General features: G+C 44.6%; 1 protein-coding gene across 3 annotated transcripts; it reads right to left on the bottom strand.

Annotated features, from left to right (window-relative positions):
* Positions 1 to 9,738: 9,738 nt before the first annotated feature.
* APLP2 (amyloid beta precursor like protein 2) lies at positions 9,739 to 36,503 on the bottom strand. Of its 3 annotated transcripts, XM_019546993.1 has the most exons (16): positions 36,304 to 36,503; positions 34,880 to 35,009; positions 31,058 to 31,170; positions 29,416 to 29,597; positions 28,613 to 28,830; positions 26,697 to 26,864; positions 24,401 to 24,531; positions 23,989 to 24,063; positions 22,714 to 22,872; positions 22,199 to 22,327; positions 18,615 to 18,714; positions 17,794 to 17,967; positions 14,066 to 14,148; positions 12,789 to 12,863; positions 12,156 to 12,320; positions 9,739 to 11,219 (listed from the first exon to the last, which is right to left on the bottom strand). In XM_019546993.1, exons 1-16 carry the CDS (start codon positions 36,421 to 36,423, stop codon positions 11,118 to 11,120), a joined length of 2,124 nt encoding a protein of 707 aa, XP_019402538.1. In that variant the 5' UTR covers positions 36,424 to 36,503; the 3' UTR covers positions 9,739 to 11,117. The 3 variants fall into 3 exon arrangements, with proteins under 3 accessions (XP_019402538.1, XP_019402539.1, XP_019402540.1); XM_019546994.1 differs by lacking the exon at positions 12,789 to 12,863; XM_019546995.1 differs by lacking the exon at positions 26,697 to 26,864 and having other exon boundaries at positions 36,304 to 36,502.
* Between the last annotated feature and the right edge of the window lie 32,222 nt (positions 36,504 to 68,725).

The following is a 68,725-nucleotide window of genomic DNA, read 5'->3' on the forward strand; positions in this document are numbered from 1 at the left end:
GCGTAATTAGGATGCTCGGGAATACTAGATGGGATCGAGGCAAACTAATTAAAGCTACAATCCTGTCTCTTCAACAAGGTAGATGCGGCATAAAATAAGAGTGCATAACATAAAACCTTCAGCTTGAGGCAAGTAATAAAATGCTATGCAAGGCATCAGCTTCATAAACTCAAAATCCATTGGTCAGAAGTCAATAGCAGAAATTCAGTTCGCCGCCACTCACGAAAGAGAACTGCAGCTGAGTACAACTGTCTTGTCCATGACCTGTTGAAACCCTACAGCATAGAGGCAGTGATGCTCCAGATGCTGAAGTTGAAAAGAGAAGTGAGAACATTAAGTCAAAAGGCTAAACCAGATGACAGGTCGAGAGCAAACGTGGAGATTTCTAAGAGAATACAACATAAAAGATATGGGAAGGCAACATGAGCTTCTCCAATTTATTATCTGATCCTGAGCATAAACAGAATGATGAAAAGGTGCCAAAGAGATGATTTGGACAAACAGAGATTGATTAGAGGAGGTGTCTTGAAATGGCTGACTGCACAAGGGAATGGTAAATGCGTGGGCACCAGTGAACCTGAGCTCTACCTAGACACCTGCTTCAATATCTGGAGAGTCTAGATCCTGTCTGTAGAGACTGACTCAAGTCTCAGCTAGTTCGGCATGACCACCGGCCCCACAGAAGAGGGCCGACCAATGAGCATTGTTAATTTTCATGTTATACTAACTATCAAGCTTGGAGGTTTGGATAATTCCTTATTTGATGAGTGGAAAAACTTCCTAATTGAAAACTTAGAGCAGTGGCGGGCAGTCTTGTGTCATAAATTAAGGCCTTCACCCTCCCCAAGTGCCGCTCCAATTCCCTTCCCCTACCTGCTGTGCTTTCTGCTCCCGCCCTATCTCCCCCTCCTCAATTTGCTGCGTGCCACACACAGGCTGACCCTGCCACAGGTTGCCCGCCCTGACTTAGAGACTGGTGAAAATCTGGCTACGCGGTGAAGACGGGCGATGTCTCACTGAGCCTAAGGCCAAGGCGCCATTCCAGATTGTCTAGTCTGACCTCTGGCTTGTGTTACATGGAAGCATTTCTCCCATTTCATTCCACATCAAGCCCACAGTCAATCCTGCTGCTTCCCAATAACGCCCAACAGGGGAAGTTGGAGAACAAATCCTGACTGCTTTTAAAATGGACCTTGATCCCACTATGAGGGGAAACCCATGATGTCATTGCTTGCAAAAGGATTCAGTTTTAACTGGATTCAGGTTTGCAGGAGCTCACTTCTAGCTTGCTTGGCTAGCACGAGCTGTGCAGAAGCAGGCACAGGCACAGGCCCAGGCCCCAGCCAGGAGCGCACAACCTGTCTGGGAAGCTGAAGAGATGCTTATGCAGTTTTCCTGCTCTGGGCCCCATGCTAGTGTGACCACACTGCTGGCAGTCTTCAACCCTCCATAGCCAGCCTAGTTCATTGAATTCAGGTTTGTCTTGAAGTCACAGCAGTGTAACACGCTTCGCCCTGTCAGGTTTAAGTGTTCAAAAAGTTTTGATCCAGAAAAACAGCTTTAACGCAGCTCTTTGCAATTCTGTTGTGATCATTTATCCATAGAAACAGCTAGAAAACATGCAAACAATTCACACCATCCTCTTGCATATTTTTCCAGTTACTGGGGAAACCCAACATTTCTCCTTTTGGTTAAAGAGACTTGTAAATCTGTGGTGTGGTGTAGTGTGGTGTGTTTGGAAGGTTGTTCTGTTTTTCCCCTCTAAAATAGACCAGATCAATAAAATTATTTTACACAGATCCTTCCTTTATAGGTGTTTTGTGAGAAGGCTGGATGAAAATCCCATTTTTCTTCTGCAGCCTCTCTGAAGAAACATCCTTCACTGTATCTACTGTCAGCATCCACATCTGGTAGAGAAAATGGAAAAGTAAATCTTGGTCTCAGCAGTAGAGAAGAAGCAAGCGTAATGGTGCAGCCAGCACAGGTAAATCTTTTATACTGTAAAAGGGAATCAAAGCCTTGGGTTGGCACTGGGAAAGGACTGGGGAGGATCAGGGTATGGTCAGCCATCTTCAGCAAGGGAACACAGTGCAGAGATTTTGGAAACAGTAACTTTGACAAGACTGTTCTTCCTTTGCATGGAGGTGGAGTGGATGCCCTGGGAGAAGGAAAATCTCTGGGGAAAGATCATTTCAGTGCAACCAGTACTGCTTATTCAGCCTGCTGGTTTCACTTACTTACACTCAGGCCTCAGCCAAGCATGTGGGGTCTGAGGTTGAGAGCTTCATAAGGCCAGCTGCCCAACTGGACAGAACAGGAGTCCATCCAGGTAACTAGCTGCTGCCCCGCAGTGATGATCACTTGGTGCATCAGAGGCCAGAGCAAGAAGCCACTGTAGGCAGGGATGAGGTTGCTGCCATGTTCCATAATTGTTAGAGCTTGGCTTAAACCTTGGAAATGAGGTTTTATCTCCCCACCAATATTCTTCTTACTCCTAGGAACTACTGAGACTCTGGATGCTCTTGTTTATCCATATAAATAGCCAAGAGGTTTCTTAGCACCTGGGGTGAAGTGCTGATCCTGAGGAACCCTGTTCTCTTACCTTGTTCCCTCCCCCAGCTGCCTCTACCCTCATCCCGTAACACAGGGGTGGGCAAAATCCGGCCAACCAGGCCATTCTGTCTGGCTTGCGGGGCCCCTGAAAGTTTTAGAAAATTGGTATTTATTTGCTCCTGGCTGCCTGTCAAAGATGACAGGAGCCAGGGGCAGTAGAACCCACAGGAAGCCAGCGGCAGGACCCAGCAGCAAGGCCTGCCCAGCCCCACCCTACCCCCACACCCAACCAGAAGCCCCCTGCCTAGCACCAGAGTGGAAAATGCGGCCCTCAACAGCTTGCCAAAACTCGGTAAGTGGCCCGTCACCTGAAATAATCACCTGCCCCTTCCTTAACATCTAATTAGCGTGGCTGTAGAAGACAGCTTCTTCTACCCCATGTACTAGGCACAGGTTTAACCCTGACCAGCCTGGATGGTTTTGATCTGGGCCTTACTTGAGTTTTAACACCTCACCTGGCCCTAGGGAACAGAGTTGTTTCTCTCTAGTGTTTGTAACCTTGCTGCATCTCATAAGAGCTCTAGGGACCTCCCAGGACATGGACTCTCCTCCTCTCTCCTTCCAGCTCCCAGGGGTCCCAAAGGAGATAGGATGTGTTACCAGAGAAAGTCTGAAAATTATACCTAGCAGACCTCTCTCATCATTGGGGCCTGGAGAGTAGGGGAAGGGAGCCTCCCCTTCCTCTCCTCCACAAGGATATGACCTATTGAAACGTATTGCTTACAGTCTACTATGCAATTAGAGCATCCAGAATCTCGAGACCTATCAATCAGATTATTCCATTGCTTTTAAGACTTCTTTGGCAGGCTTCGCTCATGAAAAAGAGCCATCTTCAAAGCTAGAACTTTGAATGAGAAGCCAGGCTTCCCAGAATTAATGTCTAACATCATGTTTTTAGAAATGGCAGAAGCATAGACAAAGGTGTGAAGTGGAAGAAGAGCAGTGTACCTTGCCCTGATCTGCCTCACAAAACTAGGGGGAAGGTGCGACGAGAATTCCCTGCTGAGATTTCCTGCCCTGGCATCCTCCTTGTACCCAGAGACTCTAAAGATGTTCATTTATCTTCCCAAGGATGAGCCTTAGAAACAGGGTCTAGCACCAGGTGTGGGATTCCTCCTGCCAAGCCACACTGTGGAGAAGACAATTATTATTCATCTACAGATGCTCAGCTCTGGAAATACTGGCTGCAGCCTCTTCTCCCTGCTTTCCTGGCAGACCACTGTGAGTGCTGAAAAGCAAAAGCCACAACAAAAAGCACCATCATCAAAACGGAAGAGGGAGGGTAGAGGGGGAACCGCCTGATATACAGCCTACTTTTGGCTAGATTTCCTCTAGTGGCTTCTTTCAGGATGAATGTTTCGCTTGACTAAGATTTGCTATACATGTCCCGAGGGCTAACTACAGCTCCAAATGAAGACAAGGGAACTGCAGCCTGATATTTGATATCCTTTCACACATTGAGCTCCCTAAAGAGCTGATGAACTGAGAAGCAAAGCAGTCACTGAGGCTGCAGACAAGGGAACCAGCCCATCCCTCTGTCTCATCAACATCCTTCAAACGATCTTCTCTCAGCAGGTATTCTCTTTGAAGCTGCTTCCTTCAGGCCTTTGCAGCATTTCTTGAGAGTTGTAAGACCCAGGTGGGGGTTCTCTGATAACAACATCCAACTGCAAACACTTTCTTTTCCTTTTTGGGGGGAGCTTCTCAAGTCTGTAGATAACTCCTCCATGCACAACACCCTAGCCCTAACTCACTATGAGGGGTCAATCAGGGTGGTTCATCTTCTGAAGGAGCTGGCTCAAAAAAATGGGAGGTAACAAGGGAACTTATTCTGAATGTTACGTAGCAAGTTCTGGATGCCGGGTTTAGGGAAGCTTGCCATCAATACTGAGATGATATGTCTCCCTGCAAAAAGAATACACCCGAATTCCTCCAAATGACTCAAGGAGGGGTGCCCAGAGAGGAGATCGGGGGTATAATCCGACTCATGCTGTGGGCCATCAAGGTCATGTCTCCATTTCCAGTAGATGGTTCTTCAGATACACTGGGTGTCTGTATATAACTGGTTAGAAGGCAGAAAACATTCTGCCCTGCTCAGAGAAGTAACCTTGTTTGTGCCCTGGACAGAAGCTTTTTGTCCTTGCCATTTCCACTCAAAAGGAAAGTTGGGGGGCACCTTGCTCAACAAACTATAGTCCAGATGAGCTTGTCTGTTGGTGCATCAGAGGCCTTGTTCACAGGCTCCTGAAGGGTGTGTTTTACTGGGACTTACGGCCCATAGAACAGGATTGTGGCAGGAACGTACACGCAACTTCAGCACTGGTAAGAGCGGCGGCTCAGGGAAATCTATGATGTAGAGCTCATGAGAGCTTATCAGTGCAATTTGCATTTGTAGATTTGCACTTCCAAAGTGGCCTCCACAGCCAGGACTTCTCGTAACATGCAGTTAATCAGTTCCTCCTTTTTTCTCACCAAAACTGTGTGGCCTACTCCCCACCTCGGGACACTTGGAGCTTGATAGTCTCTTTATAAAACATTGGTCCCATGTGTTATCAAATATACTACTTTGAACAAACCAGGGCTACATCATCCTGCTCACCACAGTCTTCCTGATACGATAGGAAGTGACAGCAGCGTCCTTCTGGTTCAGGACAGATATCCAAGGAAGGCAGACATACCCAAACTAGGTGTAAACTGAGCCTGCAGAGGAACAACACTGTGGATGATGTAGCCATGCAAAGCCTTAGGTATGTCACTTATTGCCACCTGCTGTGGTCCTTATCTTCTTTAAAAATGCCAAGTACATTCATGAAAGATCCTGTTTTCCCTCATTTCTAGGGTTCAGCAGTTTCATCTGGCTGTGTCTGCAGTAAAGCTGTTGCTGGCCACTCTGGAGTCATTATTGAAGGAGAGACTTGATATGAGAAATGGCTCTGGTATCATATAACAAAAGGGGGTGTTGCTTAGGCTCATCTTGGTCTTCTGTGCATTTCCTACTGCCAACGTATAGCTTGGAGCCCCAGACAAGTTTCACTCTCTGCTGTTCACATTGATTGCAGCCAAGCAAACAGTGCGCCAAAGTCAGTGCAATCCAAGCGCAGTGATGGCTCTGCAAGTTAGTCTGTCCCACAAGATGGCCCAGAGCTGGATGGAGAGGCAGTGCAGGATGCGTCATGCTTTTGCTGGTTGATGGGGTCTACCAGGTGGGCCATTGTGTGCTTGAGCAGGCATGGTTACCATATGGCCTTTGCTTTCAGCCAGGCACTGTGCTCTGCTTACTGCTGATTTCCAGCCCGTTATTGCTTTCTGAGGGTTTGAGATATTTTTATGCATCCCAAAAAACTCTGACTTCAGCATTTAACTCCACTTATCCTTCACATTCTATTTGTTACACTTTATTACTAATTTGCCCTGTTGCTGTGTGTCACAAGGAAGGACTCTCTCCCAAGCCATCTGCTTCCAATATTTGAGCCTGACAATGAAATCCTAAATACTGAATTTGTGCCATTGCAGTTACTGCCACGGGCAAGAGGCTGATGCCAAGTACTGGCTTATGCCTGCTTTGCAGACTAAGAGGTTAGATGGGAAGCTCAGGGGTTCTTGTAGGCCAGGGCACCAGCGGCAACCAGCTTGCTGCCAAAGGATTGAAAGCAAACCATGTGGCTTTGCTGCCTGTAGTCAGTACATACAAATGCTACAAGGCTGGTGGGTAGGGGAAAGCATGTCAACAGAGTTGAGGGACTGTTGTGCTCCTGCCTGCAGAAAATACCGCATCATTTGATTTTAACACTGGGTTGTATGGTACCAATATGGGGGTGGGGGGGAAGCGAGGCCTGGATCAGCCCAACCATAGAAGTGTGTTCCTTACAATATGATGCTACACAGCTGCTCTCTTCATCATTGCCTTCAAATTCATCAGTGCTCACTGGAAAGGACTGAATAATGGGAGAATCACTTGCTTGAGGGTACAGTAACACGCTCTGGTCTGCACTAGTGACCCAATGTACCTAGGGGCTGATACAGTAGTCCAACAAGAGGGGTCTATCCCCACTTTAACAGTCACTGTAGCCCATTCCATGCGCGCACACTCATATCCAGAGGAAAATCTAACCCCTGAAGTACGCGTGCTAGTTGCTTAATGCAAACAACTGAAATGGGAAAGGAAACAAATTAACAAATTGCTTCCTGTGGGATGATGCCCTGTAGGATTGTGCGTGCAGAGAACACTTTGTCTAACACAATGGCTTAACTGCACTGGCACCAGCAAAATGGAAATGCAACCCAGCTGCAGTCATCAGTCAAATAAATCAAATGACAGGGTAGAGGATGTCAGCTAGACTCCAACAACAGGGCAGAGCTACAATGACCCAGGTGCATCAAGTAGGAGTCCAGGCCTGGTCTGTTCCCATACAGACACGGAGGGATCCTAAAACCACTGGGAAGTTTTGCAGAGAAAAATGTGTGTTTCTCAGTAGGTCAGTGTCTCAGTAGTCATATAGCTGTGCTGGAATTGAATACAGAGGACAGGCAAGTATGCACATGGGAATGGTGCCTATAGCTATTAATTCCTGGCAGCTGGACTAACCAGAAGAATAGACGCACCAGAGAACTGATATGGTGAAATCAGTGACACACAATCCTCTGCTTCCCTCCCTAATAAAGCTACTGAGGAATCAGGAAGGTGAGTCTCATTTGGTTTCCCAAGCCTCCCTGCCCAGTGTTTAAACAAAGGATTTGGGGGGGTTAGTTGCATTCTTACTCTCAATTTAAATTTTAAGAGGCAGCCCAGCCTAGCCAAGATAGGATCAGCAACTGCAGTGATTACAAACCTAATGCAAAGCCACTGATCATTATCAGGGCCCCATTGCACCAAGCCTCGTGTACATCTGCAATAAGCACTGCCTGCCACAAAGAACAAAAAGAGGGGGGAAAAAGATGCAGGCAGGAGGATGAGAGCCATACCTTGCTGATGGCTTTCCTACCCCCAGCTGTCAAGCAGCATATAGAGGGTAGAGGAGTTGGGTATCTGGGTGGTTTGTCTATGAAGTGCAGGCACTCTGGGTTCAGTCTGTTCTTCCTGCGTATCAACATGAGCAGCAATGATCCTGTAGGTCCAGTTCTGGCTGCGACAGCCTTTGGTGGCAAAGTAGAAGTTAACCACACTGCTGGAGAGGCACAGTGAGACTGCAGTCCAGCTTGCTCTTCCAGTCTTTCACAGTGACAGTAAGCAAAATCCCAGCACAAAGCATTTGCTCCTGAAGGCAGCAAGCAGGCTTCATAAGTAGTGCTCCAGCAACTTCTTCATCGGTATTTAGTAAAGTCAAGTCATATTTGTAGCACGTGGGCATTGTGATGCTGAGTGCGATATACTTGCCTAAGCAGAAATAAAAATATTAGAGGAAGGGGAAGCTCATGCAATCATCATATCCGTTTAACTTCTGAAGGCTACTTATCTGGAAATGGAAAGTCTCTTGGCCATGCAAGCAAGTAGAGGCTTTCAGAATGTGTACATCTAATCGATCAGGCCAGCTGTCATGTCCCCTAGTGCTGGTCAGGAATGGGTGTCAAACCCCTCAGGCTGGAAGTGGATCGGACCAAATTCTTCTGCTCCCTCCCCACCCCCCAAAGTGACTGGTACAAAACTGCTTTCTTGTGTTTTGTGCAGTTTGAAGCGTTGAAAAGCCCATTCTCCTTAAGCCACAGACTAGTTTCCCCAAGAGAAGGGTCTTAATACTCCATTACCACCAAGGTCAGAGTCTGTGGCTGGCTGATGCCTGGATCAATAGTAGATTTTTAATGTAGATCTTTAAAACAAACAAAAATATACACAAGTGTTTTCAATCCTGAAGTTTAAATCCATTTTAGCCAACTGGTTTCTGAGCACTTGGGCATTAAAACATTCATTCAGATTTAGGTCCAATGTATTTGCTTTAGGATTCTAATCAGATTAAGCCTGAACTCCCAAATTAGGACCCAGAATGCCTCTCTGATCTGAAATTAACAGTGGAGGTGCAGGTCCTCTACCCAGAAAACCAAAGGCAGGGTTTTAGGTTTGTTGTAATGTCATTTAAATGAACTTCTGTTAATCAAACTCCTTCCCAAGTAGTTGTGACAAGCCAAGAGAAGGCTTTCTAGGACACCATCTGTTCTTTCCTGCAGGCACTGAATAATTTACCCAGAATGTGGCAGTTCCAGTAGACTGAAGAGTGCACATCCGAGGCTGGGCAAGTTGTACACAATCACATTTCTCGTGTGGTTTTACTTTTTACTTTGCCTCTTGCCCACCTTTGCGCCATAGTACCTGTTGGATGCTGGCATGCTGCAATAACTCTCGGCAATCCTGCATCTTAGCCTTGGAAATAAAATGCAAAAGGCAACAACTCCAGTTATTTCAGCATGATGGAGGAGAGGGAGAATTCATGCTTGAAGTCACCATTCAGAGGGAAGGACAAGGACAGCTGTTAGCTCTGTAGGTCATTAGTTTAACTATTTTGGAAAGACAAATTTAGAATGCCTATCAATTTGTTCCCTTTCCTAAAATATTGCAGATTGAAGGGTACGCATGATTGAAGGCTCCCTTGATTTCACCACACTAGTGCATGCAACAAAGCCAAGTCACTGCATTTTAAAATTCTGCTAGCTAGAAATGGTGGGTGGGTGCCCAGACAGCCAGAATGATTTGCTTTAGCTGTGCAGCTCTGGCATGGTTCCTTTTGAGGGACCAGGCCAGTCTGCCTCCATCCACAGTGATTTTGGCATTTCAAAACTGGTTGCAATGCCTCCCTGGAAGTCACCAGCCTATGAATAGCTGTGGCTCAGGGACTGAGCACCTGGTCATGTCGAACAGCTGGCTATACAAAGCCCCAGTTGCTGGTTTTATCTCATCTCCTCCTCTCCGCAAGTGTTGACAGGGCCTGGAAATACTGCAGAAAGCTTTGGCTAGAGAGGAACAATCCTCTACAACAAGCAGCTAGGAAGAGCACTGAACTCTAGTCCTTGGAAGAGGATGGGGGTGAGGATTCAGAGCTGAAGATGCATTAGGGAAAAGGAGGAAACAGGCCCCATGGCTTGCAAAGGGCATAGGGGAAGCCCAAGTGGGCCCAGCAGTAAAGAGAGGAACCATTCTGGAAGTTAACGTGTTTATTGATGTGTTTAACTTTGTACATTCCCCACAGACCACATTAAGGAGTTTGCAGGTAAATCTGTGCATAGTGGGAAGAGACATGGAAGGGGGAAAGAAAAGAAAAAGTCACAGGAAAAAAAAAAGAAAAAAAAAAAAAATACATCACAGGTTACCAGAACCTCCAGATTGAAGGAAAAAAAAAAGCTGTGAGCATTAACACCAATTATACAAGCGCTACAAAGACATGATGGTGACTGGAAAACACCCCATTGCTCTCTACAGTTTTCGGTCAAATAGGCAGTATCCCTTTCCTATTCTCCCCCCTGTTTAGAGTGAACTCCGTGTACTTTTGTTCCCCAATGCTGAGTATTGCACCAGCCATTCTTCTAGGCCTGGGAATAAAAGTAGAGAGATGGCCCAACATCACTGGAGAGAGAGACCAGAAGGCTCCAAAACCAGCATCTATAGCCTACTTACCATGTTGGTGGTGGGGAGGTGGGAGCTGGGGAAAGTTACAGATAGTGGCAAGAGGGGCTGGTGAGCACTGAAGGAGGCTGGTTAGATCCTCTGGTGGAGGGATTTAAAATTCAGTACCAAGGACTCGATTCAGAAGGGGAATGTGCAGACCCCAGAACGCACAAGCCACATCCTAACACTCCACTCGGGTGCTTATTAATGGAGATGGCAATAGCTTTGTAACTCAGCTGCTAGGGAGTCTAGGATCCTAGGAACTGTGATGCAGGGGTGGGCGCAGAGCACTGGCATCTGGGGATTCTTCATAAAGCTTTTTCCCCCTTAATCACACTTGTACTGCTCTGAACCCTATTTAATCTCTTTGCAACTTCCAGCAAAATTCAGTTAAAAAAAAAAAAAAAAAAAAAAAAAAGAAAAAAGGAATACTGCTTTATATATAAAAGCCAGAATGACTGAAGAGCCACAAGTGCCTCCTTTATACAATGTGGGTTGGTACAAAGGCCTTCAATATACAAGGGATCTATCAGAAATAAAAATCAACATCTCCCATTATATATATAGAGCTCGTATCAGATGACGGTACAACAAAACTGGGATTTTCAGAGTATTTTTTTTAAAAAAAGAAAAACTACATCTCAGTCAAATATCTGCAATAGATCCATTTTTCCCCCATTTAAAGATTTATATATCATCATATTGTTATATTATCATTTCTTCACCCATTTAAAAGAATGGAAATTGCAACTCTACAGTAGTAATTATAGTCTTAATGATCCAGGAGTTTTGAATGTAAGATGAAGTCCTCTTGAAGCAACTGTTGGTCAGTAGTTGATCCAAAACACTGGACCATTTTGGCCCTTTCTGCCCTGCCCCTCTTCCAGTCAGGGCTGCTGCATCTTCACATCCTTTAAATCTGCATCTGCTCCAAGTATTTGTAAGTTGGGTTCTCATAGCCATGGTTCTGCATCTTGCTCAGATGCCGCTCCTCTGGAGTAAGCATGGGGTCAACCTTCAAAAGACACAACACCGACCAGACAATGGAATCAAAGAATCATATAGTCTCACATACAACATGCAATTTTCCCCCTGCAAACAAGCTGCTCGAAGTGGCAGCGTGCATTATACGTGAGAAATACATTTAGAGCAATTTCTGCCACTTACCAGGCAAAAACAAAAGTAAAATCTGCAGATGACACACAGAAGCACAACAAGAAGCAGGCTACTCAGTTACTTCCTACAAGGAACAATCTTTTTTCCTTCATTCTATCTTTTAAAATGAAGGGGCATATTTTATTCTGGGCTGTGTTGTATGTGGGAAGATGCAGCAACTTCCAGGTTCCCCTAATCTGAGTAGTTGTAATAGTCCAGAGACAGACACTGGTTCCATAGGCAGCAAGATACAAACAGAAATACCAGTAGCCACTGGAAACAGCCTGCTTATCATTCCTGAAAAGTGACATGATACTGAAAAACCCCTCATTGTTCTGCAGAAAGGCTGCCTGCTGGCTCCTGCAGGCACAACACTGCCACGGGCTATTCCTGCTTCCACATCCCACACATTGGATCACCATGCCTCAACAGTTGCTAAGTTACCCAAAGGGTGAGTTGCTATAGAGTCACTCTTGCTTATTACCTTGCTCAAGACTCAAGACATGAAAGCTCATTTAATGCTAAATCCCCTCTTCAGACAGAAAAGGAAGCTTAGCCAAAATCCTTGTGATAAGTGCAGTCGACAAGTCTCAGGACAACACACAAATGATAAACAGCTATGTGGAAATATAGCAGCAAGGATCTCAGCATCCACAGGGTTCAGTCTCCTCTAGCTGAAAGGAATGCAATTAATGGCTCTGCAGCAGCCACTGGTGCAGCGTGCATGTGTTTTTAAAGAAGGCAAGCAAATGCAAGTTGATACCATCGTGCTAGGTTATGTTCCAGGAGCTCTCACCTCCACAATCCCATGGCTGATTGTCCCATACTGCCTCTTCCTCAGCATCACCAAGCTGATGACAATGACAGTGGCTATGGCAACTGCAATCACCAACAGACCAATGAGGGCACTGCTGCTGAAACTGAAGTCATCACGAAAGGAACCAAGGGAACCGTCATCATCCTGCAGGGAGAGAGGAGGGGTGAGCAGGAGGGAGAGACTTGGAAATTAAAGCAGGAAATATAACCCCAGGAGGCGGCCACCACTAAGGTCTTCAGCCATCTGTGATGTGGATGCATGACTGATTGATTCCACATGGCAGCTTGAATATTTAACATCTCCCTGTCTTGGAGAAAAAAAAAAACAAAAACAAACACACAGATTGTTTCTTCATTTACAACTGCTAGAAGATGCTCTCCCACAAGAGCCTTCTAAAATAAAAGGTCTGTATCCCTACATAATACTGGTAACAACTTGGAACTGGGGTTCTGTGGAGGAATTCAGTATAGTACCATGCTCTGCAAGACTTCAGCACAGGTTTGCAATTTGCCACACTCTGGAGAAGACTCAGAATTAAATGGATACACAGGAGCACTAATGCTGAAATTAATTTTAGAATTCATCAGCCAGTCTGAGCGGCCCAATACGTACCGGCTCCTCCACCAGTCCTCCAACTCGCTCTGCATTGAAAATCATTTCCTTCACATCAAGGGTTTCATCAATTACCTGAAAATAGGCAAAAGCCTTTTACACAAGGAGCCAGAGAAATCGGGATGTTCTGAGGGAGCAAAGCACTAACCATTGCAAAGTCACATTTGCCACAGCACTTGTTTCGCACTGACATCGGTCAGTTAACAATAAGTTATTCTAGAAGTATGCGGCCCATCAAAACTGTGTACCCTGTAATTTGTGGGATTCTAAAGTGGGCAAAACTTAGGCATACATACAAAAAAATGTATGGTGTAGAGGGTACATGAAGGACATCCTGGTGAACTCCGACTAGAGAAGACCAAAGAATCAAAATGGCACCTATTTATTGCTGTAGACTCCATTCTCCCAAAGCACTACGCTTTGATATAGCACCGTTTTATCTATATCTACCTCATGTGAATCTCTCAGGAGTCCTCAATCCACAATACCTTTTGAAACTATTAACTGGAACTACCACAGGTTAAGTAACTGATACTCCTACTAATAACTCAGATTATCCAAAAGACTACAGGATGGTAGGACCATCAGGAATACTGAAGAAAGTCAAGACTGTTTGCTTCCCCCACCTGAAGCCTCTAATTCAGCTGCAGGCATTTGCTTTGAGTGCAACAATTTTGTGAAGCAAATGTAAATGCTGACTTTAAAATGAGCTTAAAAGGTTAACCTCCGGAGCCGATTTCACCCAGGAAGGAGCACAAGGGACCTGCAACTAGAAGTCAGCTCAACGTCGACACTCCAGTTAAAGCTACAAGCCATTTACTGTGAGCTCTGCTGTACACCAAATCCTACCTGCCATTCAAAATGTGGGGGGGAGGCAGAACCACCAGCTTCATAACAGACAGACTGAAACCAAAGGTGGAACAGCATGGCACTCAGTGTATTTGGTGCTCTAGTGAGAGGCCACCTAAGAAGGGTAGGTCTCCAGTGCAGGTGTTACCATCTTTCAGAGGGATCTGTTTTCTACCTAGGAAAGCTATTGCAGAACAAAACACTTCAACAAGTCAGTCAACTGCTGACTATTGGGCTCTCTCCCTCCCTCAGCCTCCCACCTTTCTGATGCTAGTCGGTATTAGGAGCTTGCAATAATCAGAATGCTGCAACTCCTCTGCACCATACGGATAATGAACACGCTGACATTTAGAAAGTAGGAAAGAAGCTGCTCACGTTAATTAGTCTCAGTTAGGTTTTTCTTCAGAAAACAAAGGCAGAGGACTCACCACATTTTCATCCACTTTGTTCTTGCTATTAATCACTTTTTCCTCAGCCCCAATCAGCCCATCCAGGTCAGCTATGCCAGAACCTGCACCAAAAGGAGTTGAGCATTTTGTTAGATGAAGAAGAGGCCACTAGAGGCTTTAGTGGCATCTAGGAAGAATAACCTACTCTCTCAGCAGTGCTGTCACTCCTACTGCAATTCATAACATTTTGCTGTTTACTAAACCCTCTTTGTGCTAGATTCAGTAGGGGAGTTCATGTGCAAAGCCAGAATGACAAATGATCTGGGGGTTTCCTGGTCAATGAAGGCAAATGAGGTGGCTCTGATGACAGTGGAGAAGGCTCACCAGGATGCGCTGAATGTATATCCAGAGCAACTGGAGTGCTGTTATGAGAAGGGAGTTGGGAACATTTACATCTCCTCTCTGCTTGCCGCCCATGGTTATCACCATAACTCCATATAACATGACCCCACGAGGACCAAACATTCCTTCTCTCCACTGAACCTGCACAGAGGGAGCACTTATAGTAGGCAGGGTCAGCAAGAGCCCTTTCAAACAAACAACCCCCTCTCCAAAACCTGAACGAAAACATACACACACGCACCCACACCCACACCCACACCCACGTGTCAGAAAGTGCCTCAGGAACCAGAGAGCCTCAAGGTTACCCAGCACAGCCCTGTGACAAGCCATGAGTCACGTCTCCATGTCTGGCACAGGCCCAAAAACCAACAGATCCCAGGGCAAAGGAGGAAAGTGTCAAACTAGCCCTTGCACTAGCATGCTTCTTAGCCATCTCAAGGCTGAAAACTAGCACAGGCTGAAGAGGAGACTATCAATTAGCAAAAGGCTCCTCTGCATAAACTGTTTTGATCTGGAGCTTTTATAAATAGATCAGATCAATAACAGAAAAGGCTGATGCAACACACACACCGACCTACACAGCACGAAACAAGCTGAGAAATGATGAAGCTTCCCGATACCAGCATATGCAAAACACTGTCCTTTACAATGCCTGTGCCCTCCCAAAGCAAAAGCAGGGGAACAAGGAGTCAGTTGTCCGCTGAGCCTCTTCTTCAAACGGGCACGTGTAGGGAAACTACGTGTGGCACTTAACGTTTCATAATTGGCTGCACACAACCTCTCTGCAGTTGCTGATCTTGTAGCTCGGTTAAGACAGTATGTTAACTGCTGCTGAAATCGTTGCAGGTTCTTTGATTAAGTGAGAGGAAAGGGTAGTTGGCGGCTCCAGGGCGACTTCTCACTGCGACAGGCTTTTACTGCTCAAAAATGCCAAAGGAACGAATGTCTCACTCCAGCTCCTCCAGAAAGGAGCAGCTTGGTTTTTATTACAGCCCTATCCCCGTCAGCTTCTTTGGAGACTGGCATTCACATTCCAGACACGGCTGAGGTGGGGAGTCAGACTCCCACAAGCTGCCTAGGCAGGTTATGTTATTACCGTGAAAGTCAATGATTTAGAGCTTCTGGAGACTATGCAGAAACAACTTCTAGAGACCAGCCCATCAGCTTCTGGCCTGTGGCTGCTTTACCCCATTCTCAGGAGACAGCCTGCTAGCACAGTCTCCAGAGCAGGGTGTTCAGCTGCTGCAGCGTGTCCTGCCATTTGTTAGAGTGTCATAGCCCGAGTTTCTGGGAGCGCACCAGTCCAGCTGTTCAGATTATACGCCTCCCCAGAATACAGCTGCTTTTATGTCATATGCTGAAACAGGAGCAATGTTGAGCCCAATTCTCTGCCACTGGAGGCAGTGGGAGCTTTGCTATTTATTTAAATGGGCACAGAACCAGGCTTGTATTTAAGCTTCTTAAAACGAGCATGGTTGTTGCCAGAATCAAAACTTCATCCCAATCTGTCCAGAGATCTGCTGGGATCAGCTGCACATTGTTCCACAGCAGGGATAAAGCTCACATCCAGCAGAAGGCAGAGAAAAGTTCATAAAAAATTATCAGGCCATCCAACCTCCCGTGGGATACAAGACTGATATGTGGGCTGAATAAGCCTGATCCCAAGGAGCTGCAGCCTCTGCTTGTCAGCATGAAGCAAATTTGGAACCAGAGGTAGGCTGAAGCAATGGGGACAAGTTCTCGCATGTGGCATTAGTACCAATAAACTGCCACGGTGCCCATGCACTTGGCAGGAATCCTACCAGCCTCTCACTGCTACTGCAAGCGGGTCTAGGCTAGCAATCAACTTGCATTCGATTCCACATCTGAAAGTACCTGCCAAACCCATTTGTTTAATGTCAAGAGTTCTCCGATTCCCCGCCCCACCAATCCCAGACTAGTCAGTTCCTCTTCAGCCAGAGATGCCTCTGCTACACGTATCACAAGTGAGCTACAAATAGCAATGGATGAACTGTGAGAACTATCTAGCGTAAAGAAATCCTGTATGCAAGAAGGGGGAAGTGCAGAGGATACTAGAAAGCAAAGACATGAATTGCTCATGTGGGTGTTACTAGTAGGTCTCATTAAGCACCCTGATGGGTATTAGTTTGGAAATAAAGCAAGTTTGTTCTGGTGCTCTCTCACTTCTTGGTTACGGCTGACATTAGGTAGGAGGCACAACAGATGCTATCGTACACAAGGGAGAGTCTGTAGATTATTTACCACCAATGCTGTCAAACTTGTTTTTAGCATTGGTACAAACAAAGCAATAAACACTGCTACCCAATTCCCAGAAGGAGCACTAAGCCCGAGTTTATTCTGGGGGCAAAGGAACTGATCTTTGCACCCTGGGACACCTTGCCAGCCTATGGAGACTGAGAGGAATGCTAAGAAATCACTGAGGCGGCCAAATGAGCTGGTTTTGTTAGCAGAACAAGGCACGTGGCTACATCAGCCCTGCTGATCTACATGGAGGCGGGAGGTGAAAATAAAGGTGAGAGTATGAAACTAAAAATGAAGCTACCAAACACAGAGAAGGTGGAAGAGTGAGAGAAAGCACTTAGGAGGGAGCAGCTTAGAACCAACCTTTTTTCATTGGATGGTACAAATCCGGCTGAGGATCTAGCAGGAGGGAAAACAAAAACAAAAATAGCAGAAAAAGGAGATTAAGAGAGAAAGGAAAAAAGGCTTGTGCATGATTTGCGCCTCAGACCCTTGACAAAGCTTGTATTCACAGCTTTGAGCGGAGAAGGCTGTTCAACTGCTTGTTTGTTTTTAAATAAATCAAAAACCACACACCACAGCAAGCTGTCAGTGCCCCTTGTTAAAAAAAAATACTTGTTGCAGTTTACAGCAACAAGGTTATAGTTGCATTGGAGCATCTGAGTTAGGAAGACTAGGAATTACAAATTCCAGCTTCCAGACAAAAAAAAAAAAAAGAAAAAAAAAAAAATCAAGAATTTAGTGCTCACTGCAAAGTGAAATTAAATCAGATTCCAGAAAGGGCTAAAGGTATTATGAAGTCAAGAACAGTAGTGATTAGACATGGCAAATTACTAGCTGCATTGCCTGTTCCAGACTGACAGAACATCTCCTAATAATAAGGGCAGCTAAGGATCCAGGAGCTTGCTTATTCCCTTTTTACATGACATAGGCAGCTTTGAAAATAGATCCCATGGCTAATTCTACATCGTTGGCACAACTGCTTCAATCCCGAATGGCCCCCAGGGGTTAGACCCCTTGGGTGTTGTGTGGGCTGGGACACTGGTTCTGACTAGAGGCACACACATTTCCTGAAGTGAAATCATGCTCTCTGCTCTACGTACCTTCGCTTTCAGGCAAGGCTGGGAAGGTTTTCACCTGGAATGGGCGGAAAGGTTTGCCCTCCTGGAGGGGAATCTCTTCGCTTTCCTCAGAGCTCACTCGGACGTCTACCGGGGACTCTGAGATGGAAGATGTGAACTGGTCCATGTCCGCACGTTGCTCCTGCAGCAGCTCATCTAAAGGAAAAACAAGGGGCCAAGCAGGAGAGAGAAAATGAGGAGAAAAACGTTTCAAGGGGGTTCATGGGAGGGGCAGAAAGAGGCAGATCCTTCAAGCCAAGTTGGTCTGGGATAGGGGCACAAGCAAAGCTGACTTGGGGCAGTCAGATTTGTGAAAGCTGGATGGTGTGTTTATGCCAAAGCAGGGTCCCATCCTGGGCTGTCAAAGGTATTGGCTGGATAAGCAGGTGAAATTATGGCTGGCTGACTGCTTCCTTAAGGCAGACAAATACACTTGTATTCACAAATCTCCTTTTTCCGCACATGAAGTAACAAAAAAGGAGACTGGAGTGAGACACGTGCCTTTGTTACTGTGGAATTTTTGTATTCTCCTTGTGTGTGTAGTTTTTCAAGGCCAGCAAGCCAGCAGGCCCAGATTATGACCATAATCTAGCTGGACATCATGTACATATAGCAAAAGCCAGAGAACTTTTACCTTAAAAAAAAAAAAAAAAAAAAAAAAGGCAAGCCCAACCACCTCTGGCTGGACTGGAGTATTTCTTAGACTACAATATTTCTGGGCATGCTGCATTGAAAACAGTGGGCTTTCCATCTTTTAGACTTTCCTAATACATCAGCATCTACACCAGCACAGAGATACTAACCAATCTCATCCTGGATTTCTTCAGCCACATATGGTACCTTGTAGAGCAGAGATAGGCTTTGATTCATCCTCTCTTCAATCACATGGAGATGCGTCATCACCTGCCAACACAGAGGAAGGGCTGAGGTAAGGGCTGTCAACAACCAGCATTTCTGTGCTAATATTTGAATAAAACAGGACCACAGAGTTCACTTTAAGAGATCCAAATCTGGGGCCCCAGAGCCATCAAATCTAAACACTATGACTATGGCACTTTCTTATCCATCTCATGCTTCACAGGAAGGCAACCTTAGCATAAAGCTTTTGTACTTTGATCTGTAGGTGGACTCAGCCTTCTTCTGGCAGCACAGATGATGCTTCATATTTAGTAGCGACTAGAGTTCACGCGTCATTTTGTGCAACTGCTGTCTGCAGTAACATGAAATGAAACCCTGCCGCTCCCCACTACTAAAGAGTGCCTAGAGATTCAACACATGGGCTGAACTTATGTGCAAGTCCAAAGGTTGGAGAGAAGTTTTACAAGCCAAGTCAGAGCAGGGTTCTGATTATGCCAATGCCTTGTATACAATAGTTTACCACACTGGAGCTTTGAGCTGCTCCACCCCAACAGTGGAGCTGACTATTAATAAGCACGTGTGACTAGAAAACAGGTGGTGTTAATTAGCCAGCCCTATTTTCAAACACCACCTAAATTAGGACATACTGACATCACAACTAGCCTGTACACAAGGTGCCTGGCTATTCGCTGTGACCCAATGCACAACCCCAGACAGCGGTTTGCTGCCCTTATTTAAGGGTTAGGATTGTGCATTTAACATAGCTTCAACCCACCCATCGCTGCCAGGCATTACATAGTTGGTAACCCCGAGCTCTAGCTGCAGAGGGTGCTGCACGAGCATAGATTGTGCAGATGAGGGAATCCATTAACATGGATGACCAAACGTTGGAGAAAACTAATGAGTTGAATGGACCTACTTGTATAGTCTGAAGCGATTCTGACCTTTAAAAGCAAGGATGAAAGCAATTTAATTTCACAAGTGGCAGCTTGTCAATCAAGCTAATCGATTGAGGAGCTTAAAGTGCATCTGAAAAGTAAAGTGAATGGAAATTGAACTGTACCACCCACGTTCCTCACATGTCAATTTGTTGACATTGCAGCTTTCAGGATGAATTAAAGGCTGTTCAGGATTTAACTTAAGCACACAGTTTGCACACCCGCTCTGTTCCAGTGCTGCCAAAGCCCCAACAGGGTCAGGATGGACTATGTTTGATGCACTGAGCTGTCTTTGTGAAGACTGTACTGGGTGCTCTCTGTTAGGAGCCAACCACAAGTCAAAGGAGCACTGCCATCGCTATCCAGTCCTGCCTCAGATGTGTAGATGAACAGAAGGAGGCAGACTGAAGGCAGGAAGAAGGGAGGACAAGAGCTAGCCAGCACCTAGAATCTACATCTCATGCTTGAAACCAGGTACCCCAAGAAACTCCAGCAAACAGAAACATCATAAATACCAAAAAGCAGTCTACATGACAACTGCTGTCGTGCTTTATCCCTCAGAATACGAGATGGAGCTGCAGTCCCCAGTTCTAGGCTCACTCTGATTTTTGCCCTGCCTCCTTGAAGCAGAGGCTCCTCTGATTTTTTCCCTGCTTCCGTGTTGCTTACCGATTACCAGGGATCCTGGCTTTCTCCGTTTGAGATAGCAAATTCTCCGATTAAAAGCTGCCAGATCTGTGATTAAAATGAGTGGGCAGGACCTGGCACAGCAGGGCAGAGTGAGTCCAGGCAGAAAAGCTCGTTGCTGCCACCCTGGCAAGGCACACCCCTGCCCACTTGGCAGCAGCAAGGGGCACAACTCCACACCACTACCTCTGGTGCTGGCAGACAGGCAGGGGGACAGCTTGCCAGGGCAGTACGGGGCCTGCAGTGGCAAGGAGCTTCCCTACCTGGCCTCACTGCGACAGGTCCAGCCCGCTTGGCCGAGATCCCTGCTGATTACAGTATTGGGGAAAAACAAATACATTTTTTTCTTCAGTGCCCGGTCCTTTCCTCTGTCTGCTTGGCAGCACCACATACATCTCATTTTATTATCTTCCCATTACAGCCAGTTCCCTTCTGTTTGTATGAGTCTTTTATATATATTAGGGAAAAAAGGCATTTTAGAAAGCAAAAACACAGCACAGTCCAGCGGATAATGCACCTGACTGGGACTTGAGACTGGGGCTCTGGTTCCTGATCTCACAGGCTGCTGGTGGACGTTAAAAAGCAGCGCTTTAAGCTTAGCGTATTCCTGCACTGAGCCCAGCACATGCTCAGAAGAGATACAGCATTAGTTGGACCCAGCTCACCAAACATCTGTATTGACTGGGTGCTTCAGTGGGGGTTTTTTGGCACTTTTATTCAACAGTTGATTGTATCAGCTTTAGCTAAAAGCACCAACTACGCCTCACTGATGCACCCAATGCGTACAGATGCTGTGGAGCCCAGTCCAAGTAACACTCTGCTGCTTCCTATAAAGCACATTTTTGTTTCGGTTTTTTTTTTTTTAAATGTCTGCAAGCAACCGTAATGACCACTGGAAAGCTGCAAAGACTAACAAGGTAGCTATTTCCCTTTCTACCTGTTGTCTGGTTCTAGCCAGTGCAAGCTTTAAGATGGCCTCTGCTCTGATAAGCACATAAAGTGTTTAGCAGATGTCATCTCTGATCTTGGTTGGGTCTTTAAGTATTACTGTAGCAATTTTAGGGCATAAAAATGGAAATGTGCAACCACAGGAGGAGGAGAGGGCTAAAGGGTAAATGTAGCATCTGAAACACCTTTCAGAAGAATTGAACTGGCCAGATACAGTGTTCCCTTGAGCCAGCATGTTTAGATGTTCTTCCAAGCTGAGGGGAAAAAAGAAAATTAGCCACTGGGTCTCCAGGGATGAAATGTGATGCAAACATGCAATACGCTCTTATTCAAAAGTGGAGGGTTTAACACAGCCAAGAACAGTGGCCAACTTCTTGGCAAGAGTTAAAATCTCCTACTCACTGGAAGCTAGGGAGAAAACTGGCAAATGCAAGCCTACTTAACAAAATCCACAACGTAGTGTAGTGCATCCAAAGCCTAAGTGCTCAGGAGACTCAGGGAAAATGTAAACAGTGTGCTGGGGGGGGAAAAAAAAAAAAAAAAAAAAAAATGGAAGCTTGTCCCTTGCATCTGCTCAAGGAATGACCAAATCCCAAGCAAGTCACATAGGTGCAGCACAAAAAGACGCACTGCTGATGAGCCAGGTCTAAAATCCTATTCAGATTGAGAATAATAGCATAGCTGTGATAGACATCATCACTACTGCAGGCAGCTCCAGGGTAGTAACTGAATATCAAGTATTTAACATTCAGAAAGTGGTAAGGAAAAGTTGTAAGGAGAGCGTCTCTGGCAACAAGCAACATGCATACAGAACAGCTAATGAAATTCCCCGTTTAAAGCAAGGACAGGTCAAGTTGCTACAGTATTCAGCTTCTGCCAAATCAGAGCGAACAGGATTGTGAAGCTCTTCTAGAGCCGCTCCTGAAGTGTTGCTCAGGACAGCAACACTTACGTACCTGAGATTTCATCTGCGCAGCCTTTTCTGGGTCAACTGCCAGGACATGTTGGTAATGGCGGATGGTGTGCAGACGGTCCTTGTTCTCAGCCCGGACGTAACGCTTCAGAGCTTGCAGGATGCGGTGAGGCTGCAGGATTTAGGAGTAGTTAAAATCCAACTCCTTACTCCAGAAACTAAACCCTGTACAACAACTGCACTGAAATACAGCACTTGCAAAGTCTACTCTGCTTGATAGATCCTGGAAGCAGCACACCTATGTAGATCTCTCTGGTAATCCTCTTTTACAGCAAGTGCACTAGACAGACTACTACACTTCACAAACGAATGTGGCATTAACCAAGTGCAGCTTCCTGCATAACAAGCAGAGTCTGCAAATCTTCAATACAAGTTACCAAGACCTGTGCCAGGAGTCTGCCTTGCCAATACCCTCAGCCCTGTCACAAGGCTCACTCCACAACAAAGCCTTCTCACCCTCCCCACCTCTACAGCGCAGAATGCTCCAAGAAAACTCACCCGAGGGGGATCCGCTTGCAGGGCAGCTAAATAATTCTCCAGGGCAATGCGACGTCGGTCATTCAACATGGCTTCTACTCGCGCCAGGTGAGTCTCCACGAGCTGCTGCTTTTCACTGGCTGCCTCTTTCTCTAGAGATTTAACCATTGCCTGGAAGTGCTGGAATGGGGAGGCAAGGAGTTTTTATAAGGTTGCTTCAGTGCTCTAGCAAAAAGGATGAATTCTACAAGAATGCCTACTTCTGCAGATCCAATTCCTTTGGACAAGCAAGATGGGCAGGGTATGTGGGAGAGGCCCAAAGGCATTTTATGGTAGGGGAGAAGGACATTATAACAGAGAATCAATAAAGATTTGATATATGCTGTTTAAGTAATAGTTACAATCAGACTTTCAAACTCAATTTACAGTCATTTTAAAGTGCTTGGAAAGCAAATAGTTCTGAAGGCAGAGTACAGAGTTAAGTCAGGAGGTGCAGACTGTATTCTCAGCTCTCCTGAGGCCTTAAGATCACCACCAACTCATTTTTATACAGTGAGGACACCACCGTTACCCTCTACCCCAACATGGCTATTAACTTGTGTTCTGAAAGACAAGGAGATCAGATGGAAGGCACTTTAATCAGAGTACCTGGGGAGCTCACCTATAGAAGCTGTAGACTACACATGTAGATAACATCAAAATAGGGCAGAGGACAAAAATGTATTTATTTTGGTCTTAGAGTGAATCCTAAAAGCCAGTTTTGTACCAGCTGAAGACAGCCAAATGTTTGGAGATACTGCCCTCAACAGAAATCTTATTCTAGGTGCATATTCCTTAAGTCTGCACTGAGAGCTCGCACTTAACAGAGGAAGGAGTCCAGCACTTGAACAAGTTTTATTTTCAGCCTTATAGGTTCTCTATAGCTTTGCACAATTGGCCCCCAACACACTAGAGAAATTCTGGGCTACAGGACTACAAGGCCATTTGTCAGTGCAGTTGAACAAAACAGATGCCTGAAGTCTAAAGTTCCCTTCTGGCTGAGCTGCTGATAAGCTGGTGGGCAGTTTCATTTCCTGCTACCAGAGGGCAGATAAAAACTGGCACTAACTCCAGCTTCAAGAATAAGAGCCAATGGATTCCAGTCTCACGTTCTTGGGCACCATCCAAGCAGGGGCAGGGCTGGCTTTTCAACATTTAGGGCTTCCGGCTCAGGACACCAGCCTCTTTGTCTGCCTCACTCAGGTGGACACTGAAGCTGCTGAGAACAAGAAACTTTTTGGATCCTTTGATTCTTACCTGGATGAGGGTTTGTCTCTCTGCCTTGGGGAGATTCTTGGCTTGACGCTCCGCTTCCTCCCATTCCTTTTTCACCTGAGTAAAGGGAAAGGGAGCTCACATTAATAAGGTTCAAATTTACTTTGGGGCTACCCTACAGGCACAGAAAACCAGCTTTATCAGAAGGCCTGTAATCACAACCAGATGTTTCAAATCCAAGGTCCATACTTGGCAATTAACCCTGCAGAACAGAATGTTTATTGCTCCCGATAACCGTCTTTCCCAGCACACGGGGGAGAAGAGGGGGATAACAGTACAACCACAAAACCATCGGGCCTTGGTGCAAGACCACCAGGGAAGCCAGGTCTAAAGGGAGGAGTAGTTGGCCAAACAACGCAATCAGCCACTGTGCACGTCAGGGCAACAAGCTCACCCTGTCCATGCGGTTGTGATGTCGGACTTCTAGCTGCTCCTTTGCTTTCTGGAAGCGGGCGTGCTCATTGTCATCTGCTGGGGTTTCGAAGTAGACATCCACATCATCGGTGGGTACAGGAGTAGGGGGAACTGCAGAGAGAGCACAAGGGATTCAGACACTTTCTACCATCTGGGCTTCACTTGCATTAGGTGCCAGGAGTGGGGAGGGAGAGGAGTTTTCATGCCTGCAGAATGGTCCCTCTGTTAAATAGACCTTGGTGATCTACTACCCATCAGGAGTCCATTTTGATATTAAGCTATTAATTTTGCTTCAGTTACATCATTCCAGATGCACAGGAAAGCACCAGGGCAACCAGAGCCCAGATAGTCTTCACATTAAATCTGAGGAAAGTATTGTTCAGCTCCACAAAGACGACTGCTGCCTAAACTGCAGAACAAAGAACTTACTCTCCCTTCCCTTCACACCTTTTTTTCCTGCCTAAACATGATGTTTTGTGCATTAGTTGCTGGCTGACAAACCTGCCACATAAGCCAGGAGACCTGGTTAGAAAAGCCACACCACACAAAGCTGTTCAGGGATCCATGCAATCTCATGGACTGAGGGATCGGACAGCAAGCCTATCACCTGTACCAAGTATGACAACAGGACTAACAAGCGGTGAGGTTAGACAAGAAAGCACTTTGAGGATGCCAACCAAGATGAGTTCACTCATCCAATTGATTGGAAGGCTCCGACTTCCCTAAAGCATTCAAACGTGGCAAAAAGAAAGTTACAATCCACCGATGTTTACATGTGCAAAAGTTCACTATATCTGTGACAGTGGCCTTTGTGCTGGTGTAGTACGACTCCGCAGACTATGGAGACAAGTTTGTTTCTGCACTGGCCAGATTTTAGAAGAGCCCTAGTATCAGGTCACACATTCAAAGGCCTTTTGAAAAAACAAGGGACTATGACAAGCATTGTGGCCCCTGTATGAATTTATCACACAGCCTTAAGTGCACATGGGGGGCAAGAGGGAAATGGAGAAGACCAGTTAACCCCTACTTAAAGTGAGCCAAAAAAATTCAAAACCTGCCTGTCTTATGATATAGGCAATAGGGACTTTCATTAAGCATCTTATCTCAATTCAGGCGAGTCTCAGAATCAATGCAGGCTACATTTCATTCTGTACTGTAGCATTAATATTAGACTGGAGATCTGTCCCAGCATGTACCTAAACCCACAGCACTTGAGTACTTCTCTTCCTCATCAAATTAAGCATAACAAAGGCTAGGCTAGGTACAGTCGTGTGAAAAAGGCACCAAATACTGATCCATTTTGGGCCTGCTCACAGCATCTTTGACCCAGGCATTGACAGAGACCTCCATATCCCTCTCCAAATCCCTCTGGGACAGGACAAACTTTTGTACAAAAGCCTCCTGACATCCGCATCTTTATTTCACCACTTTGGTCAGATCAGCCCAATCGAAAGCACTTGCATGAAGCCTATTTTGTAAACAGGATTATGGCTGTATAGACCGACTGCCAAGCCCCAGATAACACAAAAAGCCTTTCAGAAGGCTTTAACAGCAGCTGAAGTGGAAGTGCTGGAATTCAACAATAAGATTAATAAGGAGGTTAAAATGTTTTTGGGTAGCTTTATCATCAGCATAAAAGCCAGCTGAAGCTAGTGCCAAAAACCTCAAGCTATCAAACGCAGGATTGAGTCATGGTTCATATTTCTAATGGAGCCGAAGACAGGAATTGGAATTCTGCAGCAGCTTCACCAGGGATTTCTCCAAAAGGCACCAATAAGAAACAGCCTCCTCCCAGCAGAACTGACCAACAGCATGCATTTCAGGATTGATCAGTCAAACCCACGGATAATACTCTGACTGGAGAAGACAAAGTTTCCCTCCCAGGGCAGCTGGGAAAGCAGCCAGCTGGGTGAATGAACCAAGAAAGCAGTCTCATACCAAGAGAGAGTTTAAAGACATTTCCCAGTTCTCCACTGCAGACCTGGAGAGGGATAATTGAGTCCTGTGTTAATTAAAGTCGCAAGCCAAGGGGCGAGCAGAGACCATGTATGTTGACCAGCCGGTTTCCCCTAGAAAGGAAGCTAAGTCTATAAAGCTAGAGAAACAGAGACAAGAGGACTGCTGCAAAAAGGACAGAGGGAAGTGCTTCAAACACCAGAACCAACAGGATGGGCTACACACGCATCCTCACTTGGCCTACGCAAGGAGATGATGACACCAAAAGCCAGACAGGACAGTGGCTTGCTGCAAAAGGGCCAGTGGGAGGCAGGACTTACTTATCTTTTTACACACAGCCATACAATATTCCTCTGACTCAAAATTGTTCCTGTTGCCTCCGCAGCCTCCATATATAAAGCGAATGCATTTTCTCTTGTTAGGGTCGAAGTACCAACGAGGCATCACAGCCCGGCAGGGACCTGTCATCGCCTCCTGGGAGCAGACAACTGTGTGGAGATGGGTTAGAACATCAGCTCATGAGGAGTACATGCTTGATCGAGGTGATTTAATAAGTCAGTGGTGGCTCTAGGTCAGACTGTTCACTGGGTACTCGTGTTGGCTTAGGGAGTCATTACTACACTCTGGAGCGTGCTTTTTAAAGGGCTATATTGGAATACCCTTCAGTGTCCGTGAAGCAGTTACCACAGCAGCCCAGTGAAGTGCTGCTGTTAGGAGACACTGGAGCAGATGTCTCAGCACAGAGCCACCCCTTGTAGAGCAGAGAACTGGGGTAAAACAAGTTCCTCTGGCTATGCTTTGAGTGTTCCAGTAGTGGAGAGTATCTATTACTGAAAACACTTTAGGCAACAGATAAAACAAGGTCCGTGGAGGCAGCTTGAGATACCCCAAAAAGGGAGGCCTTTACAAACCTGATACCTTTAGAGAGGAACAGATATAACAGCAACTGAAAATACAAACTAAACCCCTGGGAATGTGTTTAGTGTGGGGATCGCAGCAGCTGGATTTGAGAGTTCTGGGAAACCCAAGCACTGTAAATAGTAAAGTGCACAACAGGGGTATTTTCAATGGCCCTGGACACCATCGCAGCAAGCATTCAGCATATTATATAGTTGCAGGATTGCAGAACTCTAGGTTGTATAGCAGATAACAGTTTGAATGTTTAGGGAGAGAACCAGTCATTTATGCTAGACATCCTCTTTTCTGAAGCACTGTAGAAGGAAACAAAATGGGCATCCCTGGAACAGATGCTCTCAAAAGCCAGCAAGATACATTGATCTCCTTGTTCCAAGTCTATTTTAACATCTGCAGATGTTCGACAGCCCTGCACATACAATCTAGGCCCTGTTTCAGTGAGTGAAATTATCTGCAGCATGCTGGCATTTTACCAGCAAGAAGAATTTTACCCGCAAGATGCAAGAACTGCTGGCAATGATTCAGTGATTTGTAGTTAATTGAATTTCACTCTCACCCCCCTCCTTCTGCGGACACTTATACACTTCAAAATATAGGACGATCTACAGCATGGAAGCACAACAGCCAGTCAGCAGATGCTCCTCTGCAATAGCACCTGCTGTCTGACAAGAGCAATGGCAAATATTTAGACAAATATAGAAGTGACGTCGGCTGTAATGGGTTCAGTTTCCTTTAGCAAAGAGACAAGACTTTTATGCTAAGGCTGGGGTATGTAAAACAGAAAGGGGACAAGCAGATTCAAGTGAATTTTTGATCTTGCGTAAGGTAAGGAAGCCAGATGCTCAGCTTAAAGTCCAGCCCAATTTTAACTCCCTGACATCCATGTAATAAAAAGGAAGACAAACCAAACCAACATTGGTCACTCAAAGCTAAAGAGAGATTCCAATTGGAAGAGTGCCACAGGCTGGTTTACAGGCTTTTCTAAAATTAGGCTATGCAAATATTGTCTTCTGGCTCAATACTACACCTTGATGGAGGTACTCATCCTATGCACCAGTCACCATCAGTTTTGCTGGCAGTGAGCCCAGCTGTCTGGTAGCATACGACCCATACTCTAGCGAGTTAACATCACCTTCAGTACTTGTAAGGTAGGCATCATCAGCTGTTCTTTGTTTGCTGACCTATTTGGCAAATAAGGCCAAAGTGGCACATATTGGATGGGTCAAAAGCACCATTAACAATACAGATGGCAAGGTCCATTAACAGCGGATGAGTATAGCTTCAGTGCATCAGGGATGTGACAGGCTGACAACTGACTTACCTTTCACATCACTGATGATTTCCTTTTCAGAAAGAGACTTGTCACTGCTGGGTTCTGTGGGGGTCTCTTCATTGTAATCATCCACTTTATAACTGTCGTAATAGTAATCACGATCTTCCACCACTTCTTCCTCCTCCTCCCCTTCCTCATCTTCCTCCTCATCTTCCTCCACAGCTGTTCCTGTGAAGTCTTCTACATCTGCCTCAGTAGGGAACTCACTAAAGGGAGACAATTAGAAGGGAGAGTTAAAGCTAATCACTTTGCAGCCAACCTTTGATGTACAAGAATAATGATTCTCTTTTCATCTCTTTTAGAGCCACTAGAGATGGGAGAATGAAAGTACAGATTGTTGATCATCCAGTCAACTGCAGCTACAGGAGTTCTCTCATTACAGCTACACCTGCTATTATAGTCATAGCCTCTTTAAGCCTCTAGCTCAATGGGGTTTTACAACATTTTCCCCATCGGCTTCATTTCACTAAGCTGAGAACTGCGGCTTCTGAAGCCAGGCATCTCTGGTCACAGCCAGGCAGTAATTTTTTTTTTTTTATTTTTTTTTTACTGGCTATGGATTGAGACGGTAGCAGCAAATCACTTGGCTCTGTACTAATTTTTAAAGAGGGTAGCAAAGCCATTTGTCCTTCTCAGGAATGAGCGACTTCTCCACATCCATGATGCTCCCCCTGTGAAACCAGAAGCAAAGAAATTCCCACCTTCATCCTCCTGGCAAGGGAAACTGGTAGCATTAAGCCAATAGCCTCACTACATCCATGTTAATCTTGCAAGGCAATCAGAAACCCTACCTTTTGTAAAGGTCATAGTCTTCATCTTCATCCTCATCTTCTTCCTCTTCCTCTTTGGAAAGGGCTTCGTCAACAATTTTGGTCTGAGGGCAACACACATACTCTGTACCATGGAACTGGTCTACTCCACAAGGAAGCAGCATGCCATAACTGTGCAGGATCATCCCCTCTGTCAGACATGCCTGAAAGGGAAGCCATAGTCAAGTTAGTTTTCTCTTAAAATAGCACATTTGTAAAGCATCACATTTTGCTTAAGGCTAAAGAAGTCTTCACCAACCATGCAATTCCAGTAACACTACCAATAGTGTAGGGTTTACCATACACAAGATATTTTAATCCTGGTGTCACAGAGCCTTACACAAACAGTGCAGAAAAGTGGGTAAAAATTTTGTAGCATAGGTACAATCTGAGAGAGGTCTTACAATCACACAACACAATATTCCTTGCTGTTGATGACCTGAACTGCTCAACAATTGCTAATGTGTTTTAAGCTAGTGTTCAGTTCTGGGAAAATAACCAGACTCTGAGTGCCAAATAATTCAAGTTGTTTCACGCCAAAGAGGCAGCACTTCAAAATAACATTTGTGTGTTGGTTTTTTTTTAAGTCAGTCATTTCATTAACTTTCCCCCTGTAAATAGAAGTATGTGCATAATTGCTTAAATGGGCTTTGCGTTAAGTTTATTTTTACATGCTGTGGCTAAAAAATCTAATTGGACGATTCGGGACAGTCAAAATGTGAATAGCAAGTAGAAACATTAACAGCACATTTATTTTAAACTGAGGAAGTATACGGTTTTATGGCTGCACAAATGAATGAAATAATGAAACCTTTATTATATACACGAACTCTTTTGTATCCTTTTTGCTTTGTTACATTATGGATGCAAGAAAGATCCAGGTTTGTTATCTGGATGAACTTTCCAACTCCATGTCCAAAGGCAAACAACTTTTAACTCTCTATGTACTTAAGGTTGGCTAGGAAGGAGGCCATCAAATTTAAAAAGGTGCTCTGCTGGCACCAATTTCTACAATAGCTGGGCAGCAATGGGATGTCAGCCTCAATGCTAAGTGGTATCTAAAGCCTATACTAACAATACTGCATGCGCTCTGTAGTCATCGACATGATTCCATCATTATCAGTTGAAGTGAGTGTGCATTGATTTTAAATAATTATTTTTCCACAGTTAACCAAAGACAACAGGATACATTTTTTCTTGCAAATGAAGAGGGGGTTTATTCAAGACAGGCTTGCAATTCCAACCTCTCCAGCAGTAGCTGCCACACAAAATAACATCTCCCTACAACTCCAATTCTTACCCCTGGGAATGGTAGCCTGGGAAACCAGAGTCTAGTCCCCAAATTGTGCTTCAGCTGGGACCATGACTATGGATAAGTCCCCTGGGCTGACATTTCCCAAGATAAATCTACATGCATTGTTTAAGTCCCCAACACATTTCTGAAATTTTAGCTTTAGCCTCATTCAGAATTTGTAAAATGAGGATAAGAGTGCTTTAACATATTTAACTTCTATACCTCTGTAAAACAGACACCAAGTTGTTCAGGAACTCTGTAACAAAGACAAAGTAGCCAAGACTGATATACCCATATACAGATGTTGTTCTGGTCACATTAGCCAATTACCTCTTTGGCCACAGTGTGCCAGTGCTGGTGACTTTCACACACTTCCATCCGTTCCTTGTGGAAGAATCTGCACTTCTCTGGAACTAGAAGGACATCGCTTACAAATTCACCCACTGCAAAACAAGAAGTTGCCATCAATAACAATTCATGTCCCTTTAGATTCATTCTTGACCTTCAAACTCAAGAGAAGACTAGCATTAAAATCTTCAAAACGAGAGATTTGGTTTTTTACTCCACTAGGTATCTGCACGGTGCTGCACAAACTTTAAAGTTCAGGTATACATCAACAGCCACCTCTGGAGAGCTACTCTAATACAAGGTCTACAAAGCTCAGAATTTAGGTCTACGTAGTAAAAACCTAGCGGACTAACCAAAGTAGTACTACTAAAAGCTTGAACAGAAGCTGAATGCAAACTTGGAAAGAAAGAAGTTACAAAGTGCAGTAACAAAGTTGCATGCAGATCTTTGGTCTGAAAGCACTGTTTGTATGGTATTCTGTAAAAAACGTCATCATCTAATTCCTACGTGAGCTTGCATTACATGCAAGAAGGTAGCTTTGGGCCACCAGTATTTCAAAAGCCAGCATATTTGCTGTATGAGCATTTTCCATGGTTGTAGGGCATTACTAGCCATTTTCTGCTTATGTCAGGAAATACATAAGCTCCTAGCTCACTTCGTTGCATCAGTTTTGAGCCAGTTTGGGGGTAAGATGAAAAACAATTTTTGCTTCAGTTGTTCAAATACTTGCTACCCATACGCTAGATCCAGGGATAAATGCAAGTCATCCATGGCTAAAGCATTTCTTCAGCTGGATACTCCAAGAGAAATGTTAAAGGTTGGAAAATAAAAGCCCTGTAAGCCCACACAACTGTGTAAAGCAGATATTGGACTCTGACATACAAATCCCATCTACAAACTGAACAGTACGTCTCTGATAGCCCTGGCTACAAACTTCTGCCCTGTAACAAAGTCACTCTGCTTGATCAACTTAAACCCTACTAATGCAAATGGCTGAACACATCCTACTAAATATCTACTACAGCTCAGTGTAGCAACATTAAAATGACGCACAAAAAAACCCAAGACTCTCTCCAATGCAAACACCACCTTTTATGTCAAAGCCAGGGCATTCATATTCTAACTGCAAAGTAACGCCGCCCTACAAACTCCAGAATTATTTTAGGTAGCCTTGGAGATTCAGGCAAACACTTTCAGTAAGTTTAGTCAGAAAGGTGACCAAATCTCCTAACCAAACTAGAACATCTTAAACCCAAATGTTCTGAGGCAGCAAACCCATGCTAAGTTAAAAACACACCCTCATTTCTACAGACTTATCGGTGTGTCTATGACTCAGGTGTGTTGGTCTGAGACAAAAAGACATCCAAAAAACTAGAACTCTTGGTTCCAAAATGATACCTCTTATCATTTTGGAACCAAGAGTTTGTTGCATCTCAACTCATGACTGACACCCACAAGATCAAATTTAGGCAACTTTGTTTTTTGTTTGACTGGCTAACAAAAAAAAAAAAAAAGAGGGAAAAGCACTTCAAAAGACAAGCTGGTCTTTTACTTGGAGGTCTAGAGAGTAGGAGCATTTGTCCCAGCCACCTTGAATGTGTCCTCTGCAGACACAATCTCAGTAGTTCAACACACAAACTTTTGCCAAGCCCATACAATCGATGCCAAAGATGCCGATGTCTCAAGCATTACTTCTTCTGTGCATGAAGTCAAAACAGAGTTTGTGGATGAAGTTACCTGCCAACTAATGAGGGCAACAGTCAAGCAATTACAGACAACCGTTCATCCCCACCTCTCATCTCTTGTCACACCAGTACAAAAGTTCTCTCCTCTTCTGCAAGATGGACCCCATTTAGAGGAACAGACCAGCACATACTGCAAGTAAGTATATGGTACATTCCCTCCCCAACCCCCCATCCCTGATCAATGCTTACAAAGCTCTCTCCTTTCAGAGATCAGCCAGCCACATCAGGCATTTCCATGCTGTCTAACAACTTAGCCAGAACTGTCAGCAGTTTGCCTTTTCACACTTCACCAGACTCAGTCCTGCTCCCAGCATCCTATTGTTAAATTTATTTTACAGTTCATTGAAGGTGCTAATGGGTTCTCCTCATCCCCCTCCCCCCCTCTCCACTTTTAGAAACAAAAAGCTTCATTGACAGTGGGGGAAAAAAAAGGTTGAATATCATCTGGTGGAGAGATCCTGTCTGAAGATGAACTGAGGATTAATGCAGCATGGAAGAGACAAGCAGCAAAGGGAACACAAAAGTACTTTGTGCAATGAGCACAATAAATGCTTTGATAGGAGGAAAAATCATACCTTTCCACCATTGCTGCAGTTCACCTGTTTACAACAAGTAATTCAGCAACTGATCACCAGTGCTGACAGGTAAAGTTAATAGGGAGAGGTTTTATTCACATGCAGACACCCCATCATCTGCAACCAGGAATATTTGAAAACTGAAGTTCCCTTATGAGCCAAGTCCCCGTTGTCAAAGCAACTTAAAGATACTGCACATGGTTAAAGAGTTTTTTGAAGTTTCCTTTCAGGTAAGCACCACTGTGGGGCGCTGCCTTTGCTGTTTCTGCAGAGTCCAGCGTGAGCAAAATGGCACCTGGCACGTTTGTGCGAGCCAGCAGAAACAGGGCAGCACAGCTTAAGGACCACAGCTTGTAGTTACAGGCAGTTTTTAGGAAGGAGAGCCCTGACTTTCCTTATCTTTGACCAATGTACCCAGCATACCAAGCATTTACTCTTCTGTACCTCAGCTTCCCAAGCTGTAAAGAGCTGACAGCAATGGAGCCCTCGTTGACAGGAAGGCATTAATGTTGTTAACTTCTGTGAAATGCTTTGAGATGCTCCAGTGGAAGGGCTGTACAGAATGTAAAAGCCCATCAATCCACTTTTCCGCTCTCACTCAAGTTGCATTCAGTCCTCAGAAAGGTCCACAAATGGAGGCGCTGCAGAGAGAACTGTTCTCGCAGCACTTCCTATGAAGCGCTCCCCACTCCACCCCCAGGCATTTTGGAGAATGCTCTGCACAACAACACAGGATTTGTTTTAAAAAGCTATGCAAATCTGCTCAAGCAAAGAACCGACAAGGGATTTGACTAGCTCAGTCTCCCTTCGCCACTGCCAGAGCTGTCTGTGATGGGCTTGAGCTGGTGTTCACAATGCACAGGTCAGAAGTCCCTGCTGTAAACAAGCAGGCCGTTTATCTGGGTGCACCGATTCAATAAACCCAGTGTAATCTTATCATGTCTAATGATCGCTGGCAGTTAACACTAGACACATTTTGGGATCCCACTTGGGGGAAGAGGAGCCATTTGAAACCACTAGGTATAAATATAGTCAGTCTAGGAAAAAGAGAGATGTCAAATCTAAAACAGGGAACATGATCATACTGAGAACCTGCGTTTCTGAAGTACCAAAATATTAAACCTTTGCAGAGAGAGGATCAATGTACTAAATCCCTAGGTCTATGATACTCTAACACAATAGCCTTTAAGTTATTTGACAGTTGCAGAGAGAATATGGATTTCTCTCTCATGTCAGTCACCATTATTCCTACGTAGCTGTAATCAAGCTGTTGATCTGCCGAAGCGGGGTTGTGTAGGGTGCCACCTTCTAGAAATCGGTATTTTACAGGAATTTAGAGAAGTGGTCTCTCAAGGGAAAGAAACCTTTAAGAGGCTGGCTCCTTTCCAAGCAACCAGTCTGGGTATCAGGATCTATTAGACAACCCCCTCCCCGGGAAAAAGAGTTCTTGCTCCTTTGAGACCCACTTCATGGTACATACTTACCCAGACACTTGTAGGGCACAACAATGTGAGTGTGATCCTTGCACTGCTTTTTGCCTTTCCTACACCAATCGTCAATGCTGACCGGTTGGTTGGCTTCTACCACGTTTGTAATCTGAAGCTCTGGATAGATCTGTTTATTAACAACAACAAAAACCAAAACAAAAAAACCTTTATTAGAAAGGAGTCAAAGCTACTCCTACCAAGACCATGACACAGGACATGTAAGGGGGTCTCTGAGCAGGAAAGACACAAGCAGGCTCTCTAACTCAAAACAACATAATGAAGTGTTAGATTATCTTTAACCCACCTATTTTGTATAATGTATTAATACGATAGCTATGTTGTGCTCAAGTTCTCCTGAAGTCTAGACACAGGCTTATATTTAGGTTAGTGCTATGTGAACCAGATGCAGTACCAGTTATATCAGCCTTGTAAAATAGTCATGCCAGTATTCGAGCCTAGACATGGTCTGCTGTTCCACCCTTATGCTTAAAGCCAAATAGCCAAATTTTACTTGCTTGTCAACAATCCCTCATTCCAGATGAACAGGAAAACAGATCTCACAAGGCTAACGTGCTGAAGTACAAAGAGCATATTGCAACGAGATCAGGAGTTTGCAACAGGAAAAAAAAAAAAAAAAAAAGCTTTCAAATACTGCCAAGGTTTACAAGACAGCATTTTTGTAATATTCTAGCAGCTTTGTGCCCGCCTGAACATAATGCCAATGATAATACAACTACACTTTAAATATTTAGATTAGGTATGGAACGCTGTCAGAACTCTCCACTCCGCACGTACAAAAAAGTCAGCATAATGTGTGCTGGTTTGGTTAGGAAGCTTAGAGGTGAGGATGGTCAAAGATGCTCAAGTCCCTCTGAACTGTAATGGGTCATAGGCATGCAACTCCCTTGAGGACTCCTAGCCTAAAGTCAATTACTGTATACACCTCAATCTTCTTTAGGGAAAGGGATCCAACACTTTCTCCCTCTTCCCCCCCCGCAACATTTTATTTTAGTCTTTTTGGGCTTTAGCTACACACCCAACAGCAAAACAGGATGTCATGCATTGGTAAAAGAGCCAGTTTGCTGGAGTGCTTGTCCTCAAACACATGCAGAAGCATGTGAAAACGAGACCTGATCAGATAGAAGAGTAAAATCCCCGTTTTCCGGCATTCTACTAGCCGGCTTACTCTATTAACCGGCACCGTGCCACCGCCACTGTACCACTGCCACCCACCACTCTGCACCGCTGCATGCAGCCCCCACCGCCATCCACTACCCCGTGCTGCTGCATGCAAGCCCCACCTCCAGCTCCGGTATTTTTAGATAACCGGCACCAGGCATTCCCCACTCATGCCGGATAACAGGGATTTTACTGTGTGAGCTAAAACTTTGCAATTTCTTTCCAGAGAAGAGCCGCCTCACCTCCTGACAGTATTGCAGAATCTCCTCCTTTCGTCCAAAGCAGCTTTTGGTCCCAGAAGTATCAGGCTCCCATTTCCCAGTCTGGATATTCACGTGCATATTTAGCTTACCACAGAACATGGCAATTTGAGGCTCAGCCACAGCAAACCCTGTTCCAGCGTTGGCTGCAAGTGCCTATAAAGAAAAAGCCAAGGTTACATTTTACTCCATGAACCAGAGTCCATTCGGAACGGGGCACAGCAGGACTGTTTCAGCCCTTCAAGACAGTAGATCGAGTTATTAGCCCAGGCTACTGAAGGAATCTATTACCAAGTGAACACGTCTAGAAAGGTGATTTTAACCTTCTCCCTTGAAGATGATGAGAGCATATCATGTTTTTCAACCAAATTGTTTATTTTCAGGTCTTACCACCTTCCTCCTCCTCCTCTGCCACAGCAGTTTACAACAGTCATTTACATTTGCAGATGGCTGGCGCACACCTCTAGAAAGATTAGAGCTCACCTCCGAACCATAACTTCGGGAGGGAGAGTCACATTCTTTCCCATGTTAACCACTATGAACCAGAGGACTGAACAATGACCTTGAAACCCATCCAACAACCACACTGGTTAGTGTAGAGCCCAATAAAGCCACCCAGTGAATAAGGCCTGCTCAGGTTTTAAAGAGTCTGTTTCTCAAGACTACTCTGGGAGAGAGAGTGGGACATGGAAGAATTGGGATCTAATTTCTGAAGTAAAAACACCCCCCAAAAGCCATTCCTAATGAAAATGCACAGGAGAAGAGTAGCTGTTGAAATGTACTCTGCAAACCCTGCTATCCTCCCTCTTCTACCACAGCCTGATGGTATTTGTATTGGCAGCACCTTCTGATGCAAATGCCATAAACTATGCCACCCACCACCAACTGACCCTAGAGTCGTACAACTGGCATCCCGCAGTACAGACATCTTCTAGTCACGTAACAGATTTATGAATGAAATGAAAGATTAGACCCCTTCTGTTCTCAACTCCTGCTGCTGCCTAGGAAGGGAGATAAATGGACTCAGACAACAGGGTTTTTGTTAAATCAGACCAGGGGCACACCAGGAGTTTAACAGCCTGCTTATTTTTACTAGCTTCTAGAAAACAGGCATTTTGTACTCCTTTTCAGCAGACGGAGTACAAAATCCACTTTTCACTCTAAAGCAATTCCAAATTTTGCAAGGCAATGGAGATTTGTTGCAACATTTCAGGCCAAGGGTCCAAGCAGCAGCTAGACATGGAGATTTTGAAGCATCTCCGCCCAAGCGCTTCTTTCCTAGCAGACACCGATCTTTTTAGCAAGACCAGTGGCCTTGCAGACCCAACCCTCCAAACACTTGCATACTACTGCACATCCAGTTTGTCCCCATTGCCTGCAGATGTTTATTAGGTACATAAACAGGAGTGTGCTTAAAGCTAGTAATCATGGATTTGACTGGGCCACAATGCACTGGTCGCCCTGTTAACATCCATAGTCCAGTGACTGAACAATGCCGGGTATAAATGTTTCTGATCTTGCTATGCCTTTGACCAAGTCCCAAGACTGTTTTAGTTTTCAATTTACTTGCAGCGGACAAGCGGCTGCTCTGTCCAGAGTTGGCTGGTACAAACCAACGAACTGCTATTTATAGCAGATCCTATTTGCCATTACACACGAGATAGGCCATAGGCCCAAAAATGAAATCAGTACCAAAAACAAACTGGAACTCCAGGTCCCAGCTCGGCTCCAGACCCTGAGGAATGGAGACAGTTTAAAAGCAGGGGCGGGCAATTATTTTGGGCAAAGGGCCACTTACTGAGTTTTGCCAAGCCATCGAGGGCCACATAACAGGCAGCCAGGAGCAGATGAATATTAATTTTCCTCAATTTTTGAGGGGCCCCGCAAGCTGGCCAATGGCCTGGCGGGCTGCATCCGGCCTGCATTTTGCCTGCCCCTGGCTTAAAGTGAAGTCATTTCCAGTGTCGTTTCTTCTCAGGCTAAGGAGTCAGGCTTGAAGATGTCCCCCTCCTTCCCCTTTCCCCCTCACTTGACTACTCTGTCCTCTAGGAGGGGGGGGGCACAAGAGATGGCAAGCCTTGAGGAAGAGAAACACCACATGCTTTGCTTCTCACTATTCCAGAGCAGTGAAGAGCCAGGTCAAAGGAACAGTATTGTTGCTTAGGAAAAAGGGTTGGACAAAGTCAGCAAGGTCCCTTGTGGGGACAGTCCGACAGGACCACAGGCATCAGTGCAATAGGTCCAGGGAGAAGATTTCTTCCCTACCCCAGCCCAGTGCTGGGGAGGAGCATACATCTCATGTCTAGGAGGTCAGAGTGCTGCCCACATGCCTTAGCTGAACAAGGTCAGCTCTCATGGAACAAAGCTCTTTTATAGCACTCTCACGAGGCATCAGATAAATCATGCATGACAGCAAGATCCAGGTTTATGTATTTCATCCATCACTGTAGCACTCCTTTCCAGGAGACCAAACAGAGGTCCATATCCTACAGTCCATCAGCGAATGGATATAAGATCAAGTCCTCTTACAGGGAGGATACCAGAGAATACATTTGATCGGGCTATATGGAAAATTTGGAAATAGATGAATCCAAAACAAACATCAGACTGAGGAATCACCAATGACTAAAAGAAGGCTTCCTTTTTTTTTTTTTTTTTTAAATAGAAAACCAACTCTGGAAAGTCCTGAGCCTCCTTACTTACAACATTCTCTGTTCCCTTAAACCAGGGTGTTTTCCCACTTGCTGTATAAATGGGAGGAGAGGACTTGCCCCAAGTATTACAAATCAAAAGCCCCCATAGAACTCTTACCCTCCCTCCAGCTTCCTGGTGAGGAAGACAAGTTCCTTCTAAGACTGAGACTTCTTCAAAAAACAAAAAGAGAAGTTCCCAAACCCACTGAACTACCAAAGTCACAACGCTGTGATTATACACAACTTCAAAATGCCAAATCCCTGGAGTACTAGACCAACATGTCCAAGAGTCTGCAAACAGAGACCCGTTTACTCCTCCTACAGAAAGATACCATGAAGGTTCCCAGTTGCTGAGATCATGGTAGCCCAGTGAATTAGGAACTGCATAATGGCATAATGGCATACTACATAGGTAAAACACAGTAAACCACTGGGCTGGACCGGCTTGGAAAGGGACAAATAGCAGAAGTCCAAGATAACGATAAGAAGTCCCCACAACTCCCTCCCCCTTCTCTATATACTTCCCCAACTATTGTTATGGCACCGTAAGAACTGATACAGCTTTGGAGACATCCCCTACCTGCCTGGCTAGGGGTCAGCTGCTCACAGGGCTAGCCTGTCAGTTCCCATTATTCCGCAGTGGTGCAATAAGCCCATGTGCACGTAAACGCATTATTAATCAAACTCCTTTTTCTAACTTTGGGTGAAAGAATTTGTATCCGAGTACAACCAAGACACAATCCTCAACTCAAATGTAAAGCTTCCACCTCTTGCTGCAGTAAAGAGTTTACTATGAACAACCAACAGACTTACAGGAGCACGGTTATAGCTGAGACTTACACAGTTTAAGTCTCAGATGCCGTAATAGGCAGCCAAATCCACTGCCTTATGGCTTATAAGCTTAAGTAGCTCTATCTGGTCTCATCCTGGCACCAGTGGTTTCCTTCAGGACACAGGACTTAACACGTGCTGTAGGAATTTAAATGGACTAGACATTAAGGAAAACCAAAACCAGAACCCCTTCCAGTTGGTGATCAGGCTGCCAAGCAGACCCAAGGATTCAGAATCAGGTGACAGAAGAGCAATTAGAGCCAAAAAAAATGTGAGAGGGGATGCAAAATGAATGCTGGCATGAACATATGCTATACTGCATAAAAACAGGACGTAGTACTTGGCCTGCGCTTGGCTTGGAGGACTTGGCAGTCATTAGAACAGGCCAGTCTCAGCACACTCCTTTGAGGAAGGCTCTTTCAAATACAAGCTCACTAGGTGCACACTGGAGGAACTGAGTGCCTGCAGATGCAGGGTACCGCCTGGATAGGCAGAAATATCTAGGAAGAAAAACATCCGTTCAAAACAGCTTCTGCATGAGCACGAACCTTTCCCAACCCAGTCACACGGCTCCTGCAACCCAAGGCCACGCTGCGTTTAAATACTTCTTGCCATCGGTGATTATTTTTGCTGTCTTTTTGGCTTACAGCCTCAGCGCTAGGGAAAGGTATCTTTCCTTTCTGGATTGTTCAAATAGTTCACATATCAGTGGAGTGCTGTTGCCATAGCTACTTGAAGGTTCAAAACCTTAATTCACAGCTGAACAAACACCCTAAGCACTTGCTCAAAAAAAGTTAATTTCATCACTTCACAGATCACACAGGTGGTTCAATAAGTTAATGAACTTGGGTGATATGTAAAGGTTGGCTTAAACGCAGTCTTCCGCTCCTAGCAACAGTCTTCACAGACATGGCTTGAGTGATGGGCTCCTGTTTATCGCTAGTTACACTGAACCCCCAGATTCAGAGAAGCTAACTAGTTATCTCAGCTTTGGCAACTCATCCATATTGAGATTGGATTTACTAATTAGATCCACAGTAAAGTGTCACTGTCTACATGTGCACCAGTATTAGGGCACTGTAAATTAACTAACTGACTGTCCCTGACGGTATTAGCTTACGGTGAAGTGATTTACTCCACCGAAACGCATACGTAGGTGGTGACTGGGGCTCAAAAGGTACTGAAGTGCAGGGGCTACCAGCCACCTAGGCCTACAACGTAGCATCTTTGTGCCCTAGCTAGTCCCTCCGCTGCCACCACCCAGAGCCCAGGGCTCACCCTCTGGGCATCCTGCCAGCCCAAGGCCGATCCACCCTGGCTCAAACCACTGTGGTCCTAGGTGCACGTGTACAGTGCACCTGGGAGCAGTCTTCTCTGGCATGAAGTATGCCAGAGTTAATCATGTCACCTTAATGACACATGTAGATGCACTCAATGAGAACAAGAATGCCTTCAACAGAAATACCAGCAAACATAATTTAAGAAAAATTCACCAGTTCTGCTTTCTGTACTGGAGAGCAAATTGAAAACACATTTTCCTCAAGGCTTCCTTACGTTAAAAGGCAGCATCCATTTTTATTAGTACCGGTAACTCACTTAGTAGATCTTCCAAAGAGCAGGCAGCTTTCACAAAGAAAGGCAAGCCATGCAGCGAGCTTGGTCCAGTCTTACACAGCCTGGGAGAAAATTTAATTACTGTTCTCCCACTAGGAGAACAGAACGAAGAATCTGTAACACACGACTTATGCAAATCTTTCCGATAAGGTGGGGCTAACAGCTGTTCTCACCCATACAGCTTGCTGTCTAGTTTCTGATATATTTTGGAAAAGATTTCTCTTCCCTTTTCCATATAGCTGTATAACCCACTTTTAAAAGCATTTCCAATTAGCTTTCTACATGTTCAGTCCATAACAACTACCAGCATCTCTGACTGGTCAATTTTGCTCAAGTCCATGGATTTAGTTTCTTGATATTCCTATGAACCGAGCTAAACATCATTATATCCATTTTACAGTCCAGGACCTAGAAGCTCAGAGGCAAACAGTTGGATTAATGGGCAGTCAAGAAGGCAGGGGCAGAGCCAGAAACAAATATTTCCCCTAAACCCCATGCATTAGAGCAGCCATACAAAAGCAGCCATCTCTTCCAGTTCAACTTCAGTATCCATAAACTGACAAATTATTCCATCAGGCTGACATACAAGTTAGTTTGCAATAAGTGCTTTATACGTTATAAGATCAAACAGCTGAGAAAGGCATGAGCTCTTCAAGTGTGCGTTATGAAGAATAACCTGCCCCCACAGGGGCAAAGTCTCTTCCCAGCCTGTCACTTAATGGTTGATTTATAACCCTGAAGCAGAAAGGGTTTAGAGCTCTAATGGACAAGTGGATGTTGACATAGATACCCACTCCTCTGACTCCATCTAAACTCTTCCTCATTCAAGGCACTGGTGCCAGCCGGTTAATTAGGTAATGCGTAAAACTAGTTTGTCTACATTAAATTTTAAAATGTTTTGTTCTGGAATTTCAGCAAGGACCTTTATGAGAACCAGCACATGGGGTGCCTAGTAGGGGTGTGCGAAACGGGCCGTAATCGATTCAGATTTGGCCTGAAAAATCGGGGACAGGGATTAGATTAATTGATTCGGATCAGTGTTCTGATTTGATTCCGCTGAATCCAACTCTGAAGATTTGATGCCAATTTAGAGAATCAGAGATTTGGCCATAGATGCAGCTTCATATGTTTTTCTACATACTTTGAGGTACCAGGTACGGCTCACGAATGCTGCGATGGCCGGGCGGATAGAGCGTCCCACAGGAGGATGATCCCCCCCCTCCCCCCGTATGCTTGGCAGTGGACCCACTTCCAGGTCCGCTGCTGAGTGCACTGGGGGCCTCTCCTGGCACGGTGATCAGTCGTGGGGGGACCCCAGGTGCCCTCCCCAGACTTAGGAGGCACCAGTCACCAAGCTGGGGGAGGGGGAGGGCCCTGCGTGCTTCCTGGCCAACCTGGAAGTGGACTGAAGTGCTTCTGGTCCACTTCCAGGTCTGCCACCGAGCATGTTGGGGACCACCCCCCACTCCACCCGCCCCACCAGCTCAGCCTTCACAAGCCACCCGGCACCTTGAGGTATGTAGAAAAACCATTTAAACCTGTGCCTATGTCTGAATTGGCAAAGCTTTCCAAATCTCTACGAATCGATTCAGAGAGATCAAAGGGTCTCCGGATTTGATTTGGAAATGTAGTCGCTGAATCGGGCCAAATCGAATCAGGGACCGAAGCTTTGCACAGCCCTACTGCCTAGTCAATAACCGCTGCAGAGTAACTCTATCGTATTCCTTTGCTGCATGAAAAAAGCCCTGAGCTGCTCACACCTCCAAATCATTTGTTTCCATTCTCAGGTCCTTTCTAGTTCTGTCAAATCCCCAGGTAGGTAAACAGAAATAAAAACACTGTTCACAATCGCACACATGCTTTCGATCCCTCTATTACTTTCTGATGAGTATCACACTTCAGTAGCCTACACTTCAGAACTGCTTTCCAACAGCCTCCATTTCAGGCCTAAAAGACACTTAGATGTTACTAGCTTCTTTCTGGCGGAGGAAAGTATCAGGGACCGAATCTTTTCAGACGCACAGAAGTGGGTAAGATGGAACAGAAAAAGAATCCTGATAAAACTGACGTATTCCTAAAGACTGGAAGTTAGCGTGCTTCATGCCACTTCCACCACTTTGGTAGAAGCAACGTCCTCTTCAACCCAACGCGTTGGCGTTACACAGCTGAAGGGAGACAGTCGGTGCTGCTCACACAGGGACTGCAAAGGGCAGCTTTTGGGTGTGCTGTTACAAAACAAGCCTTTCAAACCCTTCCCCTAATCATCTTGTTCTTTAAAGAGACAGTTTAATCAATCTTCCAACAGCATCATTAATTTAAAATGAAATGAAATGGGAGCCTCACGAAGTGCCGTAGAGACCCAGGTGGAGACTGAAAAGCTGCAGCAGCCTGATTTCACTCTTTTATTCACATGTTACACCTTGGCAGAAAAGGGAAAGGTTTTATAAACAGGAATTGGCCTTTTGCATGTTTTGCAGTTGCCAGCAGGGCTCAGCTGCAGGAAATTATTCCGATTCCCAGGGCCAGGAAAGGGTGGAAGAATCAGCAGCTTGGGAGATCTCCACATGGAGCTGACACCCATTTCAGCCAGCTGTAATTTGCAGATGTGCTTTTGCTCCCTCACTACTGGATGCCTCTGGCAGCAAATACTTCAAGCTGCAATGAATGCCACTGCCACCCATGCTCCCTTTCCAGGGAAAGGGTCAAGAGAGGGTAGGAAATTCTGATCCCCAGGACAAACAGAGATAAGATATCCAACAGCATGAGCTCTCCTCAGGGGAACAAGCATGGCATCACTCCTCATTAAAAAGCTTTCTTTTTTCATCTTTTGGCCTCTGGCAAAATGGCAGAGGTCTCCGGCCTTTTTAGGTTGGAGATCACTTTTGGAATTTAAAAGGAACCAAAGATCCATCTGCCCCTCCCCCAACCGCAGATTGAGGCCCCAGCCCTAGCCTCGCTCCCTTCCTCACCACTGGGGCCTCAATCTTCCCCCCACAATAGCAGGGAGGTAGGGAATGGGGCAGGGGCAGGGGCAGGGGCAGGCCCTGCACAGCCGACGTGGGATGGGACAGGGTCGCAAGTGGCTCATCCAGGGAGTGCAGGGATGGCGGGGGGGGCGTGTGCCCCTGGATCTGCTGGTGGGGTGGGACAGGGCAGTGCCAGTTCTTCCCAGCTGGGCTGTGGCAGCAGCACTGGGAGCAAGGGCATTGGGGGGGGGTGGGAGGGGGTTGACATAGCCACGCCAACCACTGCTCCCAGCGCTGACACCACCCACCCCGAGCACAAACATGGGCCAGGCCCAGTGAGAACAGCCTGGTGCAGCCTTCCAGCTGCAGCCTGCCCTCCCCTCACTCCTGTCAGCCCCGCCCCCCCAAGTCTGGCGGGGTGTGGGGGGGACGAGACACAGGCTGCACCCGGCTGTTCTCGCAGGGCCTGGCCCGGCCCACGCTCACGCTTCATACAGGCAGTACCGGGACTGATGGTTAGGCCTCCCCCCCAGGGTGGCTTCACTCTCAGTGTCACCACAGCCTGGCCACGAGCCAGTGGCACGCTGGCTCCAGCCCACCCTGCCCCACGTGCAGATTCAGGGGCATGCGCCTCTCCATGCTCTCCCGGGCTGCGTGCCCCCCTCCCCACACCTCCCTGACAAGCTGTTCACAGCTCTGTCCCCTGCCCCACACCAACTGTGCAGGGCCTACACCTGGCCCCTGCCCCATTCCCTACTTTGGAGCTGCTGTAGCTGCCAGTGCTGCCCTCTGTTGCAGGGACACATGCCCCCCCCCCCGCTGTGCACAGACGGGAGGCAGCTGCCACTGCAGGCTGGGCTTTATGCCCTGGGCCCTATTGCATGCGTCACCTGGGCCTCCACCCCATCCCTCCCCCACTGACTGACCTGCTGGGCTGGGGAGAGGGGAAGGGGTATGCATGCACTCAGCCCCCCCAACCCAGGATCAAATTCAAGAGGCTTGACCACTTGGTGACCACTGCTCTATGGTAATTCCCAAACTAAGCCCACCTTCTGAATGTCTTCCAAGTGAAGTTCCATTAGTCTAAAGTCACCTACCTACATAGTAATGAAGTTTGATGTCAAACTTCAGTTTCACACGCAAATTACTTATGTTAATGAGAAGATGTTGTCTGCACTACTTCGTATAGATTATATTCCTTTAAGCCCAGACGGTGCAAACAGGAAGTATGAGAACGAGCAGTAATGTAAAGGGCTTTTATATAGCTATATTACTAGCACTTCATATCAGTGAGGCATGTAGTTAGACGGACATGAAATCTTTCAATCTCCAGCGGTCTCTTGAAGATGAGGTGTGATGTGGACGTAGTCACAGCATGACTAGCTCTACCGCCAGCCTGTGTTTGACAAAGCACAGATAAAAATGTCAAACAAGGGGACTTTCAATTTAGGTTAATCTATGAAAGTGCCCATCTACCCTACCCATTGCTCTGGCCATGTTTCAAATGCCCCCACTATTCAGAAAATGATTTCTATAACTGTACCAGTGGAAAGTAAAACCTTCTGAGGCCTTTGTCTTTTCCATGGGCTTCAATGTACAGAGAGTTTAGGGAGTGTGGGAAAAGGCAAAGAGAGTATTAGTTCCTTTTTTACATTTAAAATGTCAGACTTTGCAGGCAGGTCTGAGAATTTCTTCATCTTGATAGTAAGGTCACTGGAGTTTCCCCTTTGGGAAAGTTATTGTGCTCAGTTTAAGAGGAGGAGCCTAGAGTTTCCTCTAGCAAAAGCAATACACCTATAAGAAGTCAAATTCATCATGCTCTGGTTTTTCAGAGAGGCTAAACGTTACACTGTCTCCACAACTATCTTCTCATCTGACTAGATTTGTCAGCAGGTCAAAGACTTTATTCCAGCAAAAACAGAGCTACAGGAAGGTAACAGGAGAACCTGGATTCATTTTTCATGTTACCCAAAGATTTGTTCATGCAGCATACTGCTTTCCAAGATATAATCTGTGGCATATATTAAAGAAAATCATTGTTTCTACAATATATACAGTTCAAAGAGCACTTGGATTTGAATTCAGTGTAGAAGTGCCAGAGTGCATTTATCAAAGCTATGCTGTCATATTCTGTGTTTGCAGCACAGCTCAATTGGGAGTTGGATTTCCTACGTCTAATATTTAGTAGATTCTGTCTTTATGCACATGCTTTTAGTATAACAGTACTTTATTATAAAGTGACTTGATCTGGTAAGGAAATGGTTCAAATTAATTAACAAAAAAATCGACAGGAAACCACTGTGCTTTTGAAGCATTTAGCATTAGAGCAAGTGACCTGGCAAATTCAAATTTAAGAAAGCAATTACAAATAAAAAAGTGCTTTGACAACAGACACCTGGAATCTGGCGTCACTAAGCAGCCTACTGGTCCAACCAGCCCAGTACCATTCCTCTGGAAGTGGCCTATAACCTATATTTCAGGGAATTAAGTCCCCCACCCCAGTCTACTTTGTACTTCCATACTTGGAAAAAGGAATCCCAATACAGATGTGATGAGCCAAAGCACAAGATACAATTACACTACGTCCTGGCCCTCAATTATCCTTTATTCTCCAGTGTTATCCTGCTCTAAATATATGCAACAGGTAAGACTATGTAAAGTTGAACTTCCTCCCTTTGTTTCAAGCTTACCTGCTACCAACCAAGTGACACTCCTTGCTCCGAGGGACAGCTGACGACTGGAGATTTTTCTAGTAAATCTAAGTTACAAAGTCCAGCCTCTAGCATCTGTATGCTGCTGAGCAAAGCGGATCATAAATTACAGGGGCTTGAACGGCCGCATATCACAGACTAATGGGCATTGAGGCTGCTCAGCTTCTCAGGAGCTGTGCGACGCTTTCTGGAATGGCGCTGTGCGAGCAGATAGTTTCCTGTTTGGAATGGCAGCATGCACCACAACCGTCTGGTCGGCACAGGGATAAGGAGGAGGCCACCTCTTCCACAGTTTTTTAGGTTTTAGCTTTTGTGATGCAGTGTCAATACCCCAGAATCTATCACGGCTGGATTCCTTTAATTATGAAGCAAACAATTTGCAGGCAGCAATACTGCTGACTGAAACCAGAGTGCACATTTCACCACTACAGATCATGCTGCCCGGTGCAGCGCTTGCCCTTCCAATTGAAGCACAGATCCTGCAAAGCAAGCCACAGACCAGTCAGTTAAAACAGATTTTCGATTCCAGACTAGAATCCAGCACAAAGGAGTGGCCACAACTGCAGCCTTTCCTGCCCTGATGTAATATCTTCCTCATGCCTGGATATTAAATGAACTCATTTAGATGCACTAGGGAATTCTAGCAGCTCCTTGGAAGCAAAAATGAAATCAGATGCCTTATCAGCAAAACCAAAAAGATCTAGTCACAGAAAAGTGATTCTTACAGGCTCAGGTATTCACTTGTAATTAAAGTAAAACAATGCATGTATAATTTTTTAATCACATGCACACTCTATACCCTGCCATTTCACCTCTTCTTTAGTCACACTGACTTGTCAGCTGTTGGTATGCCGAGTCTCAGTAAACAACTTGCAAATTATGGTGTTTCTGCCTTCCACATGTCGGGAGTGCACAGGGTCCTCTGTTCCCAAGGAGACTGGTCCTTGATGAGATTAGATCAGAACTGGAAAATAGAAGCCTGTTTGGTGAAAGTCTCAGCATGATTGATTTGAGATTTTAATCCGAGGCATTTAGAGAAACAGAAGACCTGGGCTGACAGTGGGCCCAAACCCTTCCAGGTCACTCCAGAACAGCCTTTAAGCACCCACACGGCTGAAAAATACAATCACATTCATCACCTGTGAAATGGCAGCTTAGGATAGGCTGGTATTCAGGAAGCCCAAAAGGTTTTAAAAATCAGAAAGCAGGGAAAAACCCACCGAGTTCATGCTTGAGAATTCCTGAATGCAATGTTTTAAAAAGTCCCTCATTTTTAGAAGGATTTTGGATTTATAAAACTTCTAGTAAAACACAGGCTGAACTTTCAGTTTGTGCTTCAAATTGCATTTCATGCTTTTATTTTTCCTTAGCAGCTCTTCCTGCCTTTATTTAGTTGCTAGGTGGCTTGAACCCAGCCAGGCTAATTAATGCCTGACGCAGCAGGCAGTAAATCTAGACTAGCAGCTCATCCTAGCTTTATTACCCCCCCCACACACACACTTTTTTTTAAATGGCTGATAATTACAATAATGCACATCGGCAGGGGGCCAAGACAGGAAGAATTATTGTCTGCAGGCAGATCTGGTGTGAGCCGATAATGCTGGCTTGTATTTGCTTTTGAATTGAAATGGCACAGATCGCAGCAAAATGATCTTTGGCTTGCTTTAACTTGCTGGAAGAGGTGGAGTTTTCCTTTATCTGCTCCTCTCCAAGATCTGTGATGAGGAATATAGCACAAACTACAAACTGGAATCAAGTGCAGGAGCTGCAACCACAGCTTCGGTGCAATTTAAAACACAGACTCCACTCCATTGCTGACCCCACCATAGTTTATTTTTATGTACCCCCAGTACCTGCAGCTATATTAAACAGGAGCTGTTTCTGCTCCCTGCTCTGCCTTTCAATGGCAAATGAGACTCAAAGGTTTAGAAAAGCCTTTGGTTCTTGGGGAATCATTTCACTCTGGAGTTTGTGTAAATTGGAAGCTGTGGAGCAGCTTATTTCTCCACCCGCTCCATAAAAACTGAGCACATGAGTCACTGGGCAGATAATCTCCCATCAGGCATCTGCACTCTGGAACGGCAAAGCGGCAAAGCAATACTGTAAGCAGGGCAGACGCTAGTCTCAGCCAGCGGCAGACCTCAATACATCTGTGGTTCAGCCTAAGGTTGGCTACGTGACACAGGCTGTATAAGAAAGTTCCTTCTGCATCCTTTTTTCTTCCCCTAGAGAAGGTCAAAGTTCAGAACAACTCAACTGGAACCTTCCTCGAACAAAATGTTACTGCATTTGGAAAGGCTTCTGGCTGAATTTTGCGGCAGGTCTTGCAGGCTTTCAGAGCTGATGTTTAGGTAGAGGGCAACTAGGAGGACTGGTGAGATTTTTAAATCAGATCTACTCAAGAATATAGCGTGAAGACAGCATTATTGATATGCCCAGATGCTTCCAAAAGGCACTCAGCTGTTACAAGTTTCCTTCATGTTGTCCTGTTGACTTCTTTTAAATAATCTTGATGGCTTGTTCTGCTGAAGGTTTGCTTTGTTTCATTTTTAACCTATAGGGAAGTTAAGTCACATGCTGCATGTAGGTAAAAAGAGATCTGTTTTATTTATTGCTGGGCTGAAAGAAGGTATACAAATCAAATGACTTGTCCAAGGTCACAATCAGAGGTTCACCTGGGGTTTGTCCCCACCCCCTCCTCATTTCACCAAGCTGTGTAGTTACAGAATCCTGCACAGCAGGCCTAATTATTGCTTTCCTACAACTGTGACCTGGGTATCTGCTCTACGGGGGCCAGACATCCCATTCTCTCTGCGTGCATCTCAGAAGATATTAACTCTCTCGTATATCAAGGGCTTGCTAAGGCAAAAATTGTTGGCATGGGGGCTCACACCTTTTTTTTTTTGAGATTCCCTCTAGAAAAAAAATAAAGGGTCTCACCAGAGAGGGGGTCTGGAGGTTATTCTGTAAAACACTGCACCACGTGGCTTAAACAACTATTCACCCCTCCATTTTAACACAACAGTAATTTGAGATGTCATGTGTTTAGTCTGCTTAATAAGTGTGCACAACTATCTCCTCCATGGTAAGAAAACATGTTTTAACCCTCTACCACCTCAGGAGCAGATTACACATGGTATGTGGTTTATGGTTGTTTCAAGCTAAAGCTGAAGTTTCAAAAACCAAAGCATCGCTCAAAACCCAAGCATATTGATAGAAACCTTGTTATTCAAGGTGAACATTTTGACCTCTTGTGCAATAGAATAGGGTGCAATGGAAGACAAGATACTTTGGGGGATATACAGGCATGTGGTTTGGGTCATGAGGCAAGATAATATTCCCTTTCAACACCAGTTGTACATTAATTAGTGTCTTTAAAAAAAAAAAGGTGTGGGGGGGCACTCGGGGAAGGAGTTAAGACATTCTGGACACTTTACAGAACAAAACCGAAACAAAACAAAAAACCTGTTCATGCCCCAAAAGCCTTGGTTTAAAATGACAACCTTTACAGACCAAGGATACAATATATGCAAGAGAGCAAAGACATGGGGGTGGAAAGGCACTGGTTTACCAAAGCATGAACATGTGGTTACTCAGTTTAGCCACACATCCTACCAATTAAAGTCTTGTGGGTTAGGTAATGCTGCAGAGGTGGGTATTTCCTCTAACAACAGTGGGTTTTTTGGTTTGCTTTTAGGGGTTTTTTCTGGAAAGCAAGGGTAAAACCCTGAAGAAGCCAATGGGTACCTGAGCATTTGGGGTGCATAAAGCAGTATGTAGGGAGATCTGAAGGCAAATGAAAGGACTGCAGATTATATCCATACCTGAGCAGTTTTTATTCAAACCATTTGCAAGCTCAAAGCAAACCTCCAATAAACTTACTTGGTGCCTAGGCCAGATAGCTTTGTGCCTAGATTGCAATTGTTTTGGAATGTGATCCCAAATCCTGGATCTGAGGCCAGAAGTTCTGTAATTAGGTTAAAGCATCAATTCCCTCCAGCATGCAGAGATGGCTCCTGAAGCCTTTTTGCTTTCAGGTCCTGTAGATCCCTTCCCTTTGTACCCTCTTCCAGAATTGCAAATATTCTTGGACAGGTTTTTTAAATGAACTAATCCTTGGCACAAGCATTCAAATACAGTACTTTAGAAGTCAAAACGCCTCAAGGTATCTTAGTCCAAAGCATCAGGATCTATATAGATTTAAAAGAGCAGCAATGAGTGTATAAAGCATCAGCTTTCCAAGCTAAGCTAATAACATTCTCCTAAAGGTTGGAAGCCTACTGCTTAAGCATAGGGGCACTTTTGATCTCTGCTCACAGCCCTTAAACTCTGTTAAACATATTTTTGATCCAGACCAAAATTAAAACACATTACCAAAAAAGATCTGTGAACTGAAAACAGCAGAACAATTTCCTAGACAGTGTTGTATTTATTTATATTTCAGTCTTTAAAAGTTCTATTAAAAGCATAGGTTAATTGTATAAATTACAGGCCTGTGAAAATAGCCAGCAGCTGGTAGATGTCACAGGGAATGATGGTCTTTTACAGCAATAGCTCTTATTCTATATTCAGTTTGGAGATGTTCTGAACCAGAACTAAGGCTTAAACTGAGAACCTCTGACTACAATTATTTATTCTGGTCACTGTTTAAGCCTGATGCAAATTGTCATTTGGAAACAACCTTGCATTGCTACTCCTACTGAACCCTTTGACCTCAGGAACCTTCAACGCCTAAGCACCATGGTGACAATGCTTTAGAAATGCATCCATCAGCTATTTCTAGGTTGTCATAATGATTCAGCATGACTTGGCTTCCAAAGCACGGAAGGCAATGGAATCTTCATATTAAGAAGAGCAGGGAGATGATATTTCAGGACCCGTTAAGGGCGACTTTCGTCAGGAGTTCTTATTATGCAAGGATGAAACAACATTGTGAAAGTTACCAATTCAGCACAGCCTTAGCTATTTACACAGAATCAGCTGTTCCAAGCACAGGAGAACCTGGTCAGCTAGCCTTCCATGCTGCAGAGAGTTCAAGTGAGCTTTAGTTAAAGCGCCCCCGCTGCTGTTTTGAAGCATGGGGACACTGACACATGAGAGGTGGAGGCTGGCTGGAGTACAATAATTGCTGTGCTCCACCAAACCCTGTTAATAGAATCTGTTCCGATGCGTCTCACAGCTCACGTACAGGCACCCATATAGTCCAGTAAAATGAATTAAAGCCAAGGATTTACTCATCTCCCCTTGCAACTTCTGGAATGGAGATGTGAAACTTCAATCAAGTAGCAATCAGAGTTTGATTAAGAAGCCAGAGATCGTGCAAAACTAGCACCTGTGCTGCAATCTCAAGCACTTTCTCCAGGCCGTTGGAGAGAAGGGTTGCAGTTGAACCTTTATCCAGGGCCTTTTCCTTGGACAACGCAGCCATATTTGTCCAGTCAAGCTCTGGCCAGACATTCAAACCGCTTCTGGTGTGCTCCTGCACCCTATGGACTATCTAAACGTGCCAACAAGAGTTTCTGCCACCATGGCAAAACACTGATACAATCTTCTAAGCAGTAGCTTGTTCCCTTGGGTATCAACGGTGCAAGAGTGAACTTACTGTTTTCTCCACATTCAACCCAATAACCAGAGGAACAAGACCAGAAAGTTCACACAAGTGTGAAGCCTAGAGCCATTTAAGGCATGTTCAGAAAAACGTATGGCACACTGAACATTGTTAGCTTTTCCCCCCAACTGGTGCAAACAAGTTGCTACAGTTTCAGTCTGCCTTGTACGCTTCAATACAAACTTTTCTCCAAACTCAGAAGGGGTGCAAGATGAACACAGCACAAAGGGCTTCTTTCTAGTGAAAAGTGAATGGCCTTGGTGTGGCTATGCTTACGTATTCAGCAAGAACAGCAACTGGTGCTTTGCCCGGTCCTGAGTCGACATGAAAAATGGACTGATGATCTGCGCAGCAGTTCACAGCCATGTCTTATTTCCTTTTCCACTACTTGGGAGATATTCTAGTGATCATGGTCAACATCACCCTCCTCTAATGGAAAGTGGAATCCCAAAAGAAATGCAACTGCATTCGGTTTTTAAGGTACATTCAGCACAAAAAGCCAATTTGATGGTAACTGGCATACAGAGAAGAAAGATGGTAAGCATTAGTTTTTCGTTGAGTAAATACATCTACTTTTGATTACTTTCTTCAGTGTTTCTGTATGCAAAAGTTACTTTGATGGGTTCTAGCTGGATGCAATCACATCACATTTTTCTACAACCGGCAATCGCAATCGACTGATTTTCACTAGCCACAATTCCATCCCACAAAGGACAGAGCAAGGGACAGGAGAGGAGGCTTCTCCCAAGACAGGTTACCAGCTAGAACTCCATTCAGAATTTAGGATCTTAACTGGAACTTGAGGGAGGGGAGAAAAATCTGTGATCTAATCTAGAAATGTAAATTAAGCTAGTTTCGAGGCTGTCGATTTTAGAAGCATGGATTTAATTTTTGCACATATTTCTACAGCATCTAATAATGGAGCTGCTGGCTCTGTGGCAAGATAAATATGAAAAGGAAAGCGTGCTCACTGGTGGACTACAATCATTCAAGCTACCTCTTGCTTTAGAGTAAGCAGCTAAGGGCAAGTTTAGAGTTAGAAACCACCAAAGCTGAAGTATCCCCCACTCCACTTTTTGTAAGCAGAGTTGTCATGGGAAAAGGGTGAACGAAAACTTGACAATAACTTCAAATTGTCACCATAAACTACTCTAAGTTAGCAGTGACTTTTCCCCCAAAGCATTAATTTGTCACCCAGTGCTTGTTAGTCATTAAAATGCCATGCTGTGCTAGACCAGGATTCTGAAATTCAAATGGATTCCTGAAATAGATCTCTACTTAGTCTAACTGCTTAATGCTATTAGGAAATTAAGTAGTAATTTATAGTACACAGCAAAGCTGGTTCAGATCAGACCCCCTTTCTTAATTTTGCTCAGCCTCATTAGCTGAACACTTTTGCAAATGGCCTTGTTATTTATTGCAATACAAATGTGATCCAAGTAACATATTTACTGTTTGCCCTTTTTATTGTGCCCAGCTGCTTTAAAAACATACTGAGTTTTACCGCTCTCAAATTTGATGAGCCTTGTGGATTGTGGCATTGCTGGGTGGATTTGAAACAAACCCTTTAGTTTCTGGTTAGAGTGCTTTCAAACGAGTCAGCTTTTTTTACATAAAGTCTTCCTGGTTCAAGAGGAGAGTGCACAGCACAAGCTCTGAAACTTCACTTCCCCATGGTTTCTTTGTGAGACCCTCCCCACTCCTGCTTTTAGGTTCTGTTCCTGAACTGTAAGCATTTCATGCAAGTATACTTTTTTTGGTAGCAAGCTGGTGGTGGAAGTGGTTAGCTACTTCAGCTGATTACTGGTGGAAGCACAATTTCTGGTGAAAGCTTGCAAGAAACCTGAATCTTTGTAAAGCCTTTGAGCCACCAGAGCATTGGGTCTCAACCTTCTTAGACTCAAGACCCCTTGGAAAGTGTGTCATCTCATAGTTTTGACTCAACTGTTGACTACAGAAAGGCAACAGAGGAACCCTTCTGTTGCAAAGAAATGGGACGGACCACAGCAGGTCAGAATGATTTTTACACTCTGGACACGTATTTGAAATCTCTGGGTTTATCTTGCGAATCGTGTTTGTATACCTAACTGTGCTAACATTGCAGGGCACCCTCTGGGACCTTTGAAAAGATCTCATAGCACCCTGGTTGAGAAATACAGAACTAGAATTTGGCTTTAGTGACTTTAAAGCTTGAAGTACAAAGGTGGAAGAGGCTGTCACTTTTTCTGCAACAGTAAATAAAGTAATACAAACAGCTATTTCCAAGGGGGAGTTAATCCACTGTGATCTGAAGCCACACTCTAAGCAGCCAAGAAGCCTTAGCCCTAGAAAACATATTTCGGAGGCTACTTAAAAGCACTTTTAAGACTCCATGGTCACGTGGGAGTGCTCATCTAACCAGCACCTGGTCTTGTCATCCAGCAAAAAGATGCTGATTTCCAGGCTTCAGGTCTTAGAGATCCTAAAGATATGAAGTATTAGTCTCAAAAAGGGGGAGACTGCATTTCATCACATCCCCTCCAAAATAAAATAAAAATACAATTAAAATATAAACTAAATCCTATTTCTGAAGTAAACAGAGGGAGTGGTTTTCCTGGGAAAATTTTATTTGGCCATGCAGTTGATTCTTGCCAAAAGTAAGGCTTCCACAGAAGGTACATAAAGGGGCTAGAAACAGTTTTGTCACTTGAGAAAATCCACAGCACTTGAAACCAGTTACTTCCATCCAGAAGGGTTGAAATTTAAGAAGCTGTTCAATGTGCAATACTCACACTTTAAATTTTGTTGCATTTAAAAGCAGAACCAGGCACCACCAGAAGTGCTGACTTAGCATACAAATCCCATCAACAGGATGTTGATTGCAAGGCAGATTGATCTGAGTATTGATGCAATAGGTCACTTCAGCCTATGGCTAGGAAAATGGTGAATGGTTGCAATAGAAATATTTCAAAGTCAAGGGATGGAAACGTTGCATAAAACTGACTTATTTCCAGTTACGGCCCCCAGGGAGGCTTTTTTTGATTAGCTGACTGTAGACATGGCTTACTGCTGTTTGTTATATTTCAGACACATTCCTGAATATGTCTGTCTCTCACAACCATAAGGATTAATCTGTGCTGAAATCAAGGGAATCATTGCAGTGGATTAGCCCCCGGAACGCATTCAAATTGCATGCTTCTCATGATAACAGATTTGACACTTGAGATGTGGCAACCCACACTGCAGCCTGAATACACAGCAGCCCACAAGACAGCTCAGAGCATGACACTAGTGTCTTGTAGACTTCCAGTAACCCTCAACAGGTCAAAATCAAAGTCGGGTCCAAAACCTCCCTCTCCCCCAAATTAGTACCGCTAGATGCCGGGTTTGGCATCAGCTACTGCTTGGCATCTTAAGAAAGAGAACCGTTATTCTGGTCAGGACCCAACAAGTCCCACAGCTGCTATTCTGACCTTACATAGCTCCATATTTACATTCACTGATCATCCCAACCTGATGGCCAAAAGGTCTCTATCAGCAGTCAGATTAACATCTCCAGGAACAGGTTTTTTCTCAGTTTGACCCAAAGGGCATGACCAAGAAGTTTAAAATGATCAATATGCAACACCTGGAACCACAGCCTCAGCCCAGACCTTCCTCCTTCCCTCCCCTTGACTTCGTGCAAGTGACCTCAGCATCTGTCCAGGCACAGCAAATATCACTCCACTTTAAATATCTACTTAAGAGTGATAAGTTTATACTCACGGACCCCAAGTGTTTCCTCCTGCAGTTGTGTAGTATATTCTGCAATCATATTTTGGTGGCGGTACTTGTACAGTTTGCAAATTATCTAGGGATCTATATGAAAGATGTGTATATGTTAGAAGCTTTCCAACCAGCGAAAGGTTGTAGCAGGACAATCTCTTTATTTACTTCCTTATTTCATGCTTCTAATGATGCGTTGCATTTTCCCTTCAGTGTTAATAAAAGCTACTCTAATCCTCTTTGCATCACATTTAATACACTCTGTAATGACAAAGGTAAATTGCTAAATGAATGCTGCTCTAACCTCATTAGAGACCGAACAGTATTTGAAAAATGGATCCCAGAGCACAGGCAGATAGATCTTCATTTCATTCCAGAGCAGGTGTCAGAAGGTATTTTACCCCAATAGTCTTTTTGCTTCATCTGAGAGTTTTAACTGAAAAGGTAAACACAGATGGCTGAAGAGGGGTAAATACCCTGCAAGAACTGGGGAGAGGGAGGAAAAAATTATATTATAGGCAAATAAATACATACTCATATATATACACACTACACCTACAGAAGGCATTGTTTTCCTAAGTAAGAACTATGTATAGGTCTGTGTGAAAGTTTAGATGCAAACAGCTGTATGTATTACACTTTTCTCAGATAGTTAACCTACCTACCAGCTGTAGCTAAATGTCGATTGTCCTTAGTTATATGACCAAATAAGATTCACTCACTTGTCTGCTGCGAAGCCGAACAGCAAAAGACGATGACTAAAATCATAAGCCACCTACATAGTGGAGAATTATGGTTTAACTTTGTGCAAGTGTCTTCAGAAGTAGATGAAAAAAAGGAAAAACATGGAGCTGCACCGAGGACACCAGAGCTACTCCATTAAGTCATAACTTCTTACTGCCCCCAACTGCTGAAATGGATGGGGTCCCCTGACCACAAGCCAGGGATGTCTGCAGAACAATCCTCTCCGAAGTGAGCAGGTTAGCTTGTGTTCATCTTTCTTTGATAACCAGGACTATGTTCTCCAATATGCAATACCAGTGTCCTTGAAATGTGTCAGACGCCTCTTCTGGAAGCACTGCACACAGTATACAGTGGCATGCGTGTGGCGTCAGAAATGCTGCGTGTTCTGTCCTCTTGTCCTGAAACAACTGAATTAACATCTCAAAACTGCCATACAGGAAGTGTCCCACAGGACTGCACTTCCAAATATAGCAGCCTACCATCAACTCAATTCCCAGGCATGGAGCAAGTTGCAGGTTTGCCTGGCACCAAAGAACTAATCAAGCCAAGATTTTCAGCTGTGCCTTTGAATCTCCTTTTGTCTATGTGGAAGGTTTAATGTTCAAACAATCATTACGAGGAGGGGAAAGAAGTTATTTTAGAGTCTTAACAGCCCAGCTGCACAGGATGAGATGAACTGCACCAGAAAGTGCTGAAAGAACTGGTCAATGTCATTGCACAACCTACAGCAAAACTATTTGAGAACTCACGGTGCTCGGGAGAGGTTCCAGAAGACTGGACAAGGGTCAATGTGGTGCCTATCTACAAGAAAGGAAGGAAGGCAGATCTAGGGAAGTGCAGGCCAATCAGTTTGACCTCAATCCCAGGGGAACAGGGGGGTGATCAAAGGACCCATTAGCAATAGGCTAACAGGAGACAACATTCTTGTAGACTTTGTTGCAGGCAGGTCTACATTCGTGTAGACTTCCATGGCTTTGCTGCAGGCAGGTCATGCCTGACCAACCTCATTTCCTTCTATGATCAGGTAACATGCTGCCTGGATAAAGGAGATGAGGTTGAAGTCATATACTTGGATTTCAAAAAAGCCTTTGACTTGGTCTCCCATGACGTGCTCATGATAGAAGTGGGGAACTGTGGCCTCGATAACCTCAATAAAGGCTCGGTGGTGCTACGCTTACTAGTAGCGCAACTGAAAGAGACCCGGGGGTCATGATAGACAGGGGGTGGGCAAAATGCGGCCCAGGGGCCGGATGTGGCCCACCAGGCCATTTTATCTGGCCTGCAGGGCCCCTTAAAATTTAGAAAATTAATATTAATCTTCCCCTGGCTGCCTGTCACGCGGCCCTCAATGGCTTGCCAAAACTCAGTAAGCAGCTCTCCACCTGAAATAATTGCCCGCCCGTGATAGACCATAGAATGAACATGAGCCACCAAAGCAATGCCATAGCCAGAAAAGCAAACAAAGCACTAGCAACTATCTACTGATACCTCTAAAACAAAACTAAGGATGTCATCTTCCCGCTTTACTCAGCCTTGGTGAGGCTGCAGCTGGAGTACTGTGTCCAGTTCTGGGCACCATGCTTCAGGAAGGATGGAGAGGCTTGAGAGGGTCCAAAGGAAGGCTATGCACATGGTTGGCAGTATGGATAGCAGGCCATACGATGAGAAGCTGATAGATGGGTCCATTCAGCCTGGAGAAGAGAAGACTCAGAAGGGAACTTGGTCACAGCCTGTAAGTTTATAAGGGGCGCACATCAGGGACTGGGAGAACGTCTGTACGCCAGGGCTCCCCAGGGGAAGACTAGGGCCAAGTCATACATTTCTAGAAGATGGCTTTAGATTAGACATAAGGAAAAACTTCTTTACAACTCAAGTGTGCAAGGTCTGGAACAGACTCTCCCCAGAGGTGGTACAATCACCTACTCTCGATATCTTCAAAAAAAACATCTGGACCCTTGCGCCTTGCTGGGATCATCTGACCCCAGCAGTCTTTCCTGCCTGATGATGGAGAAGTCACTTCCAGCCTCAAACAACAATAACAACATCTATGAAAATCCAGCTCTTTCTGGCTGGCTTCCATAATGCTGCATTGAAGCTGAACGAAGTGCCTGTCAGAGCAAGGTAAGGACAGAAAAGTACTTAAAGGACATCAGGTGACTGAGGCCTATTCTTGGTTCCTTAACCTGAGGGGAAAAAAATGTTCTAAAGCAACCCAGGCATTTAAGGGAACATTTCAAAGATGGAACTAATCTAAAGTCACTGCTATTTTCTCATGTACAGTAATGAAGCCAAGCAGATATTAGTTGCTCACAAGAATCCAAGTGTAAAGTTATTACTTACCAACTCAAGTACATTTTGAGCCATTGAGCACAATGAGCTTCTCTACAATGAAAGAGACTGATAAAAGCAAGAGCATGCAGTTAAAGGCTATGGGGCTTAAACAAACTGCATGCTGCGATTTAGAAGGCTAGAGCTCTAGAAAGCCTGCTGTAGGCAGTGCTGGGCTGGAGCAATGCAGGACGCCGTACCGCATCAGGGCTATGCTCTGGCAGGCAATCCATCTTGTGCTTTTGTTACTTGTAATTGCTTCCGAGAACGTGGCTGTTGCCCTAAACAAAATAGGCACATGCTGACTCCAGTTGTTGCTGAGCAAGGATTGATGCAATTTGAACAAGACAGCAGGGGTCACAGGGAGGAGGGAGGGGGTGATGCTAGCAACAGTTAAAAAGATTATAATATTTTAACTTTACGTGCTACTCAATAACATGACTCTAATACTCACTCCTTGAAAACCTGACCACCTACTAAGGCAAGGCTGATGAGGTAGAGGTTCTCACTATCCATGGACAGAGGCCCAGCAACTAGCAAGCTGCCATTCCTAGACCCTGCTTGGGAGCTTTCACTTTTCATATCAGCCAAGGCAAGGAAGTGCAGGAAAGCCTCTTCCAACCTCTGCAGATGCTGAAACAACAGATGCTTCCTCTCCTCACTCGCTCAGTCTTACCACTCCCTACTTCCTTTCCAGCTGCTGAATTGGCTTCCCTATACCATTTCCCCAGAATCCATTTCAAGCCTTCTTTTGCAGTGTCTGCCTCTGGCTCTCTGCAAGTAGCAGCTAAGTAAAAAGCATGCAATTTTGGTCAGCTATGCTGCTGCCCACATGGCTTGGATAGGACATTCATGCTGACCAGAGTCTGTGCACTTTCTTTGACTCGGCCCCATTTAAAACGCATACCAACCCCCAAGATCTATACATTTGATTTTGGGGGCAGTAAGGATTTTGGTCACACCGATGTGTTTCAGGAGCTGGCTCCAGTCCCTGGCCATCACGGTCAGAGATGGATGCTAGTATGCCAGGTGCAGACTGGGAGGCAGCACTGCCTTGGGTAGCGCATGGAAGCTCAGCTGCACAGCAAAGCAGAAAGCCCAGTACTTTAGATTTACTGTTTAAGTGACAAGAACCGACTTCCTTCTAATCTTTAGGGAATGCTTCCTCCTTGTCATGAGGAGGGGTTAATTCAAACCCCACAGCACATTAGGCCATTTGTCATCTTTATTTAGATGCCTGTCAATCGTTACTCGGGTCTGGGAGCCAAGACCAGCCTGGTCCCTTCCTGAGCAGTAATGGTTTTTTTAGTTCATCTAATCTCAGCGTATGAACTTTCCATTTCCTTTCTGCTAGAGGAAAGCAGCAGACATGCAACTGTGTGGGGGTGGGATTCTTTATAACTCCCCTCCCCTCCCCAAGAGCTTGGTTCTGTCCAAGTTTGTCACTTGGGTTAACATGCATAATTTGGATCCTGACATCTTTCCATTCTCTTCAATTTCTCACCATGCATGCAGTCTTGCTGTGAGAAACGGACCAGACGTCATACTCAATTTCAGTAGCAGGAGCTTCCATAAATTATGCAAAGAAAGCCTCACGTCCAACTGCAGATATAAAACTCACTGGAAACTCAAACTGCAGGCCCGAATCAACATTTTGCATTTAATCTCTTTGACAGGAATACTTAACAGATTTCCTTTAGTCCGCCCCTCTCTACTTCAGGCCACAATTTTATCCATTTCTCTAAACTGTATTAAATCATAAAGATTTAGTTGCCAGAAAGTGGTTTTAAGGCAACCTTTTCCCAATTCATGTTTTAGGGTAACAAGTCCAGATGAAAAGCCAACTATTTAAATCAGACTTGGCAACCCAGTACATAGAAGCCTAAAGCAAAAAAAGAGACTTTACTAGATGCTGCCATACATCCAAGCAAAGACCAGCTTCTGTTGTGAAATATGTAATTCCAAATCCGCTTGAAATCTTACATGGATGCATGTTTATTGTAACAGATGGCATCAGCAAGGTTTTTCCTTTTTGTTGCTGTCACTTCACACTATGCAGTAACATCATAATTAGTGGGATTCATCAACTCAAAATCTGAAACACAAAAGGGATGAAGCTACTGGCAGGCAATGGGATCTAAAAATAAAACAAGAAAAATCTAAGGAAGTGCCTAAAGACTGTATTTTAAAATGCACAAGCATGGCTTTTGATTTAGGCATCTATGCACTGATCTGAACGTAGGACAGATATCTTTAAAATTATCAAAACATCTAACTGACCTCAAATAATTTAGTTTTTTGCTAGAGCCTTCTGAAAGCTTCTACCTATTATGGAACATGATTCTTCAAGGCTCTCACCCTAGTTCTACCAGTGTTTTATGAAGTGACGAGTTGAATACCAGCAACAGAAAAACCATATAGACAAATACAGTATTCATTAACATCCTCCAAAGCAACCTTTGTATCAGACCTTTCTCTACTGTGATGGCAGAAAAGCTCTCACTGGCACTTTTTGAGGAATATAAAGAATAAAGGAATAGAAATGGCCCAAGTCACGATGTTAGCGATGGCAAGCGAAAGCAAGACTAAGGAGAAGGGAAAAGGGTATTGATTTATCCACAGTTTTTGCATTAAGCTTTCCTTACATTGCAGGCTGACATCTTGACCAAGGTCTTGGCCAGTGGATCTCAACAGTGGCTCAACATTACAGCCAAGTGCCTGCAAACAAAAACTATGGATCTACCATAATTCCAGAAAGAAAAGGAGTTGCTTTTTCACCTGCCTCAGTAATAGCCTCGCCTGGGCCACAGATAGCAAAGTTATCCTCTGAGCACAGTAACATGTTTATAGGAGGGATGGGACTTAAATTGGTCACTGTGGTTGAGCCAGTCTGGGCTACTAATGCAGAAGCCTGGATGGATCCCATCCACACTATCCATTTTTAAATGTACTGCACCTGTGCCAGTGCTGGGGCTGGACCCAGCTGAACCTGGAAAACTCTGGGAAGAATCATTGGGGTTCTTTCTGCTCCTTCCGTCCCAATGTCTTATAAGAAAAGTTAAAACTTGCATCCAACTGTACAATGAAAAGCCAGGAAATTAAGTTGTCTCAAGCACCTGCTTATTCACAAGAAATAACCTCCTGGGAGACATCAGCAACTCAAAACATCCTCGGGTTGATTATGAAAACAGAGTCCTCCCCTATACATGTATTTTTTAAGTTATTTTTGAATCATCACATCGTATTTAACCTGAATTGTTTTTGTTGATTCACACACTCAAGGAATGTTGTCAAGATGCCTTTAATGCATGCGATTAAACCGTTAAGCAATTTTTATATATAAATGGGGAAATAATACATTTCTAGTTCATGAACTGCAAAAAATTATCTATTCCAAACCAGCCCCACATGAACCAACATATTTTACCAAAGGCAATCTTATCAAATCACTTGTTTGCTTATTTAACGCTGACTCAACTAACATGCAGCACTTGCAGTTAGAACAAGCAGTAAAACTTTACCGGTTCAAAATTGAGTAGGAAGTTATCCACAAACACTATCAGTTCTCATTTATTTGTGCAGTAATTTGTTGCTCAGCAATCTCCAAAACTAAGGCAGCAAATGGGAATGAATGTTTCTTCTTTCACAGTCCATACCAAAAAAAAAGATGTTGCAAAATCTACTTTTAATTTATTTTAAGTTTATGATTTGTTAAATAAACTACTTCAATCTGTAAGGCAGTTATCCTTGCAGTTGGCTCACCCAGTTCCTGGTAGATGAACAAAAATCTCAGTGGTTTATTTTTTTGTCAGTTTGCCAAAAAGAGATCACCATCTGATCTCTTTGCTAGATGGACAGAAGAAATTCATCTTAAAACATCATGCCTGGTTTCTGCTTTATCTTACAGGCAGCATATCTGGAGTCTGCTCAACTACAAGAGGACTTTCAAGATCATTTCCCTCCCTCAAGGCACACAGGTTAGATGAACTTAATGCTATTAGGCTTCCAATTTCATGACAAGTGAAAAAGCAAATAAAATTTGGTTCCAGCCTTTAGATGGTGCATTTCAAAGTAAGTAACATTTGACTCCTGCACCAAGCAAAAATAAGCAGCACAAAGCTAAAGGGGCAACACCTGTTTGACTTCCTGTAATTTAAAAAGCAGAAATATTATCACTGATAACACTGAGAAACTGATTGCTAGCAAGCACACTCTTGGCAGGAGACTGCCTTTTAAAACAGAAAGCACATATTCCTCCATTTAACAGGTGGATATATTCTTCCTTCTACAAAACAGATATAAAATGTCCACTGCAATGCTTGGAAAGGAACCATTGGTAAGCAGCTTAGCTGCACCCATTACTCATTGGGTGGACACCTGATTATGCAATACTCTTTAGGCTACATTTTCCTGCTAGATGAGTTTAACTCCATTTGCCAAACACTAGTATTTTAGACACACACCAAGTAAAAAGAAGTTAACCAGCTCAAACATTAACTTACTGTGGAGCAGGTATTATAAAATGGAAGGTACAAGAAGTTTGGCAAGACAAAGCTGTAATGACTTCATCTAGTTTCCTCCAATTTTTAGACTTCATCTAGTTTCCTCTGATTTTACTTATGTAAGGTTGAACTATAGCCGGAAGACTTAAGAGTAGAAAGAATACAAGCCCTAATCATTCAATAAAGAAACAGTCTGCTATATTGTCCTGCACCCCACACTCCATAAGTCTCAGTGGCAATCATTTAGGGAGAGGACTTAATTTTTATTGTTTTGGGAGATGGAGAGGGAGACTTGCATGTATTGTTACTCATGCGCATGATTTGCCTACAGAATTAACTTAAGGTTTCATATTATCCTGACATATATGCAAGAAACAGTAAATTAAGTTACACTTTGAGGTTAGTAAGAGTATCAATTTGGGATAAAATTAAACTAAGAAAGGAAAAAAAGTGAAAGAACTGCTTGGAAAAAAAAAAAATCCTGATTTTCGTGGGAGACTAAGTCTCAAGGGAAGCAGTACAAATCCCTTCACTTCATTTGAGGATTGCAGTGGAAGTCCCACTAGAAGACAGGCCATGAAGAGCTAGAGATGGAGAAGACTGCAGGTATACCCTGAGCAAATGTCTAGACTAAGCCTAAAGGTGTAGTTTTGACATGTGCAAAGGTTAAAACCAGTTAAGATACTTTATTGTATTTGCCTATGCATGTACTCCAGCCAAAGTTAAGAAACATTTTAGCTAGCACACTGCATAAAAGGTACATTTCAACAATTGTTTAAGGGCTAATTCAGTGCAGAACATTCAAATCCACTGCACTGTGGGAAAGAAGAGTGTCGTACAGGATTTGGTAATAAACCTCCCTCTTTCCATTACTAGAGGGACTCTGCCAACTCACACAAGTCCTGTTTCTATCTTGCAACCACTGCAACTAATATTAAAGTGCAAGATTATACCTTTATCTCTTATTTTCAGTTTATATTGTGAACTGGACAGCTGGGGGAATTATCTGTTTTCTTCTTTATCTGAGGCTTTCCCAGCAGTGGGAAGATCTTATTTACATTTGAAAAAACAGAAAGGCTGAGCCTAAAAACTAAGGAGATAGACAGGGACACACTCAGGGAGGAGAGACAGTTGAAACTTTTAAAAAACTGACTAGCTTTTCAGTTGATAGCAAAGCAAACCAGGGGAGGGGATCCATGCTTTGCCTATGAAAAACTATGAGCTAATGAGAAGTTGCTGATGTGCTAGAAGTAGACACCTGCCTGTCTTGCAAGACAACAAAATTAAACTGAGCGAGACATCCACTCACTGAATGTAATCCTTGCTTGGAAAAAAAAAGAAAGAAAAAAAAAAAGCAAAGCTGTAGTGACCTCTCCAGGGTGCAAAAGCCTGGGCAGTGTATATGGAAACACTGAGCTGTCCACGCAGCAGTGACCCCCCTCTCAGCCTTGCTGGTTTAATCTAAAGCAAAGTATGCTTGGAACCAGCTTGGCTGCAGGAGCTGCCGGAGCAAAGGAGATCATCCATCTGCCTGTCGGAGCTTTGCTCTTAGACTGGCTGCTGACCAGGGTTAAAGCACCCAGTCTACCCTATCATGGAGTGGACTCAAGTAAAAATATAGAATGATTCACAAATTTGCATCTCACTACAACATACAATTAGAGCCAATTGCTTTGTTGTTGTGATGATGGTGATGATGATGATGATGAAAAGCTGGAGAATGTACAGTCCTCTTGAGTTTAAGTTACACTGATCTAGAATCAAAATCTAAGGATTGCCCAAATTGTAGCATGTGTTTTTACAAATAACCAGAAGTTCTACCCGCAAAACATTTAGCCTGTAAGCTTTAGACAGGACTTTGCCTGGAGACCACACCAGGAGGCAGGTCTCCAACTGGAAGAGATTCTTAGACCTTAAGCTTTTCTCAGACTATTGGGTACTGAAGGAGGGAAAAGGGGAAATGCAAGTGCTCAGGCCCTACTATGGCTCTGTTCAGGTTTAAGGAATTCTACATAATTAGGACAGCATGTATATGAAGAGTGGATATACAGCATATGGCCTTGCATACCCACGTGTCAGGTGCACCCCACCTTTAAGGCTTTGGAAAGGCTTTATATGACATTGTCTATAAATAAATGATAAGCATTAGGGTGCATTATAAACCCTCCTGGGAAACTAATTCTCCCCCCGCACAAAAACAATTAATCTCCACATTGTCAAAACTGTTATTTCACTAGACTTATTTCCTGCGCCTTCAACTGGAAATTTCCCTCAAGCATAGTAATTGTTCTTTTGTTTGATGCAACAGAAGAGTCACTGAGATCTGCAGGAATGGTAGAATACATTTAGATTGGAAAATGCCCCTGTAAGCGTACTGCAAAAATTAATGACAAGCTACAGTTATGCCTCAAAGCAATCTGTTTTATACCTCACCCAAAGTCCTAGTTATTCAGAATGGATCTGGGTAAGCATTCAAGACAGCTATATAAAAAGGCCATTAAAAGCCAATCTAATTTTAAAAATCGTATTAAGCTTGCATTACCTCAGACTTGATTATATAAAAGGTCAAATGATGAAACAGAAGCCTCACATCTTAGAGAAGTTTATAGTCAGAGTAAAGATTAAATTTTTTGTTCCAAGCTTGACATCCATTATCCATTTGAAAATCTGGTAGCAGGCGTCACAAGCAAAAGCCACGAGCTAAGACACAAACCTAAAATACATGTCACTGTGGAAAGTAAGCCACCACTTGCTGCCAGAAGTCAATGAACTGACTCAAAGTTTAATACTCCAATTCATTTGGAAGAGACACCGTCAAAACGCTATCTGCCATACGCGTGCGGTGGGGGTGGAGAGGAGCTTGACAGAACAGTTTTTTTAGACAAACACTTCCTAAGAGACACGCCACACATTGGAAAGAAAAGCAAATTGTAGCTGCTAAGCAGATTAGTGGGTGTTCTAGGGACAGGGACTGGTAGCTAAGATAATGAAGTGAAAGAAAATCCACCTAATGGGACCATGCCAAGCCAACTCAACTAATGAGCACAGCCATTGACATGCATTTTCCTTTTTCCAAGGAGCAGTTTGAACTGCATTATCGCCTAATAAAATTGGTATGTTCTGAATCTCTGTCAGAAGCCACCTGGCCTTCAGGCTTACAGTGACGAATGCTATAAAGATGCACGGCGGTGTAACAAGCAGCAACCATTCCACTTGGTGCGTTTTGAAACATTAGTGAAGAACCCACCAACCCTTTTAAACCTTATCTACACTAAAACTTCATATCCAAAATTTTCTGCTGGCGATAGGAAGAGTGAATGCAGTGGTATAAATTGGGACAAAGATTAACCCTACTTAGAATAGGTTCAAGTGGCACAAAAACACACAAGCCCCCTCTACGCTTACAGCATCCACTACTTCTGCTACTAGTGGCAGATCGCAGGTCTTGGCGGAGACCAGCAGCTTTCAACAATTTAGGATGCAAGGCACTCCTGGTTTGGCTGGAAGTACTTCTCACCCCCCCCAAAAAACCACCAGTTCTTCATTTTCACTCTTTTCTGAGTACAGAAAAATAACTGGACAATTCTTCTGTTGCAAAGAACTCAGTGCACAACAGATCCACATATTTTTAACAATATGAATTGCTGTTTGAAATTTCTAGTTTTATCTTGTGAATCGCACTGGCACACTTAACAGTGCTAAGGAGGTGGCACCCTGGAAAGGATCTCAAGGCACCCTGGCTGAGAACCGCTGGCACAGACCTCAGAATAAGATTCAAGGTCGGTGTTTTCTGCGAAAGGAAGGAGCTGCCTCTTTCTACAACTCGTGCTGGTTCTCAGGCAGAGCCCAGCTTCCAGAAGGATATGTAGAAGCAGCTGAGCTTGTTTCGGATATGAGAGAGGAAGTGGCCTACAGTTCAACTAATCCCTTGCACCTGTCCAAAGCTCTGCTAACAACCAGAGAGAAATAGTGATGGCTCTCTATCAGCAAGCCAATGCCAAGTAATCTGATCTGGGCTTTCGCTGGAATCCCTCGGGCCAGCCTCGGTTACCTTCTGAGTAAAGCAAGCTTCAGGGCAAGTTTTTCAGAATCATTCACTGCCGTCACCGTATTACATTACCTTTTCCAGCAGGGGTAGGCAACCCACGGCGCGGGTGCCACAGTGCGGCACCCGAAGGCATTTTGCTTGGCGTGCACGCCTGTGGGTGGGTGGCAAGGAAGGGGCTGGGACTACATGGCAACAAGGACCGGGCCCCTTGTCGCTTCCCCACCACGCCAACATCTTACAAGTTGAAGTCACGGGTGTTTTTGCCACTCTGCCCCAAAATGCTATCACCCCTGGTTTTACAGGGTAAATAACACCATGCAAAACAGGTGAATTGCCATTAACTTGCAGGGGGGAGGGAAGGTCAGTGGAGCAAGCCTACAGGACCTCTACGAAGCACTTCCCCTCTCCAAGAAACAGGCTGGTTCGCAATGACACGGCAGCCCACAGCCTCAGCGCCACTTCCCCAAGCTCTGCACCTCAATGGGAAACCAGGCGACTCCCAACCGGACTGGCACTGCGTAGACACCAGCCACGAGCCCTGTGCGCCACCGCAGCCGTGCGGAGCTGGAGCAGCGATTTAGCTGTGCTTCTCCCTGCGCAAGCACTGGAGGATCC

The sequence above is a fragment of the Crocodylus porosus genome, unplaced genomic scaffold (genome assembly GCF_001723895.1).
Source record: "Crocodylus porosus isolate Cpor-Errol unplaced genomic scaffold, CroPor_comp1, whole genome shotgun sequence".
Taxonomy (NCBI): domain Eukaryota; kingdom Metazoa; phylum Chordata; order Crocodylia; family Crocodylidae; genus Crocodylus; species Crocodylus porosus.

Coding starts and splice junctions, on each gene's coding strand:
- APLP2 (XM_019546993.1), bottom strand. CDS start 36,423: ATGTTCTGTGGTAAGCTAAATATGCACGTGAATATCCAGACTGGGAAA. Junction 29,598..31,057: donor GGCACACTGTGGCCAAAGAG/GTAATTGGCTAA, acceptor CTTCCCTTTCAG/GCATGTCTGACAGAGGGGAT. Junction 22,328..22,713: donor TGCAAGCGGATCCCCCTCGG/GTGAGTTTTCTT, acceptor TAAATCCTGCAG/CCTCACCGCATCCTGCAAGC.